The following is a 72,089-nucleotide window of genomic DNA, read 5'->3' as shown; positions in this document are numbered from 1 at the left end:
GTTGTTTTCCACCAGGTAGTTTCATTGCGTACCACATGGCTACTTTACTATACCTAGACACCACTTCTATGCCTATAGCTGACGCCGTTCTCATATAAATGGCGGTGGACAGGATATGGGTGGACACACTGTATATACATATATATAATATAAGAAGAGCATATAGCACAGGGATGGAGCCTGTAATTATAACACACATACATAGTCAGCCACCAATTGTGCAAGTTCTCCCACTTAACCCCTTCACGACCGGCCGATTTTTCGCTTTCCGTTTTTTTTTTTCGCCATTCTTCTTCTGAGAGACGTACCTTTTTTATTTTTCAGTCAATATGGTCATGTGAGGGCTCATTTTTTGCGGAACGAGCTGTGCTTTTAAATGAAACCATAAGTTTTACCATATAGTGTACTGGAAAACGGCAAAAAAAAATCCAATTGCAGAAAAATTGCAAAAAAAAGTGCGATAGCACTATTGTTTTTGAGATATTTTATTCACTGTGTTCACTATGTATGGGTGTGATGCCTCAGGTCAGTGCAAGTTCGTAGACACTAAACATGTACAGGTTTACTTTTATATAAAGGGTTCAAAAAAATCGGAAGTTTGTCCGAAAAAGTGGCGCATGTTTTACTCCATATTCTGTGACCCGTAGCGTTCTCATTTTTCAGGATCTATGGCTCAGTGACGGCTTATTTTTTGCGTCTCGAGCTGACATTTTTAATGGTACTATTTTTGAGCAGATGCTACGTTTGATCGCCTGTTATTCCATTTTGCGCAAAAGTTGTGGCGACAAACTGTCATTTTGTCGTTTGGAATTTTTTTATCGCTACACCGTTTACTGATCAGATTAATTGATTTTATATTTTGATAGATCAGGCGTTTCTGAACGCGGCGATACCAAATGTGTGTATATTTTTTATTTTTTTTTAACCCTTTAATTTTCAATGGTGCGAAAGGGGAGTGGTTTGAACTTTTAGGTTTTTTTTTTTTAACTTTTTAAAACTTTTTCTTTACTTTTTTTATATTTTACTAGTCCCCCTAGGGGGTTATAGCGATCAACAATCCGATCGCTCTGCCCTATCTGCTGATCACAGCTACACAGCTGTAAACAGCAGATACGCTCACTTTCTGCTTCACTGGGCTGCGAGCCGAGTGAAACCGAAAGTGAGTCATGTTAGCTACAGGCGTCGTCACGTGACTTCCAGTTATCGGGTGGTAAGTAAAAGTTTACCGCAATCGCGATTTATAATGGCGCTGTCACATATTGACAGCGCCATTTAAGGGGTTAAACGGCACGAGCAGATAACGATTCTGCTCGTGCCTAGCAGTCACACATCTCAGCTGTGAAAATCAGTTGAGATGTGCGCCGATCGCGGCATGCTGCTGGCGGCAGACCGCGAGCAGTAACATTATGACCGCTAGGACGTAATATTACTGCCCGCAGTCGTTAAGGGGTTAAAAAGACGAGAGAGGCCTGTAATTGACATCATAGGTAGACCACAACTATGAGAGACAAAATGACAAATTGTCTGATTTGGCAAGATTTTTTTTGCAAATTATAGTGGAAAATAAGTTTATGGTCAATAACAAAAGTTCATCGCAATATTTTGTTAGATATTTTTTTGTTGGCAATGATTGAGGTCAAACGTTATTTGTAAGTCTTCATAAGCTTGGCACACACTATTGGTGGTATGTTGGCCCATTCCTCCATGCAGATCTCCTCTAGAGCAGTGATGTTTTGAGCCTGTCGCTGGGCAATACGGACTTTCAAATCCCTCCAAAGGTTTTCTATGGGGTTGAGATCTGAAGACTGGCTAGACCACTGCAGGAACTTCATATGCTTCTTACAAAGTCACTGCTTCGTTGCCCTGGTGGTGTGCTTGGAATCATTATCATACTGAAAGACCCAGCCACGTTTCATCTTCAATGCCCTTGCTAATGGAAGGAGGTATGCACTCAAACTCTCACGATACATGGCCCCATTCATTTTTTTCATGTACATGTGTCACCCAGGGTTATGGGGTACTCGGTCCCGGGCAGTGTATATCTGGGAATGTCACTTTGGTGGCCGTTGCCCGGTTCCGTGCCCTGGGTCCTTTTTAAAAAGGGGACTATTTACAGGGGATTAGAATAGTGTTCACACGTGATGCCACTTGCGGTGTTGCGGCTATGTAGATGGAGTCGCCACTGCACAATGTCCACTACTGGGGCTGGTGTTAATGGCAGCCTGGATGTTAGACCCTCCGCAAGCAGGGCCAGGCCCCAGAGGGTAGGTGAAGTGACGGGTGTCAGAAGAAGGTAGTCCACCCAAGGCGTTCAGTGCAACTGGTTCTTTACTTACTTTCTGGTGGTAACTGGTCACCCGAGGCCGGCTGTTTCACCTTCAGGTCCCCTTTGTCCCAGTGCCAGTTTAGTAATCTGGTGTTTCTTCCCCTGCACCTGTCTGTGGTTGGTGGGTTCCCGTGGCATAGAGCAACTGGAGGTCCCCATATGGTGGTTTTCCACTGCAGTCCGTATGATGGTAGCATTAACCCTGTGGGGTTGGAGTCTCTGGTCCTGTCCCCGGTTCTACCTTTGCTACTGAGTCTCGGAATTTTAAAGACAGTGAGGTCCTTGATGGTTCCCTCGCTGTGCAGGTGTTATCAGGCCTGCCTGGAGCTTATGCCTGACCTAGGGTCCTGTACCCCGTTGGTGTGTAGTTCCGGTAGTACTCCACTTCACTTCACCAGTAACTAACCTGGCTCCACCTATAGGCGGCCATCCATTGGTCTGAACCTAGCTTTGTACCACTCTATGGGGGATTGTTGGGGAAAACTGGGATTTTGTGAAGTGTTTGTGTGTGACCGGCACTGGTCTTCTGGGGCCCTAGGGAGTAGGCCCTGCATCCTGGTGAGGATTTTAGATACAAGAGCCCCCACACAGCATTATAAAGTATTGTATATATTAGCCCAAACTGATCATTTGACAATCGCACAGACTCAAATTAAATGTAAGAAGCAAGAGGACAAAAGTCAAAAAGTGCAAAAAAACAATTTTATTATGTGCAACCAGCAAAAAAAAGGGTAAAAGACAAACAAGGGAATGTGATACATACACAGGACAGAATATAGCAGCAAGTTATGTCATAATAATCAGTCCAAAAATGGCCAATCTGCATACATAAAAAATTAAAAACAAAAAATATGTAAAATTAAAAACACAATCCCAAGATAGAAAAAAGATCAACCCAGCGAAGGAAGAACATGAAATCCTAAGTGTCAGAGGAATGGGGCAAAACTTATTGTCTCATTGAGTCCTTTCGGGACCAATGTATCGATCTAGAGTGTCTCACATTTAGCCAATCTCTTTTTGAGATTCCCACCCCTGGATCCACAGTTGACCATGTCAATGCCCTGTACCTCCAACAAAGTAGGATCGCAATTGTGGTGGGCCATAAAGTGCCGAGGCAAGGTCTTGAGTAAAGTGGTATCATTGATAGATTTGGATGCCTCAATGTCACGAACATGCTCCCTGACCCTAATGCGGAGCTCACGAAAAGTGAGCCCCACATAGATCAGGGAGCATGGGCACACCGCAAAGTACACCACGTGTGTAGAGTTACACGTGATATATTTTCTGATTTGAAAAGTCTTAAGCCCATCAGAAGAAAAAATGTCTTACTGCGGACTATGTTCCTACATGCCAAACAGTGGCCACATTTGTAACAGCCCACCATTGGTCCCTTACTACAAAATGGGTTCCGGATAGGGGGACATAGTGGCTTTCCACGAAGATATCCCTCAAGTTTTTAGCACAGCGTGCTGTCACGAGCAGAGTCTGCGGAAGGAGGTCCGAAAACACTGGATCCGACAAAAGTACCGGCCAGTGTCTGTTAAAGACTCCCCTCACAGCACTCCAGTCGTGATTATACGTGCCGATAAAGCATAATTCGGGCTCTGAAGGATTCCTCTTAGGTGTGTAAGAGAGCAACTGAGATCTAGGGGTATTCCTAGCATGAAGGTACCCCCTTCTGATGGCCCGATTGCTGTAACCTCGATCCCGGAAGCGGCGCTGGAGATCTGCTGACTGATGTTCAAAAAAGGTCTCTGACGAACAAATTCGCTTCATCCTTAGAAACTGGCCAGTCGGTATGGCCCGGATGGTGGAGGGGGTATGAGCAGAAAAGGCGTGCAGAAGTGTGTTGACTGATGTATCCTTCCTATGAACGTCAATCTGTACGATCCGTTCAGGACCCACAGAGATTTTAATATCTAGGAAGTCAACGCAGCTGCTGCTATGCCTATATGTCAATTTGATATTAAAGATATTATTGTTCAATTCCCCCATAAACATCTCAAGCTGCTCCACTGTGCCCTTCCAAAAAATGAAAATGTCATCGATATACCTTAGCCAGAACTGCACATGGGCGCTGGACCCCGCACCTCCGTCACCAAAAACCAAATTCTCCAAGAAACCCAGAAAGAGGTTGGCGTACGAAGTCTCGAAAGGACTCAGACAATAAGTTTTGTCCCGTTCCTCTGACAGTTAGGATTTTATGTTCTTCCTTCGCTGGGTTGATCTTTTTTTTATTTTGGGATTGTGTTTTTAATTTTACATATGTTTTGTTTTTAATTTTTTTTTTAATTTTTTCTTTTTTTGTTTTCCCCTTCTCTTATTATTATCTATTAACGCCATGCTTGATACATACAATTTATATGTGTTCCATTTATATGGATTCATTTTCTGTTCTGTAAGGTAATCTGTATTATTTATTCATTATACCCAGTATTCCATCGATCTGGATCTTCTTTGATATGAAATATTTTGGATTTTCACCTTTGTCGGGACTGCATTGATGGATTTATGACAATACAAACAGCAATCAAGAATGGAGGATATATGGAATCGTTAAAACCCATCATGAATTGTATTCATAATTGTACACACCTTTTGTGTTCCATAACTGATATGAGGAATGTTACATGTCATCTCCCCATACTGTCACAGTCTGGTTCCTGGTTATATGTCCCTTTCTGTTTACCTTAAGACGTCCATCTGCACGCGCGCTGCGTCCACGCCTCCCTGTTGCCGGCACACTCGCCGTCGCTATGGTGGTCGCGCGCTCGCGGGAGTGGCATGATGCGTCCCCGCTCTCGCGCGTGCGTGGTACTACCTGACGGCCGGCCTGCCCGCACCATGACGTCGATGACGACTTGAGGAAGTGACGTACGCGGAAATCATGGGTCACATTATTTATATTTATATATATATATTTATTCATAGTCTTTGGCAGTAACAAGCATGGCGCTGCCTTCTCCCTCCCTGAGGAAGCCGGATTTGGGCACCTGATCCCAAAGAGGCAAAACGTACGTTGGTGGGGTATGGGGGAGCTCTTTTTACTTACTCAGGACTATGCATGAGTCACCTCATATGCATTGGCCACTTTGCAGCATTGTCATCTCTTAATGCAATTATGCTTATCTGATTTGTAGTTATTCCATGTGCACTGGCCACTGGCTGGTTGCACATAATATAATTTTTTTTTGCACTTTTTGACTCTTGTCCTCTTGCTTCTTACATCCTGGTGAGGATTGAAACAAAAAGGCACTGAGAGTCTTTACATTTTCAATAAAGGAATACCCACACAAGCAGAAATTAGAATATATTAAATATTTATTAAAGTGCTGAAGGGTATAACAGTGATTAAATACATATAATAGAATGACCAGAGGGGGGCTGTGCTGGAGGGAAAGAGAACCCCACGTATCCCAGAGCCTAGAAAGGGAGTTAGTTCCCCAAATCTAGAAGTGATCATAAAGATTAACGGCAAGTGCCGAAGGTGAGAGGCAGCTGCATCAATGGTTTAAGCCTCACATGTAGTAATTAAACTACCGTGTATAATATAATAATGAAGGCAGCGTAACTCACCAGAAAGGATCACAATGAAACCGGGATAAAACACGTGGGGACTGGCGTCCCAACACGTGTTTCGTGTTGGTGTGCTTCGTCTGGCGACAGATAAGAGAGGTGCACATGTACAGACCTTATAAAGGCACCCAGAGTCAAAGAGCCGCCCACCCCATGCGCGTCACGGGGATACCCAGAAGCAGGAGAAAATGCCCAGGATCGGCGTCCACAGCAGAGACCGGATGGAAGAAAGAACTTCCTCTGACGTCACCAATGTTATCCGGTCCTGCTGTTAAGGACGCCACCACGGCCATGTCCCGGCAATGGGTCCTCCCCGTGACGCGTCACCAAAACCCCGCCCAGGTAAGGGAATTACTCCCCGCCCGCCGTCCATAGTGAAGAGTGAGTTCCCTACAAGGAGAAGTCCCCATTCCCCTCCATGAATGACACAACGTCGCCGATTCCGCGCACAGACCTGGAGAAGACCCTATGCTGAGAGTTCCTCACAGTGAGAACAAGGGGGGGGGCGATCAATGTAGCAGCAGAGAGTGCCCAGAATTCAAAGACACATGCAGCAATTAGAAGGAAAATAAAGTACAGTATTTTATCAAGCAAACACATATTTTGCAGTTATAAATAAAATTGAATTAATGTATAATATTATATAACCAATAAATATATAATCGCCGCAAGTTAAACTATTCCCCTCATTTGTGGTATCAGAGGAATCCTTTAAAAGGAGGTGGGAGGAAGCTGCTACAGGGTGTTCTAATACCTTTATGCAGCTTATTATTGAGATGAATGAAAAGTCCATTCTTGAGTTGGAAACAGAGATATCTGTCGCTCAAACCCAGCTATCCTCGGAGCTAACCCCCGATGAGTTGACAAAATTTAATGATACACTTGATAAAGAATTTTCCAAATGGGAGAGGGAGATTCTAAGCACCAAGACTAAGAAGTATCGGCGAGATGTGATGGACTATAGAAATGGTCAGGTCTTTCGCTGGCGTGGAACTTCCCTAGGCAAAAAGAAACATCACGCCTCATCAGTGTCAGTGTCGGCATCATCTGTCTCCTCACTGGATGAAGAACTAATTGGAGATAGAGCCAAAAATATCAGACCTAATACCAGAGCTGCCACAACTCGGAATAAAAATTCAACAGCCCTGGGTGGGGGGCGCGGGACTCCTCTTCCAACACAGAGAAAGGGTGGTGACACCAACCTTGAGGTAATTAATTTGTCTAAGCACCGGCTGACTTCAACACAGCTGGAGGTCCTTAAACTAGGACTGACTTTTGTTCCTCAGTCTAATTTTAATGTCTTTTCAGTAACTAAGGACCTCCATCTGTTCCTGCGGAAGTTGGTGCTGCATAAATTACATTCTAAGCAAGCCTCAGGAGAACAGTGCCTGTCAACTAAGGAACAAGAGGCCCTGGCGGCACTTGAGGAGTTGGAGGAGGAGTCCACGAACCACTCACCAGGTAAATTTCCCCGACATACCATGCCAAGGTCAACCACGTTCCCCCCTTTGTCACTCTGCCCTCCGATTCAGATCTTTGGAGATTTGGTCACCAGGGATATCCAAGAACTCTCCCGGAGAGGCGGTATTAACAACCTCTCAAAACAGCAAGAACGAGCGCTGAGAGAGATACAGGCCCTAGAGGGTGTGGTGATCAAACCTGCAGACAAAGGGGGCAACGTGGTGATCTGGCTGGTGGAATTATATGAACATGAGGCATGGAGGCAGCTTAAAGACCGTGATTTATATGAACCTCTCCATTATAATCCAGTGAGGAATTATGTACATGATATAGAGCTGATACTGTTGAGGGCCTTTGAGGCAGGTACTATCCCCAAGAAAGTCTATGAGGGTCTCCTTGTCAAATCACCAGTTGTCCCCACTTTTTACCTCCTCCCAAAGATCCATAAAAACCCCAGTGTACCCCCAGGGCGTCCTATAGTTTCTGGCATGGGAGGGCTTTGCGACGTCACATGCAAATTTATCGAACATTATTTGCACCCACTCGTGGAGACGTTGCCCTCTTATGTCAGAGATACATCGGACGTCCTGCGGCGGCTGGAAGGTTTGGTTCTGGAGGAGGATATATCACTGGTTACAATGGATGTGGAGGCCCTCTATTCCAGTATTGGCCATCAAGATGGGCTAAAGGCTGTGAGATTTTTTTCTTGATGCCAGTAATATTGAGAGGTCACTCTCTAACCTTATTATGGAGTTGTTGGAGTTTGTGCTGACGCACAATTTCTTCGTTTTTCGGGACCGGTTCTTCCTACAGCGGCGGGGGATTGCGATGGGGGCGGCCTGCGCGGCTTCTGGGAGAGGGAGGTTTTCGGGGATGGCGTGCCGGCGAGCTCCCATGCGCAGTCATGGCTCCGCTATATAGATGACATACTTGTCATCTGGGGGGGAACCGGTTCTGAATTCGAAGACTTTGTGCGTCGTCTCAATGCCAACAACCGTAATATTTTCTTGACCTATCATATTGGCCCAAGAGCCATTGATTTCCTGGATATCAGGATCTCAATCGAACATGATGGCATGGTGTCCACGAATATCTTTCGAAAAACAACTGCGGTGAATTCTCTCCTTCATGCTACCTCTGCACATCCACAGTCTACGGTCAATGCAATTCCGACAGGGCAGTTTCTGCGTTTACGCAGACTCTGCTCTACGGATCGCACTTTCGAAAGTGAATCTAGAGACATGAGGGAGAGGTTCACCAGCAGAGGTTATAGTTGTAGATCCATTAAGCATGGATACCAGAGGGGTACCATGTCGCCTTATGGCCTTAATGAGCGTCTCACCTTTGCACCTTTTTTGTAGTCTGTCACTGCGAGTTGTATCAGGATTCAGGAGACTTTTTTGGTGCTAGATAACCTCTTCTGCCTCTCATTGGCCTTCTCGTCCACCTGTGGGGCCATTTTTTCCTCCCACTCGATATGAAGGAGTGGTGCCACCGTGCAGATATATGCGAGTTTTTACGTATGTGTCTGCACATAATGTCTTGCAATGTCTTACAATAATTTTTACTCAAATTTTAAATTCCTAGATTTGGATTGTTCATGCGATTTGTTAATGTGACAGTTATTATGGTCCTCTTTTTAACAGTGTGGTTTTTTTTTTGTTTTTTATTTTGTCCTTTATAGTGATACGGCACCCCCTCTTTTTCATCTAGCCTTTCCCCCTCCCCTCCCCCTCCCCTCCCCTTCCCTGCCTCCCTCTCCTGCCCCTCTCGTCCCCTCTCCGCTCATTACCAGCCCACCTATTTGAATTACTGGCGTAACAACAATAATGGATGAAGCCTGATTTTCCATATGAAGACATCTTTCTATCTAAGGATTGGTGCCCAGTGTAATGAATACATAGAAGACTTGCGGCGATTATATATTTATTGGTTATATAATATTATACATTAATTCAATTTTATTTATAACTGCAAAATATGTGTTTGCTTGATAAAATACTGTACTTTATTTTCCTTCTAATTGCTGCATGTGTCTTTGAATTCTGGGCACTCTCTGCTGCTACATTGATCGTCCCCCCCTTGTTCTCACTGTGAGGAACTCTCAGCATAGGGTCTTCTCCAGGTCTGTGCGCAGAATCGGCGACGTTGTGCCATTCATGGAGGGGAATGGGGACTTCCCCTTGTAGGGAACTCACTCTTCACTATGGACGGCGGGCGGGGAGTAATTCCCTTACCTGGGCGGGGTTTTGGTGACGCGTCACTGGGAGGACCCGTTGCCGGGACATGGCCGTGGTGGCATCCTTAACAGCAGGACCGGATAACATTGGTGACGTCAGAGGAAGTTCTTTCTTCCATCCGGTCTCTGCTGTGGACGCCGATCCTGGGCATTTTCTCCTGCTTCTGGGTATCCCTGTGACGCGCATGGGGTGGGCGGCTCTTTGACTCCGGGTGCCTTTATAAGGTCTGTACATGTGCACCTCTCTTATCTGTCCCCCGACGAAGCACACCAACGCGAAACGCGTGTTGGGACGCCGGTCCCCACGTGTATTATCCCGGATTCATTGTGATCCTTTCTGGTGAGTTACGCTGCCTTCATTATTATATTATACACGGTAGTTTAATTACTACATGTGAGGCTTAAACCATTGATGCAGCTGCCTCTCACCTTATGATCACTTCTAGATTTGGGGAACTAACTCCCTTTCTAGGCTCTGGGACACGTGGGGTTCTCTTTCCCTCCAGCACAGCCCCCCTCTGGTTATTCTATTATATGTATTTAATCACTGTTATACCATTCAGCACTTTAATAAATATTTAATATATTCTAATTTCTGCTTGTGTGGGTATTCCTTTATTGCAAATGTAAAGACTCTCAGTGCCTTTTTGTTTCAATATGATGTACAGTCAGGGCCAGAAATATTTGGACAGTGACACAAGTTTTGTTATTTTAGCTGTTTACAAAAACATGTTCAGAAATACAATTATATATATAATATGGGCTGAAAGTGCACACTCCCAGCTGCAATATGAGAGTTTTCACATCCAAATTGGAGAAAGGGTTTAGGAATCATAGCTCTGTAATGCATAGCCTCCTCTTTTTCAAGGGACCAAAAGTAATTGGACAAGGGACTCTAAGGGCTGCAATTAACTCTGAAGGCGTCTCCCTGGTTAACCTGTAATCAATGAAGTAGTTAAAAGGTCTTGGGTTGATTACAGGTGTGTGGTTTTGCATTTGGAAGCTGTTGCTGTGACCAGACAACATGCGGTCTAAGGAACTCTCAATTGAGGTGAAGCAGAACATCCTGAGGCTGAAAAAAAGAAAAAATCCATCAGAGAGATAGCAGACATGCTTGGAGTAGCAAAATCAACAGTCGGGTACATTCTGAGAAAAAAGGAATTGACTGGTGAGCTTGGGAACTCAAAAAGGCCTGGGCGTCCACGGATGACAACAGTGGTGGATGATCGCCGCATACTTTCTTTGGTGAAGAAGAACCGGTTCACAACATCAACTGAAGTCCAGAACACTCTCAGTGAAGTAGGTGTATCTGTCTCTAAGTCAACAGTAAAGAGAAGACTCCATGAAAGTAAATACAAAAGGTTCACATCTAGATGCAAACCATTCATCAATTCCAAAAATAGACAGGCCAGAGTTAAATTTGCTGAAAAACACCTCATGAAGCCAGCTCAGTTCTGGAAAAGTATTCTATGGACAGATGAGACAAAGATCAACCTGTACCAGAATGATGGGAAGAAAAAAGTTTGGAGAAGAAAGGGAACGGCACATGATCCAAGGCACACCACATCCTCTGTAAAACATGGTGGAGGCAACGTGATGGCATGGGCATGCATGGCTTTCAATGGCACTGGGTCACTTGTGTTTATTGATGACATAACAGCAGACAAGAGTAGCCGGATGAATTCTGAAGTGTACCGGGATATACTTTCAGCCCAGATTCAGCCAAATCCCGCAAAGTTGATCGGACGGCGCCTCATAGTACAGATGGACAATGACCTCAAGCATACAGCCAAAGCTACCCAGGAGTTCATGAGTGCCAAAAAGTGGAACATTCTGCAATGGCCAAGTCAATCACCAGATCTTAACCGAATTGAGCATGCATTTCACTTGTTCAAATCCAGACTTAAGACGGAAAGACCCACAAACAAGCAAGACCTGAAGGCTGCGGCTGTAAAGGCCTGGCAAAGCATTAAGAAGGAGGAAACCCAGCGTTTGGTGATGTCCATGGGTTCCAGACTTAAGGCAGTGATTGCCTCCAAAGAATTCGCAACAAAATATTGAAAATAAAAATATTTTGTTTGGGTTTGGTTTATTTGTCCAATTACTTTTGACCTCCTAAAATGTGGAGTGTTTGTAAAGAAATGTGTACAATTCCTACAATTTCTATCAGATATTTTTGTTCAAACCTTCAAATTAAACATTACAATCTGCACTTGAATTCTGTTGTAGAGGTTTCATTTCAAATCCAATGTGGTGGCATGCAGAGCCCAACTCGCGAAAATTGTGTCACTGTCCAAATATTTCTGGACCTAACTGTATGAGTTGTTGCTCTTGTGATCATGCGATCTCAAAATGATCCCCCTGTGTGTTTAATCCTGGTGAGGATGCAGAACCTTGTAGCTCCCTGATGGCTTCAGGGGTGCTACATTCCCACTTGGTTAATTCCAGCACGTCCTGGGGCTGCACGGGATACAGGTTAAACTTTTTATTTTACATGGAAACATCAACATAACAGGTCTTTCCACACATGGAAGCCATCAGGGAGCTACAAGGTTCTGCATCCTCACCAGGATGCAGGACCTACCCCCTAGGGCCCCAGAAGACCAGTGCCGGTCACACACAAACACTTCACAAAATCCCAGTTTTCCCCAACAATCCCCCATAGAGTGGTACAAAGCTAGGGTCGGACCAATGGATGGCCGCCTAGAGGTGGAGCCAGTCCAATCCACTAGTAGACCAGGTGGGAGGGGCAGACAGTGGACAGTAGTCATGTAAACAAAGCAGACTGCAGCACCTGTGGTCAATGGCCGCCTGTGGGACACACAATTTGGCGGTACTGGGACGCCCGTCCAGTATCAAGGGATCACTTGACTCCACATACCATGTAAAAAAAGCGATTGACAGCGTCCTCCTAAGTGCAGATTTATTCTTTCTTTATTCCATCATAGTGCAATAAACATGCAACGTTTCGACATCAGTTTGTCTTTTTCAAGCATGGCATTAGACCTCAGCTGTCTAATATTTATACAAATGTCAATTACATGTAAACCAATTAAAAACAACCTCACACCCCCATATGCAAATTAATCTCGGACATAAACAATAGTATAATAGAGGGATCTGAAAGAGCTACATCTCATCAGGTATCAAGGACAAAACAATGTAATGCAAAATAAACTCATAGTACATACAGATATCACAGAATCGCCGCACTTGTATATAAATCGCAGCTCCATGCTTAAATAGCATCGTTGTCATGGAGATCCAGTACCCAGAGTCCATTGTAGGCAAACCACATGACTCCCAGAGGCCAATCCAATTATCACACTCCCATTCATGTCTGAATGACTTCACAGGGCTACTCCAATAGTATCATTCAGGCTTTATAGATGTTCTCAGAGCAGTCCAGACAGTTCCTATGCGCAGACGCAGTAACTCTCCAGGGCCATCCAGACCTCATATCAAACTCCATATTCAGCGGAGATATCGTTACTAACTAAGTCGCACATGTGTCCCAGCTCCTCAATATTGCATAAACAGATCATACTCACAGAATATCAATATACATAACTGTGTTCAATTACACAATACGTTCCTATATCACAATATACGTATATTATACATCACTAAAAAAACACCCATGAGTCAAAAATACCACGTTAGTCGTGGTTAAAGAGGAGACGCACAGTGTGATCACGTCACAATATATATTATATAAAAACAGGAAAAAACCTATCCTCAAGCAAACAATATTTTCACGTCACTCCAGCAGTATATTATATATTATTACACTATTGTGATCTAGTCGTGGATAGAGAGGAAATTGAATATAGCCCCAAGGTCTACAATTATATTAAAAAGACCGTACCCTAGTCGTGGTTAGAGAGGAAAATATATATAGACTTTACCTCAAATTCATGTTGATATACATATACCATCTACTCGCCCACATGGCACTATCTCCTAACATGATAACAATAAACCTGTGTAGATGATAAACAAGGATGTACTATATACTCCACATTTCCATATGGCATCAGATCACACATATCAAAAAAAAAAATTTCAAAAAATTTCCTCCAAAAAAAATCCTTTTTTTTTATCTTACAGAGGACCGAGATAATAAAGAAGAACATGGGGAAAGAGGAGGGGGACACAGATCATACATACCATGTCACCATCCTATGTCCACATGCTCGTGCAGTACTGTGGGGACAAAAGTGAACATTAAAAACATTATGGTCAAAAAGTACACGGAGACATCAGAGACCCTAGTCGGTGAGAAGGCGGCCCTGTTCATATTCAATATTTAAACCCATAGGGGACAAACTATCCAACTCGAAAATCCATTTCAACTCCTTCTTCTTAAGTAGCCTAATCCTATCACCTCCCCTCCTTAGAACCGGAACGCTATTTATTACACGAAAACGTAGTTGATTCACAGAATGTCCCTTTTCTTTAAAATGTCTGGGAACAGGTAACTCAACCAATCCCGTTCTTATTGTACTCTTATGTTTCCCAATTCTTGCTCGGACCTCCATGGTTGTCTCACCCACGTACAGCAAACCGCAAGGACAGGAGATCATATACACCACAAAGGAGCTGGTGCACGTGTATCTCCCATCGATGCGGTAAACCTTGCCAGTGCGTGGGTGAGAGAACGTGGAGCCCTTCAACATGTTATTACAACATGCACATCCCAAGCACGGGAAATTTACCATCCTTGGGCTGCTCAATGTCAACTGTGTAGCCTTCTTTAGAGTACCCACATCCGATCTTACTAACGTATCCTTAAAGTCGGTCCCACGTCTATAGGATAATAAGGGAGGAGACTGAAATCCTTCAACTGTCGGATGTCCCTTGGTCAATAACGGCCAGTATTTCCTCACAATGCCCGCCAAGCGCCCACTGAGATAATTGTAGGAGGAGACAAATGGAATCCTATCATTAGTCTCACGGCTACTGACATTATTAAGTAAACTAGTACGTCGTGTGACTAAAGCCCTAGATTTATACATATTCAAGGTTTGTTGTGGATAACCACGTTGCAAAAACTTACTACACATTTCCTTTAGACGTAAGTCAACAACCTCCTCTGAAGAAACCACTCTCCTAACCCTCAAAAATTTGCTCCAGGTTAAGGAATTAATCATTTTTCTAGGGTAGCAGCTGTTAAACTGTAGAATACTATTCCTATCAGTTTCCTTCGTAAAGATATCCATTTGAAGGACCGAACCTGTTTTATAAACTAAAGTGTCAAGAAACTGTATTTTTTCTCTTGACCATGTCAAGGTAAACCTCAATTCCTGAAAAACATCATTGAGGTAATCCCTAAATCCCAAAAGGTCCTCACTGGTCCCTCGCCAGAGGAGGAAGATGTCGTCGATGTAACGCCACCATCCACCGACACGGTCCCAAAAAGGGGAGGAGTACACGTACTTGTCCTCGAAGACAGCCATGTAGATGTTAGCATACGTAGGGGCCACATTGGACCCCATGGCTGTCCCCCGGCGTTGCAGTAAAAACTCATCACCAAAGAGGAAAAAATTCCTCCTCAGGATGAATTCCAACAGCGCCAGGACAAAACGTGCACTCCTCGGGACCATGTCGGAGTCGGCAAGCGTCACACCGACAGCATCTAACCCTCTATCATGATTGATGTATACAGGGAAACAACATCAAATGATGCTAGGATAGTGTACTCATTCACCTGTAGTACTTCTAATTTCTTCAGAAAATCACTGGTGTCCCTAATATATGAGGGAACATTCACTGCAAATCTACGCAGTATACGATCCAGAAAAATGGCTGCTCTATATGATAATGATCCCCTGCCTGATACTATGGGTCGGCCCGGGGGATTATATAGATCTTTGTGTATCTTTGGTAATGTATACAGTATTGGGACCACTGGATGGTCCCCGATAAGGTACTCTGACAGCTTTTTGTCAATGATTCCATCACATAAGGACTCATTGACAAGAAGCTGTAGCTCCTTCATAAATTTTTGTGTTGGGTTAGTGGATAGTTTTTCATAGACATGAACATCTGAGAGTTGGGTCTTAATTTCTTCTAAATATTTAGCAGTATCCATTATAACGATCGCCCCACCCTTATCGGCTGGTTTGATTGTTATAAGTGGATTATCCTTCAAGCTTTTCAATGCCTTTCTTTCTTCTCTAGATATATTAAAAGAACGTTGTTTAGGACAATGTCTACGCAATTTCTTCACATCCCCCTGTACAAGACTGATATAGGTCTTAACAACCGGATCTACAAGCTGTGGTAAAAAATTACTTTTAGTAAACAAACCAGTATTACTAAGTGTCAGGACATTAGAGGAAAAATCTGGGGAAATATTGGCAGATTTTTTATCCTTATCCGCAACAAGGACAGCCAATTTTACCCTTCTATACAGAAAGAACAAATCATTGTCAACATTAAACCAATCAACATTGCTAGTTGGACAAAAGATCCCTTGGCCAACAGATTATTCTGCGTTGCAGTCAAAGATATAGAAGAGATATTTACCACCAGCTGAGGCATCGGTTCTGTAGAACCTATTAGAATCCCTTCCTCTATGTCCTTTTCACCATGGACCGAGTGGTCGTGTGTATACCTCCACCTCCTGTGTTTACGGCCCCCTCTATGTCCACTCCTGTGTCTCTTCTTGCATCCCGATTTTTTTCCCAAAAAGATGCAGACGTAGAAGGAGGAGCAGAGACCGCCGAACTGGAGTCATCCGTAGAATCAGATTCACCGGTTGTAAACCCAAACTTGGATCGGTGGCGATCAGAGGATCGTTTCTGTCTGTTATTATTATTTCTCCACTTTCTCTGTTGTTGTGAGGGAAATGCATCAAATTGCCAATTAAAAACACGACCCCTATCATAATCTTCAATGTCTCTACACTTCCCCTTTTTGGGACCATGTCGGTGGATGGTGGCGTTACATCGACGACATCTTCCTCCTCTGGCGAGGGACCAGTGAGGACCTTTTGGGATTTAGGGATTACCTCAATGATGTTTTTCAGGAATTGAGGTTTACCTTGACATGGTCAAGAGAAAAAATACAGTTTCTTGACACTTTAGTTTATAAAACAGGTTTGGTCCTTCAAACGGATATCTTTACGAAGGAAACTGATAGGAATAGTATTCTACAGTTTAACACAGTTGCCACCCTAGAAAAATGATTAATTCCTTACCCTGGAGCCAATTGTTGAGGGTTAGGAGAGTGGTTTCTTCAGAGGAGGTTGTTGACTTACGTCTAAAGGAAATGTGTAGTAAGTTTTTGCAACGTGGTTATCCACAACAAACCTTGAATATGTATAAATCTAGGGCTTTAGTCACACGACGTACTAGTTTACTTAATAATGTCAGTAGCCGTGAGACTAATGATAGGATTCCATTTGTCTCCTCCTACAATTATCTCAGTGGGCGCTTGGCGGGCATTGTGAGGAAATACTGGCCGTTATTGACCAAGGGACATCCGACAGTTGAAGGATTTCAGTCTCCTCCCTTATTATCCTATAGACGTGGGACCGACTTTAAGGATACGTTAGTAAGATCGGATGTGGGTACTCTAAAGAAGGCTACACAGTTGACATTGAGCAGCCCAAGGATGGGAAATTTCCCGTGCTTGGGATGTGCATGTTGTAATAACATGTTGAAGGGCTCCACGTTCTCTCACCCACGCACTGGCAAGGTTTACCGCATCGATGGGAGATACACATGCACCAGCTCCTTTGTGGTGTATGTGATCTCCTGTCCTTGCGGTTTGCTGTACGTGGGTGAGACAACCATGGAGGTCCGAGCAAGAATCGGGAAACATATGAGTACAATAAGAACGGGATTGGTTGAGTTACCTGTTCCCAGACATTTTAAAGAAAAGGGACATTCTGTGAATCAACTACGTTTTCGGTGTAATAGATAGCGTTCCGGTTCTAAGGAGGGGAGGTGATAGGATTAGGCTACTTAAGAAGAAGGAGTTGAAATGGATTTTCGAGTTGGATAGTTTGTCCCCTATGGGTTTAAATATTGAATATGAACAGGGCCGCCTTCTCACCGACTAGGGTCTCTGATGTCTCCGTGTACTTTTTGACCATAATGTTTTTAATGTTCACTTTTGTCCCCACAGTACTGCACGAGCATGTGGACATAGGATGGTGACATGGTATGTATGATCTGTGTCCCCCTCCTCTTTCCCCCTGTTCTTCTTTATTATCTCGGTCCTCTGTAAGATAAAAAAAGAGGATTTTTTTGGAGGAAATTTTTTGAATTTTTTTTTTTTTTGATATGTGTGATCTGATGCCATATGGAAATGTGGAGTATATAGTACATCCTTGTTTATCATCTACACAGGTTTATTGTTATCATGTTAGGAGATAGTGCCATGTGGGCGAGTAGATGGTATATGTATATCAACATGAATTTGAGGTAAAGTCTATATATATTTTCCTCTCTAACCACGACTAGGGTACGGTCTTTTTAATATAATTGTAGACCTTGGGGCTATATTCAATTTCCTCTCTATCCACGACTAGATCACAATAGTGTAATAATATATAATATACTGCTGGAGTGACGTGAAAATATTGTTTGCTTGAGGATAGGTTTTTTCCTGTTTTTATATAATATATATTGTGACGTGATCACACTGTGCGTCTCCTCTTTAACCACGACTAACGTGGTATTTTTGACTCATGGGTGTTTTTTTAGTGATGTATAATATACGTATATTGTGATATAGGAACGTATTGTGTAATTGAACACAGTTATGTATATTGATATTCTGTGAGTATGATCTGTTTATGCAATATTGAGGAGCTGGGACACATGTGCGACTTAGTTAGTAACGATATCTCCACTGAATATGGAGTTTGATATGAGGTCTGGATGGCCCTGGAGAGTTACTGCGTCTGCGCATAGGAACTGTCTGGACTGCTCTGAGAACATCTATAAAGCCTGAATGATACTATTGGAGGAGCCCTGTGACGTCATTCAGACATGAATGGGAGTGTGATAATTGGATTGGCCTCTGGGAGTCATGTGGTTTGCCTACAATGGACTCTGGGTACTGGATCTCCATGACAACGATGCTATTTAAGCATGGAGCTGCGATTTATATACAAGTGCGGCGATTCTGTGATATCTGTATGTACTATGAGTTTATTTTGCATTACATTGTTTTGTCCTTGATAACTGATGAGATGTAGCTCTTTCAGATCCCTCTATTATACTATTGGTTATGTCCGAGATTAATTTGCATATGGGGGTGTGAGGTTGTTTTTAATTGGTTTACATGTAATTGACATTTGTATAAATGTATATACAGCTGAGGTCTAATGCCATGCTTGAAAAAGACAAACTGATGTCGAAACGTTGCATGTTTATTGCACTATGATGGAATAAAGAAAGAAAAAATCTGCACTCAGGAGGACGCTGTCATTCGCTTTTTTACATGGTAAGTGGACAGTAGTCAGTCGGAGTAAGACAGTGAAGGTGGACATGAGAACACGCACTGACTTGGAGTGAACAGTAACCTGGTGCCCAGGAGGGTAGTTGCCGGTGGAGTACTCCCGGAACTACACACCAACTAGGTACAGGACTCTAGGTCAGGCAAATGCTCCAGGCAGGCCTGATAACACCTGCACAGTGAGGGAACCATCAAGGACCTCATTGACTTTAAAAATCCGAGACTCAGTAGCAAAGGGAGAACCGGGGACAGGACCAGAGACTTCAACCCCACAGGGTTCACGCTACTGTCATACGGACTGCTGAAGAAGAAAACCAGGAAGGGACCATCAGCCGCTCTATGCCACGGGAACCCACTAACCAAAGACAGGTGCAGGGGAAAGAAGCCACCAGTCACTAAAGTGGCACTGGGACTAAGGGGACCTGCAGTTTAGACCAGCCAGCCTTGGGTGACCAGTTACCAGCTTGCGGTGAGTGAAAAGTACCAGTTACACTGAACTCCCATTGTGGCATCCCTTCTTTCAACACCCATCTACATCTATCCTCTGGGGCCTGGCCTTGCTTGCAGAGGGCCTAACATCCAGGCTGCCACTAACACCAGCTCCAGTAGTTAAAACTGTGCATCTGCGGCTCCATCCACATAGCCGCAAATCGCAAGTGGTGTCACGTATAAGCTTTATTCAACAATCCCCTGTAAATATCCCCTTTTCAAAAACCACCCAGGGCACGGAACCAGGCAATGGTCACCAAAGGGACTTTCCCCAGTTATACACTGCCTGGGACCGAGTACCCCATAACCCTGGGCGACACAGAACCTTATAGCTCCCTGATGGCTTCAGGGACACTACATACACGGATCAGTAGTCCTGGTCGCTTTACAAACAGCCCCAAAGCATGATGTTGCAACTCCCATGCTTCACAGTAGGTATGGTGTCTTTTGGATGCAACTCAGCATTCTGTCTCCTCCAAACACGACGAGTTGTGTTTCTACCAAATAGTTCTAGTTTGGTTTCATCAGACCATATGACATTCTCCTAATACTCTTCTGGATAAATCCAAATGCTCTCAAGCAAACTTCAGACGGGCTCGGACATGTACTGGCTTAAGCAGGGGAACATGTCTGGCACTACAGGATCTGAGTCCCTGGCGGCGTAGTGCGTTACTGATGGAAACCTTTGTTACGGTGGTCCCAGCTCTATGCAGGTCATTCACTAGGTCGCCCTGTGTGGTTCTGGGATTTTTGCCCACCGTTCTTGTGATCATTTTGACCCCATGGGGTGAGATCTTGCGTGGAGCCCCACATCAAGGGAGATTATCAGTGGTCTTGTTTGTCTTTCTTTTTCTTATTATTGCTCCCACAGTTGATTTCATCACACCAACTGCTTGTCTATTGCAGATTCAGTCTTCCCAACCTGGTGGAGGGCTACAATTTTGTTTCTGGTATCCTTTGACAGCTCTTTGGTCCATAGTTTTTGACCATAGTGGCGTTTGGAGTATGACTGAGGTTGTGGACAGGTGTCTTTTTTATTGAGAATAAGTTCAAATAGGTGCCATTACTATAGGTAAAGAGCAGAGGACAGAGGAGCCTCTCATAGAAGAAGTTACAGGTCTGTGAGAACCAGAGATCTTGCATGTTTTTAGATGACTAAATACTTATTTTCCACCATAATTTGCAATAAAAATCTTGCTAAATCAGACAATGTGATTTTCTGGATTTGTTTTCTCATTTTGTCTCTCATAGTTGTGGTCTACCTATGATGTCAATTACAGGCCTCTCTCATCTTTTTAAATGTGAGAACTTGCACAATTGGTGGCTGACTAAATACTTTTTTCCCTACTGTATATAGTGAAGAGAATAACCTGAACACAAAAGATCTGTCTACATGATAAATACATAGCACAGAGATGGAGCTTGTACCGAGATTACACACAGTATATCACAAAGGTGAGTACACCCCTCACCTTTTTGTAAAAATTTTATTATACCTTTTCTTAGGACAACACTAAAGATATGACACTTTGATACAATGTAAAGTAGTTAGTGTAGAGCTTGTATAACCATGTAGATTTGGTGTGTCCTCTAAATAACACAACACACAGCCATTAATGTCTAAACCGCTGCCAACAAAAGTGAGTAAATAAGTGAAAATGGCCAAATTGTGGCCAAGTATCCATTTTCACTCATTTGTCAAGTGACTCATTAGTGTTACAAGGTCTCAGCTGTGAATGTGGAGCAGGTGTGTTACATATGGTGTTATTGCTCACACACTCTCTCATACTGGTCACTGGAAATTCAACATGGTTTCTCATTTCAAAGAATTCTCTGTGGATCTAAAAAAAAAAAAAAAAGAATTGTTACTCTACTTAAAGATGGCCTAGGCTATAAGAAGACCACCCTGAAACTGAGCTGCAGCATGGTGGCCAATACCACACATCAGATTAACAGAACAGATTCCATTCAGAACAGGCCTCGCCATGGTCAACCAAACAGGTTGAGTGCACGAACTCGGCGTTATATGCAGAGGTTGCCTTTTCAAAATAGACATATGAGTGCTGCCAGCATTGCTGCAGATGTTAAAGGAATGGAGGGGTCAGCCTGTCATTGCTCAGACCATACGCCGCACACTGCATCAAATTGTTCTAAATGGCTGTCATGCCAGAAGGAAACCTCTTCTAAAGATGATACACAAGAAATCCCACAAACAGTTTACTCAAGACAAGCAGAATAAAGACATGGATTACTTGAACCATTTCCTGTGGTCAGATGAGACCAAAATAAACTTATCTGGTTAAAATGGTGTCAAGTGTCATGGTTTGGGGCTGAATGAGTGCTCCCAGCTGTGGGGAGCTACAGTTCATTGAGGGAACCATGAATGCCAACATGGACTATGACATACTGAAGCAAAGCATGATCCCATCCCTTTTTACTCCAATTCGATAACAATCCCAAAAACACCTCAAAGACGACCACTGTCTTCCTTAAGAAACTGACGGTAAAGGTGCTAGACTGGCTGCATGTTTCCAGACTTAAACCCTATTGAGCATCTGTGCAATCCTCAAATAAAAGGTGGAGGAGTGCAATGTCTCTAACATCCACTAGTTCCCTGATGTTGTCAAGCGGGCCCTAAAAATGTATTTCTTTAGACTAGCCTATCACCTTACCTCCCTCATCTAATCTAGTCCTATTCTGCCCTTCATAAAATTCTTGTCCCCTGTATCTTCTGATTGCATTCATCTTCAGGTACTTTTTTTTTACACTCTGTACTTGTGTAAATTCTGGCTGGCGACCGGTCCACGCAGCTGGTTTTGAATCCCTATTAAATCGATGACTGGACCATATATGACAAGATTTGTTCCCCCCCCCCCCCCCCCAATTCACCTTTTGTGCCTTCCCTATCTCCTCATAGACTGTAACCTTACGAGCAGGGCACTCACTCCTCTTGGTATCTGAATTTTGTTATTTTGCATTGTCTCGCTGTCTGTACATGTCCCCTCTGAATTGTAAAGCGCTGCGAATTATGTTGGTGCTATCTTTTCCCTGTCTGTCTGCTTTTCCCTGTCTGTCTCTTTCCTTGTCTGTCTCTGTCCATCTATGTCTGTCTCTTTTCCTGTCTGTCTGTGTCTGTTTGCCTGTGTATCCTTCCCTGTCTGTCTCTGTCTCTTTGTATCTTGCCCTGCCTGTCTCTTGCCCTGCCTTTCTCTTGCCCTGCCTGTCTCTTGCCCTGCCTGTCTCTTGCCCTGCCTGTCTCTTGCCCTGCCTGTCTCTTTCTCTTTCCCCCCTCTGTTTCTTTCCCTGTTCTTTCCCTGTTTGCCTCTTCCTGTCCATCTGTCTCTTGCCCTGTCTGGCTCTGTCTCATTCCCTGTCTGTGTCTTTCCGTTTGTCTCTTTCCCTATCTGTCTCTTTCACTGTTTGTCTCTTTCACTGTGTCTGTTTCTGTCCCTGTTTGTCTCTTTCCCTGTCTTTTTGTCTGTCTGTTTTTGTCTGTCTGTCTCTTTCCCTGTCTGTTTCTTTCTCTGTCTGCCTCTTTCCCTGTCTACCTCTGTTTGTCTCTTTCTCTGTCTGCCTATTTCTGTCCATCTGTTTCTTTCCCTGTCTGTCTGTCTCTTTTCCTGTATGTTTGTCTGTCTGCATCATTCCTTGTCTGTTTGTGTCCGTCTCTTTCCCCATCTGTCTGTCTCTGTCTGTTTGTCTCTGTCCGTCTGTCTCTTTCCCTTGTCTGTCTCTGTCTGATTGTCTCTTTCCCTGCCTGTCTCTTTCCCTGCCTGTCTCTTTCCCTGCCTGTCTCTTTCTGTTCGTCTGCCTCTTTCCTTGTCTGTCTCTCAATCACAGAAAACCGACAAGATCAAATAATGTTAAATTGAAAATTTATTTTTTTTTATACTACTTATACCAGGAATTCAAAAACATAATCACCAAACAAATCCATTACATAAAAACAAAAACACGAGTGGGCTGTTGAATATTGTGTCTGACGAGAGTTATTATAGAGGCATCTCCCAAGACTACTAAAATCATGCACCTAAATTTGTACAGACAAAAAAAAAAATAATAAAAATAATTATAATTATAATAAATGCTACGGGTAGCTATATATAATTATCCATACCCCTGACGAAGGAAAAGCTTCGAAACGTACGTAGGGTGAGTGGCGTGCCTCATGACCAGGTAATTATTGTTTATATGTATCTCTTTGCTTTCCAAGTGACAGTTTGCATAATTAAGGGTGTTAAGCATAATAGTGACCATTTTTTGGAGGTATATACATTAGGTATCTCATTAATAGATCCATCTCGGTCGACACATAGGTAGCTATCACATTTAATTAGTTGATTTCCAGGTTGCCTTCCCCCGGTGGGGGATTTGCTGGCTATTTGGGTAAACTGCCCATTGTAATTGTTGCACTTAGTTACACAATTGTTTCAATTATGGTTGTACCCATGCACGTCATCACTTTATTATATCAGTGAATGCATTGTCATGTTCAAATGCACTTGCACCTTATATTTGCACCTTATATTTGGATAAAGCGGAGGAGGGCAAGATGTATGACCAAATATAACATTATATAATGACTACACCCAGAAAAATTGAGCACAAACCAAGAGAACCAAGGGAAGCGGTAGTCATGGGTCACAATAGGACCACAAAGTCAATGATACAATATACACAACTTTTTTTGCAAAAATATAGCAAATATTTTATTTATATAAAGTGAACAGCAAAAAAAGTGACAATACAGCAGCAATATCAAAGGTATTAAAAGAACAATGACCAGGTGTTGCACCTTATATTTCTAGATTTGTATGCAATAGTACAATTAAATATTTATTTATTTTATTTATTTATTGTGACACATTGTTATAGAGCCTCTTTATTTTAATCCACATAACTCTGGATATTATTATTACATTTATACATTTATGCTAACTAGTTACGGAAGCACATATGCACACACACTTTTACATATTCATGTATATTTTACGATTATATTTAATGCATGAGCACCTTGTATTTATATATTATATTTATTTTTTCGTTTATCTGTGATACAAAATTATGCACTATTCGTAGGGTCTCTATATAATTATTTATATTTCAAAAAATGTATAATATTGCTATTTAATTTTTTATTTCCAGTTTTTCATATATATATACCACACCTTATTTATATTTTTCTATATATTTTTTCAATTTTTTTTTATTATGAACACAAATTATTTGTTATTACATATTGTATGTTTTACAAGTTGTTATATATGGATAATTATATATAGCTATCCGTAGGATTTTTTTTTATGATTATTATTTTTTATGTGTAAAAATGTAGGTGCATGATCTTAGTAGTCTTTGGAGATGCCTCTATAATAATTCTGGTCAGACATGATATTCAACAGCCCGCCCTCGTGTTTTTGTTTTTATGTAATGTATTTGGTGATTATGTTTTTGAATTCCTGGTATAATTAGTATAAAAGAATAAATACATTTTCAATTGAACATTATTTCACCTTGTTTGTTTTCTGTGATTGTTATTCCCTGGTGGTTCCGATGATCGTTATAGTGATAGTGTTATCACACCCCTGTACACAATTGTGAATCTATTAAGCTATATTTTATATACATATTAATATTACTATCTACCATTGTGCAGGTTTTGAATATAGCTTCTATTTTTCTCCCTATCTGTTTGTCTGTCTGCCTCTTTCCCTTGTCTATCTGTTTGTCTCTGTCTCTTTCCCTGTCTGCCTCTTTCCCTGTCTGCCTCTTTCCCTGTCTGCCTCTTTCCCTGTCTGCCTCTTTCTCTCTCTGTCTGCCTCTCTGTCTGTCTGTCTATGACAATGTCTGTCTATGCCTAGGTCTCTTTCTCTATGTCTCTCCACCGACATCTTATTACGTCACACATAAGCTTCTTATACTAATGTCCTTTGTTGCTTATAGCAAGCAATTACAGCTTCTATTAATGATCAGTAGTTCCCAGCTCCATTGACTTTAATATAAGCAGGGTTTTTGGTGAATAACTGTAAAGCGCGGGGTTAAATTTCCCCCACAAAACATAGTTTATGACGTTCCCTGAGTCAAATGAGGTGTCTGTGCAAAATGTTGTGATTGTAAATGCAACGGTGTGGATTCTAGCGGACATACATATACACACATACATAAACACATACATAGACACATACACACAGCTTTATATATTAGATTTATTTTTAGTACGATAGACCAGCAGACTGGGTCTGTTATTGGTTGCAGGCATATATCTAAAAATAAGAAGCGCTAATAATGTAACACCAAAAGGACAGTGTGGTATATATGGAAAATATACACTCACCTAGTATAGTTGTGAAAGTCACAACTACTAATAAGCATGAGATACTGGCGTCTGCTGCAGCCCCACGTGGAGGAACATTGAAGAGATATATAAAAGGGGTTAAAGTCGCGCATCAGCCACATATGAAACTGTAGAAACGTTGTTGAAGGATAATAATCTTTTTATTTCATCGGTCTACACATTTCAAGGTCAAAGACCTCTTCTTCAGGACCAGTACATCAACAAAAGGCATGGTATAGATCCAAACAGAAAGTATATATACAAGAGGTATGATAAGAGGACCGCCTCCTGATAAAAAACACAGTGGGCAGGTCCTCTGCCTGCATGACATAGCAAAAACACACAGTGCAATAAATTAACAAAAATAACATACATATATATGGAATATACAATCGTAACCTATATAAACCTAAACATTTTTTAATTTAAACATCCATATAAAATATAAATATCAAAGTCTTTAATCGATAAATTATTTGCAAAATTCTGTGTACCTCTCTTGAGGAACGAACCTATAATTGTGCTAGGAAACATTCATTATAGCGACCTCATTTAGTGGTGTGAGCCATCGCTCGGATTACAAAGTAGTAAAACACAAAAAGAAAATGAAGTGAAGTGAAAAAAAGAGATATATATATATATACATACAGTTAGGTCCAGAAATATTTGGACACTGACACAATTTTCGCAAGTTGGGCTCTGCATGCCACCACATTGGATTTGAAATGAAACCTCTACAACAGAATTCAAGTGCAGATTGTAACGTTTAATTTGAAGGTTTGAACAAAAATATCTGATAGAAATTGTAGGAATTGTACACATTTCTTTACAAACACTCCACATTTTAGGAGGTCAAAAGTAATTGGACAAATAAACCAAACCCAAACAAAATATTTTTATTTTCAATATTTTGTTGCGAATCCTTTGGAGGCAATCACTGCCTTAAGTCTGGAACCCATGGACATCACCAAACACTGGGTTTCCTCCTTCTTAATGCTTTGCCAGGCCTTTACAGCCGCAGCCTTCAGGTCTTGCTTGTTTGTGGGTCTTTCCGTCTTAAGTCTGGATTTGAGCAAGTGAAATGCATGCTCAATTGGGTTAAGATCTGGTGATTGACTTGGCCATTGCAGAATGTTCCACTTTTTGGCACTCATGAACTCCTGGGTAGCTTTGGCTGTATGCTTGGGGTCATTGTCCATCTGTACTATGAAGCGCCGTCCGATCAACTTTGCGGCATTTGGCTGAATCTGGGCTGAAAGTATATCCCGGTACATTTCAGAATTCATCCGGCTACTCTTGTCTGCTGTTATGTCATCAATAAACACAAGTGACCCAGTGCCATTGAAAGCCATGCATGCCCATGCCATCACGTTGCCTCCACCATGTTTTACAGAGGATGTGGTGTGCCTTGGATCATGTGCCGTTCCCTTTCTTCTCCAAACTTTTTTCTTCACATCATGAGAGTTCCTTAGGCCGCATGTTGTCTGGTCACAGCAACAGCTTCCAAATGCAAAACCACACACCTGTAATCAACCCCAGACCTTTTAACTACTTCATTGATTACAGGTTAACGAGGGAGACGCCTTCAGAGTTAATTGCAGCCCTTAGAGTCCCTTGTCCAATTACTTTTGGTCCCTTGAAAAAGAGGAGGCTATGCATTACAGAGCTATGATTCCTAAACCCTTTCTCCGATTTGGATGTGAAAACTCTCATATTGCAGTTGGGAGTGTGCACTTTCAGCCCATATTATATATATAATTGTATTTCTGAACATGTTTTTGTAAACAGCTAAAATAACAAAACTTGTGTCACTGTCCAAATATTTCTGGCCCTGACTGTATATATATATATACATATACACACACATACATACACATTATATATATATACAGTCAGGGCCAGAAATATTTGGACAGTGACACAAGTTTTGTTATTTTAGCTGTTTACAAAAACATGTTCAGAAATACAATTATATATATAATATGGGCTGAAAGTGCACACTCCCAGCTGCAATATGAGAGTTTTCACATCCAAATCGGAGAAAGGGTTTAGGAATCATAGCTCTGTAATGCATAGCCTCCTCTTTTTCAAGGGACCAAACGTAATTGCACAAGGGACTCTAAGGGCTGCAATTAACTCTGAAGACGTCTCCCTCGTTAACCTGTAATCAATGAAGTAGTTAAAAGGTCTGGGGTTGATTACAGGTGTGTGGTTTTGCATTTGGAAGCTGTTGCTGTGACCAGACAACATGCGGTCTAAGGAACTCTCAATTGAGGTGAACCAGAACATCCTGAGGCTGAAAAAAAAGAAAAAAATCATCAGAGAGATAGCAGACATGCTTGGAGTAGCAAAATCAACAGTCGGGTACATTCTGAAAAAAAAGGAATTGACTGGTGAGCTTGGGAACTCAAAAAGGCCTGGGCGTCCACGGATGACAACAGTGGTGGATGATCGCCGCATACTTTCTTTGGTGAAGAAGAACCCGTTCACAACATCAACTGAAGTCCAGAACACTCTCAGTGAAGTAGGTGTATCTGTCTCTAAGTCAACAGTAAAGAGAAGACTCCATGAAAGTAAATACAAAGGGTTCACATCTAGATGCAAACCATTCATCAATTCCAAAAATAGACAGGCCAGAGTTAAATTTGCTGAAAAACACCTCATGAAGCCAGCTCAGTTCTGGAAAAGTATTCTATGGACAGATGAGACAAAGATCAACCTGTACCAGAATGATGGGAAGAAAAAAGTTTGGAGAAGAAAGGGAACGGCACATGATCCAAGGCACACCACATCCTCTGTAAAACATGGTGGAGGCAACGTGATGGCATGGGCATGCATGGCTTTCAATGGCACTGGGTCACTTGTGTTTATTGATGACATAACAGCAGAAAAGAGTAGCCGGATGAAATACGAAGTGTACAGGGATATACTTTCAGCCCAGATTCAGCCAAATGCCGCAAAGTTGATCGGACGGCGCTTCATAGAACAGATGGACAATGACCCCAAGCATACAGCTAAAGCTACCCAGGAGTTCATGAGTGCCAAAAAGTGGAACATTCTGCAATGGCCAAGTCAATCACCAGATCTTAACCCAATTGAGCATGCATTTCACTTGCTCAAATCCAGACTTAAGACGGAAAGACCCACAAACAAGCAAGACCTGAAGGCTGCGGCTGTAAAGGCCTGGCAAAGCATTAAGAAGGAGGAAACTCAGCGTTTGGTGATGTCCATGGGTTCCAGACTTAAGGCAGTGATTGCCTCCAAAGGATTCGCAACAAAATATTGAAAATAAAAATATTTTGTTTGGGTTTGGTTTATTTGTCCAATTACTTTTGACCTTCTAAAATGTGGAGTGTTTGTAAAGAAATGTGTACAGTTCCTACAATTTCTATCAGATATTTTTGTTCAAACCTTCAAATTAAACGTTACATTCTGCACTTGAATTCTGTTGTAGAGGTTTCATTTCAAATCCAATGTGGTGGCATGCAGAGCCCAACTCGCGAAAATTGTGTCACTGTCCAAATATTTCTGGACCTTACTGTATATATATATATGTATATATATATATATATATATATATATACTGCATGAAGTGAACTCCTGGACGGGTGACTAGCACTGTAGTGATAAAAAGAAAGTCTAAAAAATGGGAGCTATTGCCGTTTTAGCAGTAAGCGCCATGTGGGTTGATGTAAAAAAAAAAGGTGAAATCTGAGTGTCATTAATAGTGAAAAATGAGAGGTCTCAGAGTATTATTATTATGTGTCAACAAAATAGAAAAAAGAAAAAGAGGAAAGAAAAATGAAAAAACGGGAAGGATTTTTCATTAAAAATGTTGCCTACATCATTTAAAATTTGATGTAATAGTGTCGTAGAAACTGGAAAAAAGTACTTTATTAATACAATAAAATGTTAAAAATGTTTTATGAAGAAATAGGGATATAATAAAATAATAAAAAAAGTCCGTGGTGTTAAAAACAATACATAATTCAATACAAGTGTGCTCCGGGCTCGGCAGCAGGAACTGCAGTGGAGCGCAAAGGTAACATGAGTTTAGACCGTGGGAAAATGGGATTTGCGCATGCGTTGCCAGGTGACTCGAGTGCAAGAAAGTTCAGACCGTGGGAAAAGGAACAGTACGCATGCGTTACAAGGAAAAACCCAGCGCAGAGTAAGTATTAAAGGGCTGGGTGAGCTAATAAGTGATAAAAAAGGGGGGGTAGTAACAAAAATAAAATATATAATACTTCGGGACTCAAGGGCTGGAAGAAGAGACTAAACGTGTAAAAATATAAAACATATATATAATGTAAAATATACAATAACAAATATATATTCAATAAAAGAATTTTTTTAAAAGATTAATAAAACAAGTCAGTGACTTCGTTAAGACCCGTTGGTTTAAATGTGTTTAACTTGTATATCCAGAATGTCTCTTTCTTGCTCAGCATCTCATGTCTATTGGGGACATCAAACGGAATGTGTTCTATAGGGGTAATAGTAAAATTTGCCTTCTTATCATGTACAATGGTGCAGTGACAGGAAAGCCCATGTAAAAGGAAACCCTTTTTGATGTTATGTCTGTGAGTTTAATCTATTATGCAATGCCTGTATCGTTCTACCCACGTATTGTTTCCCACATACACATTCAATTAAATACACTACAAAATCTGATTGACAAGTCAAATGTCCCTTTATAACAAAGAGCTCTGGTTATCCCACAGAACCAAACATCTTTCTTTTGTGTGTGATGGACCGACAACATAGACATTTATTAGAGAAACATTTAAACGAACCCATTGGTAAATCAATCAGTTTTTTTATTATTATTATTACAACCAGTAGCAGTCCTAAGTCTACTAGGTACCACCATATTCCGAATGGTAGGAGCCCTTCTATACGTAATGCCAGGATGACAGGGTATATTATTCTTCAGAATTGGATTACCCATAAGGATATTCCAATGTTTAGTTAAAATTCTTTTGATAGGGGGGTGGAGCTAGCCGATGGCACACTGAGACGCTGGAAGAAGGAGCTCCCACATACCCGCGGTGAATTCTCACACTTCAAAGGCACTCACCGGGTCCAGGATCAGTAATGGCACGCAGGAGAGGACGGGCGACGAGTGTACAGACTCCAGAGGGGGAAGGTACAGATATCGCCCGCTTTTTCGGGACCTCAGCCTCCCAGCCTGACACCTCTGCTCTCTCCAACATGGCGCCGGCAGACACTGAGGCAGGAGATAATGCTCAGCAAACATGCAAGGGAGCGACCTCACTGCCTCCTCACATAACAGCAGCCAGCTCAGCCATAAACATAGATAAGGCACAGCAGGACACCACAGAATGGAGTGTTGAAAACCCCCTGTCCCAGCCACAAAATCGACTCCCAGATGAACTGCAGGCAGAGCAGGGCCCCAGCTCTGTGATACAGCAGACCCCAGCAGCCATGGGAAGCAGATCTGTGACACCCGGAGAGGAGCCTGTAATACCACAACAACAGCACACATCACCTGTAGAACAAAGACTCCCCACCTCCAACACCTCCACCCGCAGAAACAAGGGAGAGAAGAATAAATCAGACCAGACACAGGAACAAGAAGAAGATTGGGATTGGAAAGCACATATCAGATCAATTCCAACCAGGCAGGAAATTGACTCTTTGCTGGGGAAACTGAGGGAATCCCATAAGCAAGACATGGCCTCTATACAATCAGAGATCAAACAAATTGGCCAGCGTGTAGCAGCTACAGAAGAGGTGCAGGAACGGATATTTTCCCATATAGAATCACATCAACAAGTCCTATCAGAGCACACGGCCCAGATACAGGACATTCTGACCCACTTAGACGATATTGAAAACCGACATAGAGGCCTCACAGAAGCAGTGGCACCACCACAGCTAGATGAATGGGCACAAAAATTCTTTACCAGTCTCCTCCAACGCGACCCAGAACAACGCATAGAACTGGACTGCATCCACAGATCCCTAGGCCCCAAATCTCCTGATCCGGCCAGACCAAGAGATGTGATATGTCGGGTCCACTTCTATAAAGAAAAGGAGGCCATACTACAAAGATGCAGAGAGAAAGGAGCGGGTACATATAAAAGGGACACCTCTTATTGTCCTACCAGACCTAGCACGGAGGACACTGCAACTACGCAAGGCTTTAAGACCACTACTCCAATCCCTCAAAGATAAGGATGTTCCATATCGCTGGGGATATCCATTCCAACTCACAGCAAAGAAAAATGGGAAGTCGGCGGCCTTCCGGTCCTTGGGAGACCTCCCCAACTTCCTAGGGACTTTTGAACTGCCTATGATCAGCCTGCCAGATTGGCCAACCCCGGGAGGCCCTGCACCCTTGCCAGCAAGAGAGCACTGGCGACAAGTCCAGAACAGAAGGGGTGGAGGATCCCCCCGGGATATACACCGCTGAACATCGCTGACCATCCAAAGAAAAGGACAAAACTTCTTGGAAAACCAGGAGGCGAGATATAAATTGATTGTATTGGACTGCTTACCAGTTTATAGAGCGTCATGTATCAGTATCCTCTCTCCTCACGCTTACTTTCCTACTCCCCCCCCTTTTTTTTTTTCTTTCTTTCTCTCTCTCACTCCCTACTCCCCTCCACTCGCCCCCTCTCCCCTCCCCTTATACCTCTTCCTTCGTATCATTCCCACCTTGCATCTTCCTCTTCACACACCTTCTATGAGCGCACTACTTCCTACAAACTAACTCTACTCAACCCATCTTCCCCTCCCCTGCCCACATACTGACGAAGGACACATGCCCTACACTAATTTCTACCCCCTTCCTCTCCCCCCCTCTTAGACATGCTCTCTACATACACCCCTCCATACGCCTCCTACACTCCGTCCTCCCACTTCCCCCCACGTCCTCCCCCCTGGTCCTTTGCCCTACACCACTTCATATTTTATTTTATTTTTTTTTTTATTGTCTCACTCAATCTGTTGCTCCCCCCCCTCTCCTTTCCTCATTCCTCCCCCTTTCATTCTTTACATCTGGATCTGATACTGAGCTCTGGTTTATTGGCATTTTATATTGAGTTGATAGCCTCGTGTTCTCCTCCCGATGTGCGATCCATACCCAAAACACACCAAGTAATTGGGGGTGTGGGGGAGGGGAATGGAAAAGTGATTAATCACTACTAGACTGTATATGTTGATTGTTATTCATATTACTTGTGGGCGTTCGCCGCGGAGGGGAGTTCCTGAAAGACCGTAGGCTTTCCCGCACCTCTATTAGGGACGTGGCAGAGTGCCACATTAGACAATAGTCTACCAGTAGATACCTAAGATCAGTAGGCACCCTAGTCCTACTTAGCTTATCTAATTTTACCTTTCACCACTATCTTATCTCTGCTCTCTCTTCTCTACTTGGTTTTCCCTATACCCTGCCTACCCTTTTCTGTGATGTCGCACCTCACCTTTTGCACTTACAATACTAAAGGCTTAAATAAACCCGAAAAGAGAAGTCAGATCCTATATCGCCTGCACAGGAAGGGAGTTAAAATAGCCCTATTTCAAGAGACACACTTCATAGCCTCCAACACTCCCAACTGTAAAACCAAGAATTACCCGACATGGTTCCATGGCCCACACCCCAACAAGAAGGCATGTGGGATTTCCATTGCTTTTCACAAGACATTCCAGCCAACAGTTCTCGACACGCTCACTAACCCGGAGGGACGCTGGCTATTTCTTAAAATATCTTTCCTGAATAATACTTATACAATCGCTAACATCTATTTCCCAAATCAGGACCAGGTATCCTTTGGAGTGGAGACTCTGGAGAAGCTGGCAGAGTTTGCGGGTGGCACCTGTATCATCTTGGGAGGAGACTTCAACCTTGTGCTGGATCCAGCCATGGATTCGTCCTCTGGTAGGTCTGCAATCCCCTCCTCGGCACTACGCAGATTAAAACGAGAACTAACATCCCTTAAACTAGTCGATCTTTGGAGGGTCTTACATCCCGGAGTCAGAGACTACAGTTTTCAGTCCACAGTTCATAATAGCTACACCAGACTAGACCACATTTTCATATCCCACGACCTGCTAGACAAATCCCCGGGTTGTTCAATGGATGTTTTTCTCTGGTCGGACCACGCACCAGTATATGGGGAAATTGGGGTGAGAGATATGGGGGGGGTGGGACACACATGGAGACTGAACGACAACCTGCTCAAGAATGAGCAATGCCTGGAGGATATTCATAAAACCATTGCAAACTTCAAAATAGATCATATGGCAGATCCCACACCTGCCCCGGTCAAATGGGAAGCGTTGAAATGTATGATCAGGGGGGTCTGCATATCCCATGGATCCAGAATTAAAAAAGAAAGTGCAAGGGAACTAAAAGAACTGTTAGCACAACTAGGCCATAAAGAAACGATAAACAAAACCAAATCCAGTGACACCATTAAAACGGAAATTTCTACTATCCGCCACCAAATATTATCTATCCTTGACCGAAAATCACTGTGTATCAGAGATAAATTTCGTAGGAATATCTTTGAGTTTGGAGATAAAAGTGGACGATTGTTAGCCAGGACCCTTCACCCCAGACAGGCACAAACAACAATACTCGTGTTAAACTCACAGACAGGAACCCAGATACATTCCACCCCTGACATATTAGAAGAATTCAGAAACTACTATACAAAACTTTATAACATCCCATCCCCACATGCCCCATCACCTGATGCGAGACATCGCGACATTTGGGAATACTTAAACAAATATGCCCCAGACCCCCTTGAAGATGCGGTAGCTGAAGACATAGACGAGGATTTCTCAGACACAGAGCTAAGCGATGCCATTAAAACCCTTAAAGTGGGTAAAAGCCCTGGTCCTGATGGGTTCACTCCCCGGTTTTACAAAATATGTGGAGGGGCCTGCAGCCCTATAATGCTGAAAGCCTTCAATTCCATAACCAACACATGCCAGTTCCCTAAACAGACACTCCAAGCCCGAATAACTGTAATCTCCAGGCCTGGCAGGGACCCACTGACCTGCTCTAATTACAGACCTATCTCACTAATAAATGTGGATATTAAATTGTACTCTAAAATGATAGCCCTGAGACTAGGCCCCCTCATACCCAAACTAATCCACAAAGACCAGGTGGGATTTGTCCCAGGGAGGGAGGCACGGGACAACACTATTAGAACCCTGTCCCTAGTGGCCCAGGCACGTCAGCGTCAATCCCAATGTGCCTCTTGACAGTAGATGCCGAAAAGGCATTTGACAGAGTCCATTGGGTTTTTTTAGAAGCCACGATGCAGGCAATCGGCGTCCGTTCACGCTTACTACAATGGATAAAAGCATTACATCACGAACCAACGGCACAAGTGGGCGTGAACGGACGCCTGTCAGCTCCATTTAATATTAGAAACGGTACCAGACAGGGATGCCCCCTATCGCCATACCTATACATTCTGGTAATGGAATCCCTAGCAAATGCACTCAGGAAAAACCCTTCGATAAAAGGGATACAGATAGGACAAACATCTCATAAATTAGCACTATTTGCGGACGATCTCTTGATATATGTGACACAGCCGAAGGCTAGTTTGCCCAACATACTGCAGGAGTTTGAGATCTTTGGCAGACTCTCCAATTTTAAAGTAAACCTACAAAAAACAGAGATCTTAAATGTATCGCTACCATCCGTTGAAGAGAATACTCTCAAACCCGCCTTCCCCTTTAAGTGGGCCAGCAATTAAATTAAATATCTGGGGATTAGGGTTTCTCCCAACCACCAAGATCTATATAATTACAATTTCCCAGACCTTTTAAAAAATATCCACAAAGACCTCATAGCATAGCATAACCTCCCCATTTCCTGGTTCGGCAGGGTCAATACAATTAAAATGGATGTCCTACCTAAAATACTATACCTGTTTCAAACTATCCCACTGAACCTAGGAGAAAATGTCTTCCTCAAGTTAAAGAAGATGATCAGCAATTTTATATGGCGTGGCACCAAACCCCGACTGAAATACTCAATGCTTACTAAATCTCGCTGGGACGGAGGGGCGGGGCTCCCGGATCTTAAAGCTTATCACGCAGCAGCGGTGGGTGGTTGCATATTGGATCTCCTGCACAGTAAAGACAGAAAATTGTGGGTGGAGATTGAATGTGACCTATGCCCGAATATGGCACACGGAATCTTCTGGTTGTCATCTAGAACTAACCTTGGGACCCTGGGAGTTTCCCCGATCCTCTTGTCCCTGGCTACAGCATGGAGGACAGCCAATAGACGATATAGATTGACAGGAGAACCGGGTCCTATGACGCCTCTGGTGGGCAACCCCGCGTTTCAATGCTGGTTTCACGAACCTCATCCCAGACTGATTTCAACGCCAATGGGAAGGATTCCATGAGTTAAAGACGTAATTACCCAACAGGGATGCAAACCACTGATATCCCTGCTTGGAGACCGGCCACGGGAACCAGGCTACTGGTTCCAATATCTACAACTACGTAGTTTCATAGATTCTCTGGCTCCGGGATCTGAGATACATAAGGATCTGACTCCATTTGAAAAATTATGCTTCCTTAGAGAAACACCCCCTCACATAGTCTCAATAATTTACAACATAGCAGTGCCCGAGGGGGGTGGAGGAGACGACTTGCCTGACTACGTTAGACATTGGCAAACAGAATTGTGCCAGACTTTTCCCAAGGCACAATGGTGTAAGTCATTTAACCTAACACATAAATCCACCATTTCTTGTAGAATGCAGGAACTCAATTATAAAATCCTCTCACGGTGGTATAGGACACCCGCCAGACTACATAAAATGTTCCCAGAGGTATCGGACGCCTGTTGGAGGTGCCAGACCTCAGTGGGCACAATGCTACATATCTGGTGGACCTGCCCAGGGATACAGGGTCTTTGGAAAGATGTCTTTGCTCTCTATACCATTTACATCACACGGAAGTGACACCCTCACCGGAAGTGGCCCTCTTATCAATGTATACAGGGGCAGTCTCCAAGGCGCAGAAAGGCTTGCTCTCGTACTTTATGATTTCAATGAGGCAAATCATACCGAGGCATTGGAGATCCCCCTGTACATTGAGGAGAGCAGACTGGGTAGAGGCTATGGATGGCCTGCGGCGTCTGGAGGAGTTGAGAGCATTTGACGAAGGGAAAGACTCCTTGTGTTTCTCGGTTTGGTATCCGTGGCTTCAGTATAGAGAAACACAGCAATTCCAAATCTGGTTACTCACAGGCGCTCTATCACAATAAATATTCAAGAAGCTGGGATGGGCTCCCGGACACAGGAGTGGCGCGGCATCACAATACAGACCTTCCCCCCCATTTCCCCATGTCTTCCCCTCCTTCCCTTTTTCTCTACCTATCTTTCTCTCCCTCTCTCTATATCTCTTTCTCACCTAATTGATATACATAGGGTCATGTTTTCATACCTATTGAACCAGACTATACAGAAGGAAGTTGCCTTTAACACTTTACACGGAATAAATATAAAAGATAGACGATTATTACATGTTAAAATTAAGATGTTCTATAGGATGTTTTACAGATTTTACCTTCCACATGATTTGCGATATATTTCATAGTACCATACGTTTTACGAGACGTAAAGACATAGGTTATTTTATAATCTTCATATACTGTAACATTGGGTAACATGAAAGACCCTTATACATTTTTTTATCTTCTGTTATATTAAAACTTTTGAAATAATAAAGAAATATTAAACGAAAATTCTTTTGATAGACAAATTATCCTGACTAAAAGTAGTGATGAAATTAGAAGTAAAATCATTTTCAGGCATCAAAAGTAACTTTTTGGTATTGGGTAAAATTAAATGTTCCTGTTTCATGTCTCTCGTTTCCTTAAAAGCATTTTTTAAAAGTTTTTTTGGGTAATCCTTCTCTGTAAAACGATCAAATAAAATCTTAGCCTGTATTTTAAAATCATCATCCAAAGTACAATTCTTTCTTATCCTTCTATATTGGTTTTTGGGGATATTAAGTAGCCATTTATCATAATGGCCACTATTAAAATGAATGTATTCATTAGTATCAACTTTTTTAAAGAATGTCTTTGTTATAATATGATCGTCCTTATGAGAGATAGAGAGATCTAAAAAATCAATTGTTACATTGTTCATTACTGGGGAAAAAAACAAACCCCAATTATTATTATTAATAGATGCAGTAAAATCCAATATGTTATTGTCCCAAATAATAAACAGGTCATCTATATACCTTTTATAGAAAATAATATAATTTTTATATATACAATTTTGAATGAATATAAATTCAAACACGCCCATAAATAAATTAGCATACGTAGGTGCTATTTTACTGCCCATCGCGCATCCCAAGGGTCAGCTGATATAAAACATCTAAAAAGGTAAAAAAAATATTAAGAAAAAAACTCATACCCTGCAGAATAAATTTTTTTTGTAGTGGTGGGAGTCTTGAGTCACTATCAATAAATAAGGAAAAGCACTCTAGTCCAAGATCATGATGAATATTAGAATAAAGGGAAGATACATCCATGGTCAAGAAACAATATGAGTCCCTCCATTGAATATTTTTAATCAAAGTGATTAATTGTGTAGAATCTCTTAAGAAACTATTGAGATTCAACACATGGATATAATTTCATCAAGATAAGCTGCTAAATTTGAGGTAAGTGAATCAATCCCAGAAAAAATGGGTCTTCCTGGTGGCTTAACCAGGTCCTTGTGGATTTTTGGAAGATTGTACATAAAGGCCATTTTGTTGTTTTTTACCTGCAAGAATTTTTTCTCTTTATCATTAATAATATTATTGTCAAATGCTCTAGAGATAAGATCATAGTACTCCAATACAGCCTTATCATATTGTACTATTTCACACTTGCGATATTGCAGAGGGTTTGAAAGAATATTGTAAGCTTCACGAACATAATCATCCCTATTTTGAACGACAATGCCACCTCCCTTGTCAGCCGAACGTATAACAATGTTGGTGTTATTCTTCAATGTAGAAATGGCGGCTTTCTCCTCCCTACTGAGATTCCACTCGATCTTGTAGTTGTTTTTTACATTATCTGTATATAGAAGTTTAAAATCATCTAGAACTAGGTCACAAAATGTTTTAATATGATGCCCTTTACTGGCTATGGGATAAAAAGTGGATTTGGCTCTAACATTAGCATGAAAAAAATCAGTATGTCCCAAACTATTATCATTGCAAGTATCAACCTGGGTATTCTCCTGAGCCATAGCTGCATTAGTATTCGTATCTTTTTTCATTAAAAAATGCCTTTTTAGGGTAAGCTTTCTAATAAAGGTTTGTAAATCAAGGTAAAGATCAAAATCTTTGGAACGTGAAGATGGACATAAAACATTTTTAACATATTTTATTGTATTAATAAAGTACTTTTTTCCTGGTTTCTACGACACTATTACATCCATTTTTAAATGATGTGGGCAACATTTTTAATGAAAAATCCTTCCCGTTTTTTCATTTTTTTCATTTTTCTTCTTAACCTTTTTTTTGACACATAATAATAATACTCTGAGACCTCACATTTTTCACTATTAATGACACTCAGATTTCACCTTTTTTACATCAACCCACATGGCGCCTACTGCTAAAACGGCAATAGCTCCCATTTTTTAGACTTTTTTTATCACTACAGTTCTAGTCACCCGTCCAGGAGTTCACTTCATGCAGTATATATATATATTATAATATATATATATATATATATGTATATATATATATATATATATATATATATATATATATATATATATATATACATATATATATATATATATATTCACTTCATATTTGTGTTTTACTACTTTATAATCCGAGTGATGGCTCACACCACTAAATGAGGTCACTATAATGAATGTTTCCTAGCACAATTGTAGGTTTGTGCCTCAAGAGAGGTACACAGAATTTTGCAAATAATTTATCGATTAAAGACTTTGATATTTATATTTTTTATGGATGTTTAAATTAAAAAATGTTTAGGTTTATATAGGTTACGATTGTATATTCTATATACATCTATGTTATTTTTGTTAATTTATTGCACTGTGTGTTTTTGCTATGTCATGCAGGCAGAGGACCTGCCCACTGTGTTTTTTTATCAGGAGGCGGTCCTCTTATACCTCATGTACATATACCTTCTGTTTGGATCTATACCATGCCTTTTGTTGATGTACTGGTCCTGAAGAAGAGGTCTTTGACCTTGAAACGCGTAGACCGATGAAATTAAAAGATTATCCTTCATCAACGTTTCTACAGTTTCATATGTGGCTGATGCGCGGCTTTATCCCCTTCTATGTATCTCTTGATTGGTTGCAGGCAGACACTGTCACAAAGTTGGGGGTGCGTCTGACTGCAACCAATCACAGATGTTGGTGGGCAGGTAAAGCAGTGAATATGCATGAGGCTAATGAGAGGTCCCAGAAATGGAAGGAGGGGTAGCGGTAGGTACTGCAATGTCGGAGACTGGTAAAGTATAGCGCGCTTGCTTAATTTTTTTTATTACTTGAGTGCCGGATCCAGGTCAATCCCGGCACTCGAGTACTTTTGAACTCCCGCAGGTCTGGACTTGGTCTGGCCGTCACAGAAGTGTAAAAAGATGCTGAAAAAAACACTGTAAAAATTCCATAAAAACTGTGTAAGGGGGTAGTCGGACACCCGAGCAGTAAAAGAGAATTCCCCCCTGAAGACACCACACGGTGTGGTGGTGAATGTTTAAGTGTATAACAGTAATGATAAAATGTTATCTGCTGTGCGAGGTAGTAAACAGATTCCTCGCTAGGTGTCAGTAGAGAGTGGGTGGTTCCCCTGGTAACAGTGGCAGGGAGGGAGGAGATGTGTAGCCTAGTTGGGAGATGGACTGGGAATGTAGTTCAGTCAGACGTGACATGACAGAGAGTCAGTGTGGGAGCTGATAAGAGAAGCGAAGATCAAACAGGAACGCCTGTAAGCAGAAACAGAGGAGACCTTTGAGGAAGGTTGGGAAAACTTGGAACTTGTCCTGAACTGGTAGTATATACTGGATCCACTCTGTAGTCTGAAAAACCCCTGAGATAGGGCTTGACTAAATCGGGTCTGAGTACAGCTATCAGGGGGGTAACACGTTGGCCCCTGCAGGTGAAGGAAAGTGTCCGGAGGAAAGTGTTTAAGGCAGTGAGAAAAGGAAACTGTCAGTAGGAAGTGTGCTGTAAGGAGAAACCATATTGTCAGAGTCCGGGGGCATTGAAGTAAACCTGCTGCTAAGAATTGGATGTAAGCAAAGTATGGAAAATTTGTTCAATAAACTGTTGGTTAATCTATCAGCCGCCTGTCAACGACTCTTTTCTGCGAATGATAAAGGAGCCGGCGAGCCGAAGGAGAAAGGCGCTGCTGAGAGCGTGCCCCTGCCACTCACACTTTGCCCACCAAACACTCCTGCTTTACTAGTGACGGTCGAGCTGGGGGTCCGCCTGTCGCCCTTAGGGCAGGAGACCACGACTAAACCCCTTGAGGCGCCCCCTGCCCCCGTTACAAGCATGCGTAGTCAGCTTGATTGGGCTCGCATGCGAGAGACCCCGACCAGAGACTGTAAGAACGACCAAGAAGTGCCTGATGTGCTGTACGTGCCGCAAAATTGCGGCAAGATGGCGGCCGTCTTTATGGACTTGTTGAGGGTGCGAAAATTTGGCGCCAAACGCAAAGTGCTGGGCTCGCCTGGGTGGAAAAAGAAGCTCAGAGTGAGAGGCGTGCACCGCCCAAAGAGGGGAGGTACTGGCCCCAGGAAGATCCATGACGCCCATCGTGAGCTGCAGAGGTCCGTAGACGTGGGCGGCGCTGCAAGAATCAGAAGGTGTCGTCAGCACTACATGGACCTGGTGAGTGAAGCCGGGGGCGGAGTATAGGCATATGGTAGGCCGGGCCTGGCCGGAGTGAATGCGGAAGCTGGCCAATCCGTAAGTCGGAAGAGGCGGGTCGAAACGGAGGAAGAAGAATCGCCTCCGCCTTCCCCGGCACGATTGCAACCCCGACAATTGAGGAGGAGGCTTGTTCCCTTGTCCGTGCGGAGAAGAATGGCGTCTGGAGCGGATGAAGGGGCCGGTGTAGTGACCACGGCGGGTGCGCTGGTGCCCACGGGACGTGGAGGATGTCCGATCTGGAATCTGATGGGAGAGTGGCCCACCATCACGCTGCCGGAAGGTATGATACCGGCCATGACCGGAGTGCCAGCGTGACCAGCGAAGGTGACGTGGTATACCACGTGGGATGCTGCTGCCGGGGAGACGACAACAGAGGTCCGGGCTGTCTACAAGTCCCGGCTGAGTCCCGGGAGTGAACTACCGGAAGCATCGGTGCAGATCTCTGAGTCGCCAGCGCCTGACCAGGTAGGCCTTCCACCCCCCTCTGAAGCTGAGACCCAGTCCTGGGGGGATATTCCGGAACCGGAGGTGGACGAATTTGGTTTCATGTGGGAACCATTGAAGCCGGCGTCCTCAACCCGGAGACAGTCCCCACTGCCGAGTAGATCCCGTGTGGGAAAGACACCTGGCCGAGATGGTGGCGAGAGAGATGATGTCCGGGCCCCGCAGGGAGGAATTTGACCTGCAGTGCAGCGTAGGCACGGTAGTCAAGTTTAATCAGGCCGAGGGGTATGGTTTCATAGGGGACCGTGTAACCGGGGAACACTATTTCTACAACCGGGTCAGCTTAGACACGGAAGGACTGCCGCAGTGTCTGCACACCCTGTACCCGGGCGAGACAGTCAAGTTTATGAGGGAAGAAGGGTGCCAGGGCCTGTTTGCTGTGGGAGTAACCCGTATGCCCACTGCCCAGGAGGGTGCTCAGTGGCAGCAAGAGTTGGAGTGGGAATACTGCCAGAGGATGCGGCGTGCTCGGCACAAACAAGCAACCTCCGAAGCCTGCAGACCGAAAAGCACCTGGTAATTGAAGCCGGCAGCCCATCGCTGTCCCGTCCAGCTACCCCGTTTACCCGGGCAATCCCTCTTCAATTATGTGAGGGCCAAGCGGCTGCTTGTGTACAAGCCGGCTTGAGGAGCTGATTGTCTGGAAAAGGGGCCTGTTTGTTGTTCAAAGCCGGTACCGTTAGAGACCGGTGATCGTTTACAGTTGGAGCAACGTTGAAGGAACTGAACCCGGGAGTGGAATAATGCAGGACTATGCATAGACTTCTCCTGCGACTGTTTACGCAATAACTTTTTGTTGGTTGCGGCTCATCTAAGACCGGGAGTGCTTGAGGAGGGCCTCCGGGCAGAAGACCAGCCAAGACCGGGAGCTCCCCTGGAGGGACTCCGGGCACCGGGCTTGTGTGCTAATCCTTTGTGGTAGTTTTAAAGGGTTTTTGATAAAATGAATAATGCTTAGGATATGTGTACGGGTGTATGTTTCCTGTGATGTTTTGCCTTGTAGGTACGGAACCTCACCAGGAGGCTGAGGTTAAAGAGGGGAGGAATGTAAGGGGGTAGTCGGACACCCGAGCATTAAAAGAGAATTCCCCCCTGAAGACGCCACACGGTGTGGTGATGAATGTTTGTTAAGTGTATAACAGTAATGATAAAATGTTATCTGCTGTGCGAGGTAGTAAACAGATTCCCCGCTAGGTGTCAGTAGAGAGTGGGTGGTTCCCCTGGTAACAGTGGCAGGGAGGGAGGAGATGTGTAGCCTAGTTGGGAGATGGGCTGGGAATGTAGTTCAGTCAGACGTGAAATGACAGAGAGTCAGTGTGGAAGCTGATAAGAGAAGCGAAGATCAAACAGGAACGTCTGTAAGCAGAAACAGAGGAGACCTTTGAGGAAGGTTGGAAAAACTTGGAACTTGTCCTGAACCGGTAGTATATACTGGATCCACTCCATAGTCTGAAAAACCCCTGAGATAGGGCTTGACTAAATCGGGTATGAGTACAGCTATCAGGGGGGTAACACGTTGGCCCCTGCAGGTGAAGGAAAGTGTCCGGAGGAAAGTGTTTAAGGCAGTGAGAAAAGGAAACCGTCAGTAGGAAGTGTGCTGTAAGGAGAACCCGTATTGTCAGAGTCCGGAGGCATTGAAGTAAACCTGCTGCTAAGAATTGCATGTAAGCAAAGTATGGAAAATTTGTTCAATAAACTGTTGGTTAATTTATCAGCCGCCTGTCAACGACTCCTTTCTGCGAATGATAAAGGAGCCGGCGAGCCGTAGGAGAAAGGCGCTGCTGAGAGCCAAGGTGCTGATGTGAATGTGCCCCTGCCACTCACACTTTGCCCATCAAACACTCCTGCTTTACTAGTGACGGTGGGCCGGGGGTCCGCCTGTCGCCCTTAGGGCAGGAGACTACGACTACACCCCTTGAGGCGCCCCCTGCCCCCGCTACAACTGCATCAAGAGCCTGGCAAAAAATCATATAAAAAACGCAGAAGATTCCCAGGAGATTTCTGCCACAAGATTAGGTTTTGGTCAGGAAAAAACGAACCAAAAAACGCCCTGTGTGACCATAGCCTATTTGTCACAAACTTCTGACAAAAAAAACTGCCGCATGTTCTATCTTGATGTGTTTTTGGCGAGCTTCTACTGAAAAAACGCATCAAAAACACATAGTTCAAAATCGCACCTAAAATGCACAATCATTATTAACGTTTGTTTGTTTTTTTCTTACCCTTCCAGGCACACTGGGACAGCTTTGGTTTGCAATTTGGGTGCAGTTTTTGTGACATCTTTGTGGTGGCCACAAAGATGCACATTTTTGGTCCCCCAAAAAACACACCATCGGCAAAAATGCATACAAAAACCGCATGCAGTTTTGCAGTGTTTTAGATGCGTTTTCACCATGTTTTTGTGTGGCGCCCCTGGGCTGCAGGTGCCACAGGGTATTACACCACTTTTTATATCAATGCCGGGTTAGGAGGAGATTAACCTGCCAGTGCCTTCACAAAACACACACACACACAACAGTAAGGTGCCTTTCCACAGGGGGTTGGACTAGGGCAGACAGGATAGTTAGCCATTACGAAGCATGGGACTTTTCCAGTCGCTAAGACAACCACCGGGGGCGGGCACCACATGGGGTAGAAGTAGGCGCAACCAACACACTTAGAGCAGAACCTTCCTGGGCATTGCATGGGATATCATCTAGCACTGACAACAGGAGTTAGTGTTTCTCTCTCTTGGTGGGCCTGTGGCTTGGAGCAGGAGGCACGGCCAGAGTTCCGGATAGCAAATGAGGAACAGTTCACTAAAAGACGGTGACCGCCGACTATCCGGGATCGGCTGGAGCCCATTGTGGCAGCGCCTGAACTATCTGTGGGTAAAAGACTGGAACCACAGCCCCTGTCCCTGCCTTCCCTTTACCGGTGCCGTCGCCCTGCGCTGTGGCGCCAATGGGGACTACCACTACCCCCGTCCTCTTCCATAAGCCTCCCCGGGGAAATCCCACTCCGCCTGTAGGGAGCGACACCATCCCGGCTACGACCCTCACCATCAGCCTCGGAGAGCAGCACCCGCAGCGGCGGCCGATCCCTGGCCGCGTACCACAGGTGGTGTCACGATCTTAAAAAGACTTTCCTAATGTCCAACTACCACCTCCATCCTTCCTACCACCCTCCACCCTCCTTTCTGTACGACTTGGGGCGAAGAAACTGGGCCAAGCCACCCCGTGACGAAGCAGAGGATCTGCTCCCCCGGCCCGGCAACGAGTAGGTTAAAACACCTGCCTGTGGGGCACTACATTTGCCCAATGCATTTTTTAAGTCAAATCTATTGACTGTGTAAGATAGCGACTGGCTACATTATTATGACCCAGTATGTACCATAGAGTTAGTGTGATCTTGGAAGTCTGTGCTGTTACTTGTTGTGCCACAGGTTTTTATTATAGTATTGACAGGGTCCAGGATCACAGGAGAGATGGGTAGATCTGGCCACTTACACCCCAACCATGTGTGTGTTAGAGGTGTCACTCCTGACAGGTCACATGTTCTAAAATTGAGACTGTTTGGCACATGGCAGAGAGTGTGCGTGTCTGAGAAGCAGCCTCAGTGAGAGGTGCTCTACAATAACAGGAGTGAGTGTGGAGAAGCTGCTCATCTGCCAAAAGAGGTACTGCAGCCTCTTTGAAGGAACACCCTGAGATAGAGAGAGAGGGTTCGCTTCAGCTGACTGGGGAGTCAGTGGGATACTACTGAGGAAAATGGTATCCAAATCTGTGAGGTTGTACCACGGAGTTTACTGACTTGAAACCAGTATGTTGTGTTCCAGAAGAACAGTTTATAAGGAGTTTAATAAACTGCTGGACTTTTTAATGAACTGTGTTCCTGTGTGCTACCTCAAAGACGCAGCAAAGTGAGTACCCCATCACGTGAGTAAGGCAAAGTCTCACATTTGGTGTTTGATGGCAGGCAACAGTCCAGGAGGCACGTGGGTGGATTTCAGCAGCTGTTTGGGGGAGTCTACGAAGGTCCAGGTGGATCTGCAGAAGCTGTGAGAGCTGAGCAGCCACGATTGAGTAGCAGCAGGGAACCAGCAAACAGAGGTGCCAGGAGGTTCAGCGACAGCAGAGGGAGCTGTGTGAACCATTTGAGGCAGTATTGGCCCAAGTGCAGACGTGGTGTGCCCAGGGAAACACTTGGCGTACTGAGGCTCTGTGCGAACTGGGGTCTGCAAATTCCATAGGGAAGCCATGGAATGTACTCATTATAGACAGGGTTGTCTGAAACCCTGTCGGAGTCCCAGAAAGTGGTGGTTGCCCAAAAATGGGTGGAGCATCCCAAGGTCAAAGGGGCAGTGACAGTGGCGCAGATGGACTGTAGCCAGGGACAATGGTGTTCATACTATGTGTGTCTAGTCTGCGAGATAGATGGCCCAGCGGATGAGGAGCCATATCTGTGTTACGTGGAAGTGCATGGACAATGCATGTCTAGACTTGTAGACTCGGGGACCTTTGTGACCCTGGCAAGGGCCACACTCAGTGCTTACCTGATCCTCGGAAGGAAAATCCGTGTCAGACAAACCCCCAGAGGAAGCCAGGCACCACAGGTTATCAATCTTTCCTCCAGAGAATTAAATGAATTTTAGCGCTCAGTATTAAATAAAGGACTTTTCTTTATCCCCACCACGGATTTTGATGATTTCAAGAGTGTCAGAGACTTGCACATGTTCGCCAGGAAATTAAAATGGAATAAATATTTTATAAATAAGGACAAAAAAAACAGTGCCGAACTGGGCAACTCTGGATCTCCTTGATGATGTGAGACTTTTGTATATGTTGGATGAGAACATCCCAAGTTTAACAGGGAAAGGCCCCTTTACTGTGTTATAAAACAAGAGTGGGAAAATGCCCCATCCCAGTGTGATGTTGACGTGGTTGACATGTTTGTCAATTTGGTGACAGAGGAGATTAAAAAGGGTGTACGGAATATGGGTAACAAACACAATTTTACCAAACAGGAAATACGAGCTTTGAGGTCTTTGGAAGAAGATTCCCGCATAGCCATTAAACCCTTGGATAAAGGGGGCAATGTGGTTGTGCTAGACTCTACTCACTATAAAGAACTATGCATGAATATACTTGGTGACAGCAAGTGTTACCATGGTATGATGATTAATCCTACCCCTAAGTTTAGGGAGGAGCTAAAACAACTGCTGGATAAAGCGTTGTGAGAATTTAATTGATACTAGTGAATACGATTTTCTTCTTCCTAAATTTCCTGTTCTGGCAACGTTTTACATCTTGCCTAAGATTCATAAGGGCCTAGATCCCTTTAAGGTTCGCCCCATTGTCTCGGGGATAAAAAGCCTCACTAAAAATCTGAGTGTGTATTTAGATCACATCCTGAGACCCTTTGTCACCTCAATGAACTCCTAATTAAAGGATAACACAGATTTTTTGCGAAGAATAGACGACATTTTCTTGGAAGAAGGGATGCTGTTATACAGCATAGTTGTGAAAGCATTGTATTCATTGATTCCACACAAAGAAGGTCTAAACGCAATCAGATACTACTTCGACAAAAGGGGGAACCAACTTAAGAAACATAATGATTTTGTCATGGAGGCCCTTGAGTTTTGTCTCTCAAGAAACTTATTTACGTTTGGCGGTAAGTACTCCCACCAGTTCAGGGGCACTGCGATGGGGAGTTGCTGTGCCCCTTCGTATGCAAACTTGCTCCTGGGCTGGTGGGAGGAAACCGTAATTTTTGGAGGCAATATGGACACGGACAACATAGTCCTGTGGGTAAGATTTATAGATGACATTTTTGTTATCTGAAAGGAGTGGTTTCTGTAATTTTGTGCTGGATCTGAATATGAATGATATCGGCCTTCACTTTACGTATGAAATGAATGAGGACAGACTAGCCTTTTTGGATGTCCTGGCCAAGCGAGGACCAGAGGGTCGTTTGTCCACAAGTACTTACCGTAAGAAAACGTCTAATTCATTGCTTAGGTGGGAAAGTGCACATCCAAATGCACACAAAAGAGGTATCCCAAAAAGCCAGTTCATTCAGATGAGGAGAAACTGCTTGGACTATGAGCAGTTTCTCATTAATTCTAAGGATTTGAAATCTAGATTGAAACAAAAGGGGATACCCCAAACGTTTGGTGAATGAAGCATTTTACACAGTGAAGAGTATGGATTGAACTAGGATGTTGAATCCTGTGCCCCGTGGTTCTGATGGAGCCGACACTTTGCCTTACATCACCACCTATAACAATGGCTCTAACCATTTGAGAGAAATCCTCTCCAAGCATTGGCAGGTTATCAGAATGGATCCTGATATGGCTAGATTGCTGCCTGAAAATCCTTCTGTTACCTTTAGGCGATCTAGGTCATTGAGGGACAGACTGGTACACAGTCATTTTCGGGGTCCGGACATGACTAGATCAAATACGAGCATAAAGGGTTGCTACAGATGTCATGATTGTATTTCCTGTGTTTTGGTTGAAGAGGGTAAAGAATATACTGATTCCACATTTGAAAGAAGGTTTTACATTAGATCTTTAATCACGTGTAAGACAAAAGAAGTGATATATAGGATAAAATGTGTTTGTGGAAAGTACAATATTGGAAAAACTATAAGAGAGATGAGAAGGAGAATTGGTGAACACAGGAGAGACATCATAAATAAAAATGACACGCCAGTGGCGAGACATGTGAATCTGGAACATGGTGGAGATGTTAAATGTATCTCCATCATGGGTATAGATCATATACAATCACCTGCACGGGGAGGAAACTGGGACAATCTTTTGTTACAAGGAATGTTTCTGGATCTTTAGATTAAACACCCAAGCACCACAGGGACTGAATGAAAGCCAGTCCTTTGCTCCTTTTAGGCTGTGTGCACACGTTGCGTTTTTTACCGCGGAAACGCTGCGTTTTGAACCGCAGCGTTTCAGTGGCAAATTGCATGCGTTCAGCTTTCCCAGCAAAGTGTATGGGAAAGCTGAAAAATCAGTGCACACGCTGCGTTTCTAAACGCAGCGTTTTTGATGCCAAAAATCGGTGCGGAAAGAAAAGCAGCATGTCACTTCTTTTGTGCGTTGTGGCTGCGTTCTCTCTCCCATTGAAATCAATGATGTGGGGTCAGAACGCAGCTACACCGCAGTGACCTGCTTTTTTGTTGCGGTCCGCGGGCTTTGTCGGCACGCCAGAACGCAGGCATTTACCTGGAAGTGAGGTCAAGAGGTTTCCTGTTGACCTCACTTCCTGGCAAAGTTCAGGAAAGCCCCCGGTGTCGCCAAAGTGCCCGCCCCGACCCAACAAAATCCAACATGGCCGCGCGCACAGTAGCGCACCGGCCGCCCTGCTCCTATGTTATCTGTCGCATGTGCCTTGAGACATGCGACAGAAAAATGCACCCAGGCCCTGCCCGTTCACCCCAATTCCCCCCGGTGTCAAACATACCTGTCCGGTCGCAGCGCTGATCCCCCGCGGCTCCCTCCTCCTTCACAGCAGACGCCGGCCGGTCACATGTGCCGAGCAGCTGACAGCCAGCACTGTGTTCAGTGTGAGCTGTGCTGGCTGCTCGGCACTCTGCAGCTGTGACCCGGGGAGAGTGGGTGCAGATTTTTGCACCCACTCTCCTCAAATGGAGGGTCTGCCCTCCTAGAAAATGGGGGATACGTTCCCTGAACGTGCCCCCATATTCTAGAAGGTCCAGAGCCGACGTGGGACATCCAAATGGATTTCTGCGGACCCATTTTTTTTATTAAATTGGAGAACAAGGGAATGATTTGGGGAGTGTTTTTTCTAATAAAAATTTTTGTTGTCTTTTTTTGCTTTTGTTTACTGTCAATTAGTTATGTCGGGTATCTAATAGACGCCGTGACATCACTAATTGCTGGGCTTGATGCCAGGTGACATTACACATCTGGTATCAACCCCATTTATTACCCCGTTTGCCAACACACCAGGGCGCGGGATGAGTTGGGGCGAAGCGCCAGGATTAGCGCATCTAATGGATGCGCCACTTCTGGGGCGGCTGTGGCCTGCTATTTTTAGGCTGGGAAGAGTCCAATAACCATGGCTCTTCCCACCCTGAGAATACCAGACCTCAGCTGTCAGCTTCACCTTGGCTGGTGATCTAATTTGGGGGGACCCCATGTTATTTTTTTTTTATTATTTTTTTTTATAAATAAAAAAAAAAAACCTGGGGAGCCCTCCAAATTGATCACCAGACAAGATGAAGCTGCCAGCTGTGGTTTGCAGGCTACAGCTGTCTGCTTTACCCTGACTGGCTATCAAAAATAGGGGGGACCCCACGCCATTTTTTTTTTGTTTTTGTGATAAAAACTAGGCTAGGCACCCTTTAGTGCCACATGAAAGGTACTAAAGGTGCCAGCTTAGAATATGCAGGGGGGGGGTGGGACATTGTATATATATTTGACCTCCATTGACGCTTTTTAGGCTGGATGCCCACAATCGGGGTTTGCAGCGTTTTGGGCGCAGAGTGTTTTCCCTGCGTCCATGACGCTGCGTTGTGCAGTAGAAGCACAGTGGAAGGATTTTTAGAAATCTCATGCCCACTGTGCTTCTTTTCTCTGCAGCTTAAACCGACCTGTGAAGCAGCTTCCCGAGCCTCAGCATGTCAATTTATGCTGCGGAGACAAGAGTGTTCTCTGCAGGTAGCATAGAGCTCCACAGCAGCCTGAACCCAAATCGTGGGCATGGGCAGCTGCGTTCTCCCGTGGGAAACACTCACATCTCTGCAGGAAGGCTGACACTGTGTACTAGACGCCGTGTCGCTGGATCATGGCCACATAGCCCAACAGTGAGAATATTGTTGCTACAGCTACATTTTGGGGGAAGTAGCTGTGGATTCAAAATGATTAATATACTCCTGAATAAAATCCTTGAGGGGTCCAGATTCCAAAATGGGGTCACTTGTGGGGGTTTTCTGACATATAGGTACCCAAGTCTTAAAAAACGCACCTAAAAAAACGCATGGAAAACGCATGAAAAACGCATGAAAAACGCATGCGTTTTCGATGCGTTGTTTCTCAAAAAGCATTGTTTACAATTCTCCCCTCTGCCAGAGGGTGCGTTTTTTTCCGCGCGGAAAAAAAAGCGACGTGTGCACATACCCTTATAGGAGCACGTTAATATTAGGTTGAGTGCTGGAGGGACAGCCACCGAGGAGTGGGGGTACCATTAATGAAAAATTCTAGGGTGCCCACCTCCGCTAGTTAGGCAGGGTGAGCGTTCTGAGATAGGTATGAGTGTGAGGGCTCACCTTCAGTTTGGTGGTTGTCTCACAATTCTCATGTCCTATCACACAGGTGTGTCTTTCTCTATATTAGTTTGATGTATTGAGGCTTTCTATTCTACTTCATTCCTAGGATTTTGATGTGTTCGAAAAGTGTCGGCTTCATTAAGGTTTTTCCCGGGCAATACAGGGTTAAATTTGTTACATATTTTATTGTCCCTATTATCACTGGTATTAAAAATGCCCTGTGGTTAATTGACCTGCAGCTAACAAATTATTGTAGTGCCCCTACATTGGTGTACTAGTCTTTATCTAGATATATGAACATCTGCTTTGTGAGTAATTGGCTTTTCTTGGGTTTTTAAAAAAAAAATTCAAAATTTTTTTTCATAATTTTGATATAGACCTTCTATGTAAACATTACTATGATATGTTTGTAAGTGCATACATTTCCTTAAAAAAAAAAATCTCTCTCTCTCTGGGAGAGGCAAGGGTTAATATGTGAACTATCCTGGATGAACACTGACTTGGTAAAAAAAAAGTTATTTTTTCCGTCACTTGTAGCCATTCTATAGGATACTCTGAATGGGGGATCCATGATATGCGCCCCTGTTCAGATTATGATTTATTACAGCAGGCGATACTGGCGTTTAAAAAAGGCGATGCACTAATACATGGAGCCGCAGTGGAATGCAAGCCTGCGTTCCAGTCCATGATTTATGATGTAACCAGGGCTGGGTGGTCGTCGGATGATGACGATCACAGAAGTGTGGTGTCTCCCTATGTGAAGCGCTTGGCGTGCGTTCCAGGAGACCCACAGTGTATATGAGGGGGCGGAGCCAATGTCACATGATCGGGATGAAATTTCCCGGACATGGAACCTCCTCCTCCTGTGAATGAGTACAGTGAGCATGCGCAGGACCTTTAAAATGACGGCGCCTTCAGCCACAAGCGTGGCACAGAATCTATATACTGTACACACATGAAACAAGTGCGGTGAGTATTGGCGCTATTATTACATTTTGTTCTGAGAATTTCAATACTTTCCCTGGGCGGTTTGGCTTATTGGCAATGATTATTATTTCTTATAGCCCGTTGTTGTGGCAGAACCCACGATGCTGAATTTATGGGAGACACTGTTATTGTGAATGGTATAAAACTCCCCTGATGAGTGAAAGTGATGACGAAACGCATCGGGAGTAACCTTACAGATCTGCACATGGTGCGATGACAGGAGGAATTATATCCTGATCCGCAACAGGAATTCTTGATCCCCAAAAACAGGATTATGGTGGCGACTATAAAGAGGAAGGTCGATCATGCATGAATACCCTGTGATGGGAATCATTAGATGAGCCAAATTGGGTGAGATCTTTCCATATTTTGAAACATGAACCGTCATAACTTGGAAATAATGTTTAGTGGTTTGAACTGATTAATATTAAGTCTCACTTTGTTTGAAAAAAATCCCGGTTTTCCCCTGTTGTTTGGGGGGTGGTTCCCCTCACGGGTGTATACGGGATCTTGATACTATTGTGAATACTGCTATTCACAGGGATTGTTTGTCTGTTTTTTGTGCTGTATATGTATGCTGGGCCTTGTTGTCCTTTGGTGTGACCCAACATACATGTCTACTTTTATGTTCACGTTTTTTGTGACTGTCACTTTTAACTTTCACGCTATTAAAAGTTAAGTTTTAGGAGTCTTTGTTCCAACCTTTGGATTTTGTATGTCTACTTAACCCTATTTGTGACTTATTATACACAGTCTGTGGGTGTATAGTTTATTAGTATCCAGTTTATAATTCTTGATGATCCATGTCAGCTGCATCTATGGTGAGGGTAAAGAGTACCCGGTGTCTAGAGTGGTCATTGAGATGGTCAGGGACATTGGTTCTCATGATATTGGTGTAGTCCCAGATTTACTGCATCCCAATTATTATAGGCCGGGACTCTAAATTATTTTTGGACTTGTGGGAGATGGGGGAAGTGTCCAGTTGCTTGTGTAAGAGCTTGAAAAGCCCGAAGGAAGCCCCACCACTGTGGGAGGCTAAAAATGTTCCTTTTGGTATATTGTTCCAGTTGCCACAGAGGTACTGCACCTCAGCTAGAGGTGTGGAACCCCATCCTTGGTAAGGAAGAGCACACAGACCACAGCACACACACACTCTTACTACAGCTACACTCCATCAGGCCCTGGTTATGGCGAGTTGCACCTTAGGGAGAGCATAGTCCCGGAGCCAGTCTGGAGGTGGAGTTAGTTAGTGGGTGGATACTTAGAAAGGAGTGCAGAAAGTGAAACTACAGTAGTTGGAGTTAGGAGAAGAATGAAGTAGGAATCGGAGGGGAGAAGTCCTGGGGAATGCAGCCAGCAAGCTAGTCCTAGGAGAAGGAAGGAAGGAAGGAAGGATCAATCGATCCATCCTAGAGCCACGGGAAGTGAGAGATCTACCCGTGGGCTCGAATCCACATCTGACACACTGGTGTGGAAGGACTTGGCCGCAAAGGGGACCGACCCCTAAATTAGTGGAGAACAATCAGGCTCAGCTAGCAAAATCGGAGGTTGAGGTAACTTCATGGGCCGAAACCACAACCACACGCAAATCCACTGAAAAGGTGACCACAGACAGCCAGGTAATTAGGCAGAAGAGCCTCCCAAACAGGGTCCGCGAACACCGGCTCAGGGCACTGTATGTGAGACGCAGGGCAGGAGGGCGAAGCCAATGTAGGAAAATGACCAGGAAAGGGACACAAAAGGTACACTGATCTTGTGCTCCGAATTACCTGGGGATCGACTGGATTCCATCACCGCAGGACTTAGCACTTCTAGGGCAGTATTTTATCGGCCGTGATAACCTGAAACTGACAACTGTGAGAAAATAACTTGTGATTGCATCTCACTGTGTCCTGAACTCATTGCCTGCATCGCCAGCCATGCGCTATTCAAACATCCCACTGGCTGAAAACTGCCTACGGTTGCCCTGGAGCTGTGGAGAGCTGTACCATCTCTGCTGCGTCATCATCTAACCCAGCGGTCCTGTCTAAGTAGCGTCGACCATATTTAGAGGAATACCACAGGTGGCGTCACGAATCCTCATCCCATGTAAATGTGATGCCCTGGACTAGCCAGGTAGTCACAGCGCCCCGCACAACACCTGTCCCCTAAAAAGGTGTCATTAGCCAACCATTAAAACCTAGTCACCTCTCTCAGTGCTTGATGGACACACCAGGGGGCGGACCCAGGCGGTTGGCCACGCTCACAGAGGAGATCAGATGGCCTGAGGCAGGAAAAAGACAGTCAGTAGTGAGTTGTCAGTTGTTAGTGGAGTGGTTAGTAGGAGTTTGTGGAGGGGGCAGGCCTGTGTGGCAGGTCTGCAGAGAACTGACAGGTGCTGGGGTTGGAGCCCGGGCACCTTTGGCTAGGAGGCAAGCTGTGGCCTCAGCCTGCAGGAGTCGGAAAGATGGCTCGGTGGAACCGTGGTGGACCGGTACAGGGTAGTGGCCCGCCGGTACCGACCCGGGGAACCGACTCGGAAACCGGAGCACAAAGGGGGGTACTCAGACCCTGAAATGAGGTCCAGAAGCCACTGGACCGAGTTAATTAACTGATTGTGGTCTGGACTATAGGTCCTTTCCCACCCAAAGTTCCGACTGAAGACAACAGCCCAACGAGGGGAATAGAAAGCCACTGCACAGGCAGAGAGATCCCACGGGCCAGCGTCTGCGGGCAAAGGGCTCTCCCGACATCCACAAAGCCAGGGAGCGGACTCCTGTCGCTGAAGCGCAGGCAGTCCACAGATACACAACACGGTGCAGGAAAAAGGCAGAGACCACCAACCGGGTGGGGGACCCGACTCAGCCGGCTGCGGGCACTGACCACCATCAACTTGTTTTACCAGAGACTTGTGTGTGTTACTAATCGTGAGTACAACAGTGCCCTCCGGCTGCGCACCTCCCTGCACTGCCCAACCACACAACACCCAACGGGTCCCGGGGCCACCATCCCTGCCCATGGAAGGATTAACATCTTGCTGCATAAACTTCTCCCCCTGGTGCCCCGTAACTGCAGCGGTGGTGTCTACACCTTCACCACATCCCGTGGGTGGCGTCATGAACTTAACCACGGCTCCAGCCGTACACCTACGTGCCCTAAACCGCCAGCCCCTCTTTCAGATCCAAGTGACCACAGGGCCTCCGGGTCCGGAGATGCTCAAGCCACCTACCAGCAAGCCCGGATCCGAGCGGCTCGGCTGCAGCCGAGCATGGGGTGGTATACATCGACTCTTCTGGCGTCACGAATAGGATACTTACCCATTCACTTACCTAGTGAAGTGCGCCTTGAAGTGAAGTCAGCGGTGATCCGTTGCGAAATTTTCAGAATCCGCCATCTTGTCGCCATCTTTTGGCACGAAGATTCCCGCCAGAGTCTTCTTCCCCGCAGAAAGGGCGCGAAAGCTGAAGCCCCGCCCCCTGGGAACAAGGCCGTACAGCAAGGCCGAAAGTCGAAAAACAAAACTTACTGTCCGGAGAGAGGAAGGCCGCGAAAAGACCAAGGGGGGGGCGGGTGAAGATTCTGCGGCATATGACCGAGCAAATAAAGGGCAGGGACTCCAGGACCCTGCCACCCTTTTGCTTCCTGGATCCCGAGAGAGCGACATGTCTGACCCGTCCGGCAAGCCCGAAGTCCCGGAGCCCGCGCCTGGAACAGCAGCGTGGGTGGAAGCCCGGATGACGCTGATGTGCCGCCGTCTGCAGGCCCAGGTGCACTTCTTAATGGAGCAGTGGGTGGCCGAGGTGGAGGAAATAGCTGCGGCCGTGCGAGTACGTGAAGTGGAGGCAATCTTGGAGGAGCGGGTAAGCGACCCACGCTCCTATGTCCCCGAGGGACTGGCCGACGCGGCTGAGGGACACGGTCTGCCCCTGCCCTTTATGTTACCTCCCTCGTTGCTCGTACTGGTTGCCACTGCTCCCCCGCTCGGTCCGCTGCCCCGACGCCGGCAGCGGAGCCCATCCTATCAGCCCGGGAGGACTCGCCTGTGGAAGCAGCCCATGGACGGCCGATCATCCGACCAGCACCAATCCCGCTCCCCGTGGAAGAGTGGCCCCCGGAGAGCGCCCGGACCAGGAGTGAGCCCACCAGTCCTGGAGGAAGCAGTGTCCCGGCTACCCAAGGCCCTGGCAGTCCGCCCGGCCGAGATGGAGGTGGATGCCGACTGGAAGTGGGCCCAGCAGGCGACGCTGGCTGCTCCCAGAACCCAGGCCTCGGGTGAGGCGTCGCGGGGTTGCCGCTGCGAGGCAGCTAAGCAGGCCACGACACAGCGGGGTTCCCCAGTGCAGAAGATGTCGGTCGTAGCCGACAGGGGAGTTCCGGCTGGGCCTGACCCCCGCGCAGAGTGACCCGGAGCAGGCAGACGCTCCATACTGGGAACGGCAGCAGACCCAGCTGGGCCGGGAGATTGCGGCCTGAGAAAAGAAGAAGGCGGAGGTGCTGGCTCGGACCATCCGAGAAAAGGAGAACCTCCGCAGCGCCACCTATCGGGTGCGGGGCCCGACCTTTGAAGGCCAGGTTCGGCAGTTTGACCCCCGCCGTGGATGGGGGTTCATCTTTGAGCCGGGCTTGGAAGCGGAAATATTTGTGTCCCGGAGGGACGTGTACCCGCATCTTCCTGTGGGTCATCCCGACCGGGACCTAAGCCCGGAGAGCTGGTGAGCTACATTCGGCATTGTGAGGAGAGGGGATGGTTCGCCCTCGACGTGAAGAGGAGGGTGAGCCGCAGTGCCCGGAGGCACTCCCAGTCCCCTCCCTCGCCATACAGTTCTGGGGAGGATGAAGAAGAGTGTTGAAAGGTAGAGGTTCCTGGCTACCATACTGCCCGTCCCCGTTGGGACTTTGTTTTGGCCCCGTTATAGCCCGTTTTAAATGAACATGGCCGAGAACTTGCAGGCCACCCAATAACTTTTGGGCTTGTAAATAATCCCCGAACCAACCTTCCAGGTCCTACAGTCTCCGGAGAGGCTGGTTGGAGGAAGGGCCTGCGACAGAGGAGGCCGAGGTCCCGTCACCATGCAAACCGGTGACAACCCTCCGGGCCAGGCGTCCCCTGGACGTGGGGCCTCTGAGAGACTTCCGTGTAAGGAACTGCCGTATGGGCAATACACGGACCTGTACCCGTTTCCTGGACTGGGGAAAAGGGGTGCTGACCTAGTTCTTAGAGGCAGCATCAGGGCTAGGTTTGCTTGGGTGGGCAAATGAAAGGACCCGGTCCCGTCCTGTTCCCGATTAATAAAATTGTTTGCAACGTTTAAGTGATATGCCTCCTGCAAGGGAAGAAAACCAACTATGCTTGAGTTGTATAAATGTTAGTATACCTGTAAATATGGTTTTATCTTTTGCAGTTCAGAAAAATAAATGGTGGTGGTCAGACAGCCCGCGGACGGTCTGTAGTTAACCATGGGGGAGTGTGACGCCCTGGACTAGCCAGGTAGTCACAGATAGCGCCCTGCACAACACCTGTCCCCTAAAAAGGTGTCATCAGCCAACCATTAAAACCTAGTCACCTCTCTCAGTGCTTGATGGAGACACCAGGGGGCGGAGCCAGGCAGTTGGCCACGCCCACCGAGGAGTTCAGAGGGCCTGAGGCAGGAAAAACACAGTCATGTTGTGAATGTTAGTTATGTTTTGCCTGCTGGGAGGCTCCCTCTGGTGGCCAGGAATGGTTTGGACTTAGACCAGGTGTGTTGTGCAGTGGGTGTTTCCTTTGCTAACTCTCTGCTTATTTAAATCCTGCTACACTAAATGTGTAGTGGTCATTACGTCTGCCTCACACGTAGAAGGTCCTGGGTTCAATTTCCAGTGAAACCAATCCGTCTCACTGTTTATCTAAATCCTGGTCTGATTGCAGGCTGTTGCCGGATGTCAGTTGTTCTTTGTATCTCCAGCCTGCTTAATCCTGCTCTACACCACATCTTCTCCAGATAAGTGCTTGCTCTTTATTTATTGTCTGGTTCTTTTGTTTATCTGGGTTTGTCATTTGCTGTGGTTGGTTTCAGTTTATTTGCTTGCAGGGATTTTCCCCCTTAGTGGATTGTTGAGGAACTCCCTGCAGTTCTGTGTGGAGTATAGCTCCTTTGGGTCCATGTGTTTGTGGCTTGTTGACTTTGTTATGATTAGAGTTGAGCGCGGTTCGCGGTTCGAGGTTCTCCAGTTCTAGGCTCGAGTGATTTTGGGGCCTGTTCTAGATCGAACTAGAACTCGAGCTTTTTGCAAAAGCTCGATAGTTCTAGAAACGTTCGATAATGGTTCTAGCAGCAAAAAAACAGCTAATTCCTAGCTGGCTTTCCGCTGTAATAGTGTAAGTCACTCTGTGACTCACACTATTATGAAATTTCAGTGTATAGTGTGCGTGAACAGCGCCTTCAGATCACTGCTGTTTGTATAATGGCGATCGCCATTTTTTTTTTTTTCCTTGTCTTCCTTCCCTAAGCATGCGCGTCTAGTGGGGAGGGCCATTATGGCAGCCAATCCCAGACACACACACAGCTAAGTGGACTTTTAGCCAGAGAAGCAACGGCATGTGTGATAGGATGTCCATGTCACATGTCCCTGCATTATAAAAACGAGTATCTGCCCGTCCGGACACCATTATCTCTTCTGCGTCCTTGGTGTCAGACATCACTGGCGCAGCTCCGTCCTTTGTCCTATCGCCGATACTGCTGGATGCGCTCCATACACAGCGCTGGACAGCTTAGGGATAGCACTTTCTATCAGTCCTTTTAAGGGCTCGTACCGGCAGGGTCAGAGCCATAGGTGACAGGTCCTGAAAACAGAGACAGCGTCTGTGTAGCTAAGGTCAGGGATTTCCTCGCTGCATTTCCCCATTAGGAGGGAATAGAAAGGCAGGCTTCCATTCCTCTACCCAGAGCCCCACAATCCTGGCACTGTACCCTCCTGTCCTCTGCACACTCCAACTCATTATAACTAAGCCATTATACTAGCAAACACTGAGTGTACCTAGTGGCATCCTAAACGTGGCTATTGGACTTTTGTATAGTCCCACTAGTGCAAAGATATTTGCAGCACGTCTGCCTGCATTGCACACTCAAACTCCTTATAACTAAGCAATTATACTAGCAAACACTGAGTGTACCTAGTGGCATCCTAAACGTGGACTTTTGTATAGTCCCACTAGTGCAAAGATATTTGCAGCACGTCTGCCTGCATTGCACACTCAAACTCATTATAACTAAGCCATTATACTAGCAAACACTGAGTGTACCTAGTGGCATCCTAAACGTGACTATTGGACTTCTGTATAGTCCCACTAGTGCAAAGATATTTGCAGCATGTCTGCCTGCATTGCACACTCCAACTCATTATAACTAAGCCATTATACTAGCAAACACTGAGTGTACCTAGTGGCATCCTAAACGTGGCTATTTGACTTTTGTATAGTCCCACTAGTGCAAAGATATTTGCAGCACGTCTGCCTGCATTGCACACTCAAACTCATTATAACTAAGCCATTATACTAGCAAACACTGAGTGTACCTAGTGGCATCCTAAACGTGGCTATTAGACTTCTGTATAGTCTCACTAGTGCAAAGATATTTGCAGCACGTCTGCCTGCATTGCACACTCCAACTCCTTATAACTAAGCCATTATACTAGCAAACACTGAGTGTACCTAGTGGCATCCTAAACGTGGCTATTGGACTTTTGTATAGTCCCACTAGTGCAAAGATATTTGCAGCACGTCTGCCTGCATTGCACACTCAAACTCATTATAACTAAGCCATTATACTAGCAAACACTGAGTGTACCTAGTGGCATCCTAAACGTGGCTATTGGACTTTTGTATAGTCCCACTAGTGCAAAGATATTTGCAGCACGTCTGCCTGCATTGCACACTCAAACTTATTATAACTAAGCCATTATACTAGCAAACACTGAGTGTACCTAGTGGCATCCTAAACGTGGCTATTGGACTTTTGTATAGTCCCACTAGTGCAAAGATATTTGCAGCACGTCTGCCTGCATTGCACACTCAAACTCATTATAACTAAGCCATTATACTAGCAAACACTGAGTGTACCTAGTGGCATCCTAAACGTGGCTATTGGACTTCTGTATAGTCCCACTAGTGCAAAGATATTTGCAGCACGTCTGCCTGCATTGCACACTCAAACTCATTATAACTAAGCCATTATACTAGCAAACACTGAGTGTACCTAGTGGCATCCTAAACGTGGCTATTGGACTTCTGTATAGTCCCACTAGTGCAAAGATATTTGCAGCACGTCTGCCTGCATTGCACACTCAAACTCATTATAACTAAGCCATTATACTAGCAAACACTGAGTGTACCTAGTGGCATCCTAAACGTGGCTATTGGACTTCTGTATAGTCCCACTAGTGCAAAGATATTTGCAGCACGTCTGCCTGCATTGCACACTCAAGCTCCTTATAACTAAGCCATTATACTAGCAAACACTGAGTGTACTTAGTGGCATCCTAAACGTGGCTATTGGATTTTGTATAGTCCCACTAGTGCAAAGATATTTGGAGCACGTCTGCCTGCATTGCACACTCAAACTCATTATAACTAAGCCATTATACTAGCAAACACTGAGTGTACCTAGTGGCATCCTAAACGTGGCTATTGGACTTCTGTATAGTCCCACTAGTGCAAAGATATTTGCAGCACGTCTGCCTGCATTGCACACTCAAACTCATTATAACTAAGCCATTATACTAGCAAACACTGAGTGTACCTAGTGGCATCCTAAACGTGGCTATTGGACTTCTGTATAGTCCCACTAGTGCAAAGATATTTGCAGCACGTCTGCCTGCATTGCACACTCAAGCTCCTTATAACTAAGCCATTATACTAGCAAACACTGAGTGTACCTAGTGGCATCCTAAACGTGGCTATTGGATTTTGTATAGTCCCACTAGTGCAAAGATATTTGGAGCACGTCTGCCTGCATTGCACACTCAAACTCATTATAACTAAGCCATTATACTAGCAAACACTGATTGTACCTAGTGGCATCCTAAACGTGGCTAATGGACTTCTGTATAGTCCCACTAGTGCAAAGATATTTGCAGCACGTCTGCCTGCATTGCACACTCAAACTGATATTTACTAATCCATTATACTAGCAATTTATGCTGCCAGTTTAAGGGCCGTAGTTGCATTGTCAGGGATATTTATTCTTTATTATTCTGCTGTTAATAAAGCTAGACCACCGCTGCAATCTACACCACCTCTCAATTTTTACTACCACATTTTCAGTGCACAATCTTGTCGCAATCAACATGAGTGGCAAAATGACAGATGCTGGTGGAAAAGGAAAAAAAGGGTTTGTCCGTGGGGAAGGTGGCAAAGCTCCATTATCATCTGCTGAAGATAGACCATCTACCAGCAAAAGTAAGATGTCTACTACTTACCGTGAACAATCCGATGTGCTCCCTTTTTTTACGTACACGAACAACAGGAACAAAGGTAGATGATGGCCAAAAAAGGAAAATGCTTGAATGGATCTCAAGTGGTCCAACAAGTGCCCTCTCAGCCACTTCAAGTACCGCATCCAAAAAACACCAGTCCTCAGAGTTGTCATCCCAATCAAACTTGCTGTCTCCCAGCTCTGAAGTCTCCATCAGCCCTGCACAGTATGGTGGAACTGAGATGGCAGTCTGCAGAGCTGTTCAGTCACACTATAGCCTGGGAATTAGAGGTCTGCTCCCAAGCTACAGTGAGTACAGAACAGGAAATGGTCTGCAGTGATGCCCAGAACCTTTGTGACTCTGATTCAGGCCGTGAGGACCAAGTTTCTGAGCATAATGTTTACCCTTTGTCACAAACTGTAACACCTGTGGTTATAGACAATGAGGAACATACTGATGAAGATGAGACGCAGATACCCGATTGGGATGACAACTTAAATATTCGGTCAGGGCAAGAAGAGGCTCGGTCTGAGGGGGAGGGGAGTGCAAACACAACAATTGATGATGAAGTTGTAGATCCCACCTACTGTCAACCCACAGTCAGGCACTCGAGGAGATCAACAGAGGTGGTGGAGGAGGATGCAACTGATGACGAAGTTACCTTGCGCCTTCCTGGACAGAGTCGGAGTACTGGTAGCACGTCTATAACTGCATCCTCAGCCACCACTCTGCCTCTGAGCACTAGTGGGGGTGGATCAACAGGTCGCATGCCCTCTAAGCCTTGCCTAGCCTGGTCCTTTTTTGACATAGCAAAAGATCGCCCAAATTATGTGATCTGTAAAATTTGTCATGGTTCTATTAGTAGAGGTCAAAACCTCAGCAGTTTAACAACTTCTTCCATGAATCGTCACATGAATAAATATCATATGTCCCGGTGGGAAGCTCACCGCTCTGCAATGCGGCCTAGCGGAGCGAACCATCCACCGCCTGCCCCTTTCAGTGCATCCGCGCGCTCTTCATCTTCTAGGACTGTGGGGACAGCTGTCACACCTGTTTTTCCACGCACAACTTCCACCACTGTAACCGCAACAGGCAGTTTGCTTGGTAGGTCATCAGTTGGTTTGGAAGGGGAAACAAGTGAGTGTGTACAGCTCTCTCAGACATCGATAGCACCAACGTTGGATGAAGGCAACATCATGTCTCCGCCTGCACTTTCCTCACAAACCTGCATTTTTCCAGGGACACCCTACTCAACACCGTCTACACACAGCAGCCAGATCTCTGTCCCTCAGATGTGGTCAAATAAAAGGCCACTTCCTGCGACCCATGACAAAGCTAAGAGGTTGACTCTATCCCTCTGTAAGCTCTTGGCTACCGAAATGCTGCCTTTCCGCCTAGTGGACACACAGGATTTTAGAGACCTTATGTCTGTCACTGTGCCCCAGTACCAGATGCCTAGTCGCCACTACTTCTCTAAGAAAGGTGTGCCCGTGCTACACCAGCATGTCGCACACAACATCACCGCTTCCTTGAGAAACTCTGTGTGTCAACGGGTGCATTTCACCACCGATACTTGGACCAGTAAGCATGGACAGGGACGTTACATGTCGCTGACTGAGCACTGGGTAACTATGGTGATAGATGGTGAAGGGTCTGCTGCACAAGTCTTGCCGTCCCCACGACTTGTGTGTCAATCCTCTGTCTGTCCAAGTTCCACCACTGCTTCTGCCTCCTCCACCTCATCTGGGTCCTCCACCTCCGCCCCAAGCCTGCCTGGTCAGGCCACCAGCGTTCTCACTGCGCAGAAGGAATCACGCACCCCTCATTACTATGCTGGCAGCAGAGCGCAACGGCATCAGGTGGTCTTTAGCTTGACATGTCTTGGGAATAAGAGTCACACAGCTGAGGAGTTGTGGTCAGCTCTGCGGTCCGAGTTTAATAAATGGTTGTCTCCACTCAACCTGCAGCCTGGTAAGGCCGTGTGCAACAATGCTGCAAACCTGGGTGCGGCCCTTCGCCTGGGCAAGGTGACACACATACCTTGTATGGCTCACGTGTTGAACCTTGTCGTCCAGCAATTTTTAACACACTATCCCGGCCTAGATGGCCTTCTGAACAGGGCACGAAAACTGTCTGCTCACTTCCGCCGTTCAAGCGCCGCAGCTGAGCGACTTGAATCGCTCCAGAAGTCTTTCGGCCTGCCGGTTCATCGCCTGAAATGCGATGTGGCGACACGCTGGAATTCAACTCTCCACATGTTACAGCGACTGTGGCAGCACCGCCGAGCCCTGGTGCAATACGTCATGACGTATAGCCTGGGCCAACGAGATGCAGAGGTGGGGCAGATCACCCTGATGGAGTGGTCTCAGATCAAGGACCTATGCATCCTTCTGCACACTTTTGACATGGCGACGAATATGTTTAGCGCTGACAATAACATTATCAGCATGACAATTCCAGTCATTTACATGCTGGAGCACACGCTAAACACTATTCGGAGTCAGGGGGTGGGACAACAGGAAGGGGAGGAACTACAGGAGGATTCATATGCGCAAGACACAACAACATCACCAAGGTCCAGACGTTCATCATCACCAACGTGGCAGGCATGGGACCATGGGGGACAGGGATCAACAAGGGCGCATGGTAGCAGGCGAAATGTTGAGGAAGGTGCAGGAGAACATGAAGAAATGGAGGACGAACTGTCCATGGACATGGAAGACTCAGCGGATGAGGGAGACCTTGGTCAAATTTCTGTTGAAAGAGGTTGGGGGGAGATGTCAGAGGAAGAAAGAACGGTTAGCACCTCTATGCCACAAACACAGCGTGGTCTTGGTCCGCATGGCTGCGCAAGACACATGAGTGCCTTCTTGTTGCACTACCTCCAACATGACCCTCGTATTGTCAAAATTAGAAGTGATGATGACTACTGGATTGCCACACTATTAGATCCCCGGTACAAGTCCAAATTTTGTGACATAATTCCAGCCATAGAAAGGGACGCACGTATGCAGGAGTATCAGCAGAAGCTGTTACTCGATCCTAGCTCGGCTTTTCCACCAAACAACCGTGCAGGTGCAGGGAGTTATTCTCCCAGTTGTAACTTGACAAACATGGGACGGTCTCGTCATCTTCAACAGTCTACCCATACCAGTAGTGTTATGGACAAGATTATGAATTATTATGAGTATATCATTGTTACATGGAGATATCCATAAAGAACAGGATTTAAGATGGTGTTTGAACTGTACCCCACATATCTCTTGGCATAAGATTCAGACAGACAGTCTGGGCTATTCTTGTGACCAGTGAATCATGCTGACATTGCTTAATATAAATGAGGAACCAAGCACATTACAGTAAATTGTATATCACAGAATAAGCTGTTCTACTTTATCCAATAGGAGACGTGTTACGTATTCTTGGCACCTAGCCAATAAGGTTATATATATCCGTACAACTTCCGCATTAAAGTCAGTCTTACTTTCTATTCATATCCGAGTACGTCTCTCTGGTGTGTGTGAAAGATAGTGGTTATGCATGCTACCACGAGTGACTCATAATTTGGACTGCAGACAGTTTAAGAGGGATGCATGACTAGATTGCATCAACCTAAATTACGGCCTTATCATTTAGCGCCCAACGAACCTTAGGACGGAGCTCTGGATGGCGGACGGCCGTGCTGACACCTTCAGTCGAAAGGCAACTACGCGAGAGGTGGAGAATTGCGCAACTCCAGCTGCAGGTGAGAACATTTGTATAATCTCACCTTGCAACCTCATGCGTGTACTTGCATTTCGAAGGGGGGGGTTGGGCTGTCCCAGTCTAGACACCTAATGACCGCCATCTCGCATGAGATAAGCCGTCCTAAGAGATCTCACACCAAGGTGGTCAGGTTCACCTTAAGCTGTCTGTAATTTATGTAATGTAATTGTAAATCACATGAAATGTAATGTGGTTTGAGGTTTTTTGTCTGCTCTAGGAGAAAAGCAGAAGTTCTATGTTTTATTTTTCTCTGATTTAACTGCAGGGGAAAATGAGGAAGTTGTTATATACGCTGGATATATTAATATATATGGTTATATCTGCAGGTGAGATCAGCCACCTGGATGGTGTATATAGTGTCCTTATTGTTATGTCATTGTGTTGACCTGTGTCTACCTGTTGAGATGTCTGTCTATTTGCAGCAGGTGGAGTACTTGCTGGTTACGAGAACCGTGAAGTTCTATGTGCTTTGTTCGTATAGCTGCCAGAAAGAGGAAGTGTCACGTAATGTAGTGAGAGCTGTCTTTGAGTGAAGAAAAAGAAAAAAAAAAACTCTGAAGATGTACTTTGAAGTATGATGTTTATGTATACTGCTATGTATACTATGAGATACACTGGTGTGTAACAAACCCGGTCGATAGTTGATGTTTGATAAGGCCTAGGACGGACCTGATCTTCGGGGATAGAAGATTTGGAAGGGTTTTCTATGTACGGGTGCAGTCTTGTATAAAGTTACAAAAGTGGGGGACTGACCCTGACTGTTACCTGGTACGGTGTTCCTACTAAGCAGTGAGTTGAAGTTGTACTCATTGGTCTTGTTTTAGTGGATGTCAGTGTATTCTTACCTAGGAATTGAATATACTGGGGAAAACCCTTGATGTCAGGCTTAATCATTGAGTATTGATGTTCTGGACGGATTTGTTCAAAGAAGGTGTATATAGTGTGAACAGAGGTTACTAGTACATGAAGTAAGAGATAGTGAGGGTGAATTTAGTATCTATCACCCACGTGACACTTCCTGGTTGGACAGCCCGTTTGTGTTTGTGGTTTGTGGACTGAGGTAGAAATTCTGTGTATTCTGTGGATGTGGATAGTCGCTGGTCTAGGAGAGAAAGTGGCTAGCTCATTCGGTAGAGCATCAGACATCCAGGTTGACGTGTTAGTTTTAAGGGTGTTTACCCTTTTGAATATGGGGTCTAATCAGTCCACACCTGTCAAGTTAACGGCAGAAGAATTAGTAAGCGAGCAAAAAGGTAAAAAGTACGTTAAAAATATGAAGTCGCTCTTGAAGGTGGCAGGAATCACTGCCAAGAAAGGGAGATTAGAGGAGCAAGAATGGAAAGATGTTTTGTTAAATAAGCGAGGGATCTTGAAAGATAAAGATCTCCTTATGGATGCTGAGGCATGGTATAGAACGTCAAAAGATGTTAGTAGATATTTCTATATTGCATATTGCACCAGATCAGAAAATGGCACCTCAGGAAGTGGCCAAGCCCATTAGGAAACAACGCCCTCCTCCTTATAAGTCGTCCCCAGAGGGTTGGACTTGTGTAGTTTGTCCCCCTGCCCACCAAACGCCCTCCCTAGCCTGCCCAGACGTCATTTCAGGTTGGGCGGCACCTAGTTCCCTTTTCCAGCCATCTTCAGTCCCAAGGCCACTGGCCTATTTGTTGCTGGAGCAGCAGAAGACACCGAGGGGTGTCAGGAAGATGACAATGATTTAACAATGATCCACCCCACCACCAACACTGTCCCTAGTAGAGGTAAACCACAGGTGCTGTCCTTATTTGAGGACGTCAGGCCACACATGGCATCGCACCATTATTCCGATAGTCCCAGACAAGAACGCCCTAAATATGTGACATGGAAGCCTCAAGAGGCTGCAGTCCTTGTGAAGGAACACTGAGATATATACACCTATGAGTGACGTGTCATCAATAATTGATGTTTGATACCTTGGACCTGATGTACAGGTGCAGTGTTAAGGAAAAAGTGGGTGAAAGAGCCCTGACTGTTACCTGGTACGGTTTTCCTGCTAAGCAGTGAGTTGAACGTTGTATGCGTATTCACTGGTCTTGTTTTAGTGGATGTCAATGTATTCTTACCTAGAATTGAATACATTGGGGAAGACCCCTAAACTTTGGTCTTAATCGGAATTATTGAGTATTCGATAGACCGTTCTCATGGAGGTGTATGTATATCGTGAATTCTCTCTCTGACATAATATCTCATATATAGTTTTCCCTGAAAGATGTTTTCACCCAGATTAAAGCTGGGAATTCTTTCTGGCCAGTAATGGAGCCAGGGTTGCAGTGAGGGTGCGTGTACCCTATCACCCAAGTGACACTGAAAGATGTTTTATGTATAATGCACGCAGTTTTTGGTGTATAACACCGTAGGGTTGAAAAGGAAAGGAAAAAAAAAAAAAAAAGGGAAGTGTTAGTTTCTATTTCAGTGTCCTGTGAATGTATGTATGTTGAAATGGAGAATTCTCCCAAAAGGAGGGGAGGTTAGATGACACTGAATACACTATGTGTATTTTACCTGTCTGTGGAGCACTGTGTCCACGTAAGCCCACCCCATTATTTTCTGTTCTGAATGTAGATTTCTTTCTGTCACTCAGTGTTTTACTCAGCCCTGGGTGGGGTATGGTATGGGGATATTATTGCAGGGTCTGACAGGAGATAGGGATACGCTGGAGGCTCGGCCCTGACCACCATCAGGTCTACCGTCGAGATGAGGGCGAGTACAGGGTCCCTAGTTACAGGGTCAGCCCAGGGGTCCCTATATAATCCATATTCCCGGTGACAGATTGAATACCTCCTGAATGTAAATGTCACAATACATGTCACTCCCAGGACTCTTCAGACACCATTTTTGGCCAACACCTACTTCCTCTTTTAGCGGCTGTTTCTTATCGGTAATTATCTTTAGTGGATGTTTTAACTCAGACACTACATAGTTCATTTTTAGACGCCATTTTAGTCCAGCCGACACCCAGTTCCCCATTTTTGTTTATGCAGCCAAAGTCACTGCTCTGTTTATTGCTGACATAGCAGGGACTGCAGAGGGGGGAGACAGGGACCTGGAACACACACACTCCATTTTTGGTCATATATGCAGTTTTTCCCACTAATGAACCTTAGCAGAGGTTATTGCTGATAGTCCTGTGGAAACCTTTTCCCTTCACTTTTGCATGTTTGTTTTTGCTGTATGTTATACAATTTAATAGACCATATAGACTGCTCACTATTAGTCCTGGTGGACAGTGAATATTTTTCTGCCTATGGCAGTTGCTGCTTAGCCTGGTTTTGAGATATTTTCACTTGTATGTTATCCTGCCGGTAGCTTGCACAAGAGTTCCCTGATAGAGAGGGTGGAGGTTCATGTGGTCCCAAGGGGACATTGATCTTCAGGAGTTGGTATATATTAGCGTTTTCGTTGGCAGCACCCAGTAATCCTTTGTGTCTTAGTTTGCAGGTCTGACAGGAGATAGGGATACGCTGGAGGCCCGACCCTGACCACCATCAGGTCTACCGTCGGGATGAGGGAGAGTGCAGGGCCCCCAGTTACAGGGTCAGCACAGGAGAGGTAGAGTAGATACGCTCCACTGCTTTTTCCTAGTTGTGTATATGTAGTCAGGGGGTGCTGCTTGGTAGTTTCCAAACCCTCTTGTGCTCTTTTCTCTTTCCCCGGGGTTTTAGGGGATCTTAGTTTTTAGAATTTCAGTGTTCTCCTGACCCCAAGTTACACTCATTGCTCTTTCTTACAAACCTAGGTATAGTCCTTTGTATCAGGTCTCCGAGAGCCCATATGCAAAAAACTACAGCTGGTAAAGACCAAGACACCCTCCTTCAAATGGCGAGACGTATGGAGATGAATCTAGCAGCTTACAAGATCACCCCACATACAGATGTGCAGCAGTCACAGTCACCTGAGTTACAGTTACAGTCACCTGAGTTACAGTCACAGTCACCTGAAGAGTATCATCACATCATCTCCAGCCCAGAAGTCATTCTACCTGTTTGCCATGGAGTAAGACAGCAGTCCTTTGAACACTACTCAGCCAGATTGAACACCTACCTAAAGCACCAGTTGAAGATCAGTGCCCGTATGACATCACTGCTCCCTGACAAAGTCACCATCTCCCGGTGTGCGGTCCTTAATCCTGCTGAACTTCTCCCTCTTCCAAGGGGGGAGTGTCCCACCTCTGACACCTTGGTGGAAGAGGTAGTCGACTCTGGCATAGTTGAGGAAACTCTGGATTCGATACAGTGACTTAACACCTTTGGACCCTGACTTAACATCTTTGCGGATGGATCAAGATGTGCATCAAGAAGACGGTTCAACATGGGTATGGTGCTGGTAGCAGAAGACGCTGTGCTGATAGAGCAGTCGCTACCCGCATGCCTGTCTGTAAAGAAGCAGATGTATGTGCTCTCGCTGAAGCCTGCAAGATGGCAGCCAGCATCTACTCTGTGGAGGACAAGAGACTTGATCACTGCCAATGGAACTGTATGTCGCCATGAGGCCATAGAAGAACGGTGGAAGCTTTGCTATTGCCAGACAGAGTCGCGGTGAGCAGGGTTGAGGCCTACATTGGAGGAGTCAAGGGAAGCAGTAAGAAGTGCCCTCACTGACAGAACATCCAAAGAAGCCCCAAGACCACTTACGAGAGAAACAGTCAGTCAATCTGTGCTTTTCGAATGACCCAGATGTGAAGAAGAAAGGAAAGATGGAAAGTCTTGAGAAAACGTTGTCCTGACCCTACAAGAGCAAGTCCCAGAAGAAGAAGAGGATTGAGATAGGGTGCAGCTGTGGGCTCCCGGAGACCATAGAAAGTGGCTAGTGACCTGCTTTCACTGCCAGACAAAGAGATATGGCAGGCCTTAGACACAGAACTGACTCTACACACCCCATACCAGCCACAGAATAGAGGGAAGGTTGGGAAGATGGGGCAGTGTAGAAGGCAAGGGCATGAGAGTCTTCCCCTTGAATTGTTCAGTGTCAGACACACCCCAGCAGGGACCACTAGGTTGAGACCCTATGAAATCCTGTTTAGAAGTACTCCCAGATACTTCAACTAAGCTTGTTGTCTGTTTAAACATTTGCCTAATACACGTTTGAGTTTTCTCCTCCAGATCCAGCCAGATCTAGATTTCTTCTCTTTTCTCTTTCTCTCACTCCTTTTTTTCTCTCTCTTTTTCTCTCTCTTCCTCTCTTTCCTCAAATCTTTCTCTCTCTTCCTCTCTTCTCAATCTTTCTCTCTCTCTCTCTTCCCCTCTTTTTCTTCCGGACGAAGATCCATGCATTCCACTACAAAAGAGATGTCGGACCTGCCTGAGACCAGGAGATGGCTGTCTTCCCTCTTCTATCTGATACTTTGTGCCAGGACGATGATATCCAAGCATGTGGACCAGAAGACGACTGTGCATCCCACCTTTGATGATGTCCCACCATTACCGCCTGAGGACTGAGGAGCATGAGACTTTGAGTGAAACCAACCCTGATAAATATTAGCCCATTAGAGGACTACTGCCACGTTCCCCCTTCCTGAATAACGTGTGCCAGCGGAACATAGCCATGAGGACAGTCTAGAGAATACGGTCAGGATCTGGCTTCCTATGCATAGTCTGTTGGGTGGGAAGATTCATCCACAAGGGATGGGGTATCTCGTATGTGAGTGAGGTAACCATCGGCATTAGGACAGATCAATAGACCTGGAAAAGTAAGGAAAGACTTTTTGGCTATCTCCAAAGGGGGGACTGTTATGGACAAGATTATGAATTATTATGAGTATATCATTGTTACATGGAGATATCCATAAAGAACAGGATTTAAGATGGTGTTTGAACTGTACCCCACATATCTCTTGGCATAAGATTCAGACAGACAGTCTGGGCTATTCTTGTGACCAGTGAATCATGCTGACATTGCTTAATATAAATGAGGAACCAAGCACATTACAGTAAATTGTATATCACAGAATAAGCTGTTCTACTTTATCCAATAGGAGACGTGTTACGTATTCTTGGCACCTAGCCAATAAGGTTATATATATCCGTACAACTTCCGCATTAAAGTCAGTCTTACTTTCTATTCATATCCGAGTACGTCTCTCTGGTGTGTGTGAAAGATAGTGGTTATGCATGCTACCACGAGTGACTCATAATTTGGACTGCAGACAGTTTAAGAGGGATGCATGACTAGATTGCATCAACCTAAATTACGGCCTTATCAGTAGGACCGTATCTGGTGCTG

This window comes from Anomaloglossus baeobatrachus, chromosome 9 (assembly GCF_048569485.1).
Source record: "Anomaloglossus baeobatrachus isolate aAnoBae1 chromosome 9, aAnoBae1.hap1, whole genome shotgun sequence".
NCBI lineage: Eukaryota > Metazoa > Chordata > Amphibia > Anura > Aromobatidae > Anomaloglossus > Anomaloglossus baeobatrachus.
This window is presented reverse-complemented; position numbering follows the sequence as displayed.